This window comes from Caretta caretta, chromosome 24, assembly GCF_965140235.1.
Source record: "Caretta caretta isolate rCarCar2 chromosome 24, rCarCar1.hap1, whole genome shotgun sequence".
Classification (NCBI taxonomy): domain Eukaryota; kingdom Metazoa; phylum Chordata; order Testudines; family Cheloniidae; genus Caretta; species Caretta caretta.
The window spans coordinates 19,380,235-19,433,692 of NC_134229.1; the positions used below are offsets into that span (position 1 = coordinate 19,380,235).

Here is a 53,458-nt window from a genome sequence, read left to right on the forward strand (position 1 = left end):
ACCTGAGGTGAAGGGTTTCAAAAGAGGCCCAGGAAGTTGAGAGACCCTCTTCTCTCCCACCCCAGTATTTCCTGTCTTGGCCTGGTGCTTGACTCAATATGATCTGGGAGCCTGTAAATGCCTCTGCCCTAAGCCCCTTGAGCTCGCCTGGCCGTCTGGTCCTCGCGCTACTAGTTTCCCTGAGTTGCAGCCCCAGCTCTAAAAAGTGCTTTGAATTTCAACAGGCTCAAGTGACAACGTTTTGTTGCAGTCGACACAGCAGTCCGGGGAGGTCCATGATTTCCGCGGCAGACAGGGAGCAGTGCCCGCTGTGCCATTGGACTGCATTGGCATCACCAAACATGAGAAACTGGAGAGGAGGGTAGGTCCATCCCTGCTGCTGCTCCTCTCCCGGAGACTCCTGTGTGTCTGCAGCGCTTTCCAGCTAGTGAGGGCCCAGGCCCAGCGTCCCTTCCTCTGGGGTTCCTATGTGTATGATGCTTAGGGGGGAAGCTGTTTATACAGGATCCTTAGCCCCGCACTGAGATGCAGCCACGTCTGGGGCAGGCAGGGCCACTGGTTAATGGCGACACCTCACAGCACTTTGGGACAGGGAGCCAAAGGCGATCTCCTCTCCTGCCCAGACCACAGGTGGGGGAGATTTGGGGGGGGTTGAGCTGGGCCTCTGATCCCTCTCCCCCTGAGAAATTGACCAGCCTCTCCCTCGCGCTGCGCTGGGCCTAGATCTCCCACGCAGAGAGAGAGCAGGCCAGACCCTGCGCAGTGTGGGGCAGGGGTGGGGGTCACTGCAGAAACTGGCTGGGGAGCCGTGCGGGGGGCGAGGCGGCATCGTGCCATGGGGGCGCAGCAGCACTGACGGGACGAGGCACCTCTGGGCCAGGAGGCAGCTGTGTGTGTGTGGGGGGGGATGGCACAGCAAGAGCCAGCTGATGGGGGGGGGAAGTGAACAGAACACCTGGATTTAGGGGGAGGGGGTAAAAGGAACAGCCAGACTTAGGGGGAGAATGACTTAAAAGCCGAAGTCCAGAGGGGGGCAGTTAATGCAGCTGGATGGGGGGGGTGATGAGAACAGCCACAGTCACACAGAGGCTGCAATCAGGGGAGGGGGGCGCTGGGAACAGCCGGGCTCTGGTGGGGAGGGTAAAGGGAAGAGCCGGACCCCGGGAAGGGGGGCGCTGGGAACAGCCGGGCTCTGGTGGGGAGGGTAAAGGGAAGAGCCGGACCCCGGGAAGGGGGGCGCTGGGAACAGCCGGGCTCTGGTGGGGAGGGTAAAGGGAAGAGCCGGACCCCGGGAAGGGGGGCGCTGGGAACAGCCGGGCTCTGGTGGGGAGGGTAAAGGGAAGAGCCGGACCCCGGGAAGGGGGGCGCTGGGAACAGCCGGGCTCTGGTGGGGAGGAGCCGGACTAGCTCATACCATCTCCGCGCGGCGGTGGGAGCGTCTGCACTTCTTCCCAGCCCTCCCCTGTCACATGGTTCCGCCCAGGCCGCCCGCTGCTCCCCAACGCAGAGCGAACGTGCGGGCGGCGGCGGCGGCTCCGGAACCATTCGCTCCCCTCCCCCGCCAGCCTCTTAGGTGAGCCTCCCCCCGGCCCAGGGGAATGGTACCACCCGCATGCATCGGGGGGGCTCAGTGTGGATCTAACCATTATACCCACGGGAGGGTAGGGGAACCAGCCCCTTTTCTCCTCCCTCCCCCTCCACGAATGGTCCTATCCATTCTACATGGGGGCTCGAGGGGCCGACCAAGCCATTGCCCCCATGGGGGAATGGATAAACCCCCTTCCTGGGGAAATGGACCCGCTCAATCTCTATGCCCCCCGCCTCAAGGGGCGGACCAAACCATTAGTCTTCATGGGGGGTGTTACGAAGGACTCAGCCATCTTCCCCATACTTGAGCCTGGAAACTGAGTTTGACCCCGCCCTGCATGGACCTGAGGAGTACGGATCAGTCAATATACACCGGGGGGGGGGAGAGAGAAGGCTGGGGGGTGGACCCAACCATTATACCACGTAAGGGGGAATGATGTAGCTGAGAAACGTACCTGTCACCCCACCTTCACAATGGTACAGTCCGAGAGTGGGCTGAGAGGATTCAACCATTATCCACGGGCATGGGTAGAATGGAGAAGGGCCAAAAACTCCTGTCCCCCATCCCAGGGAATGGTATTATCCACCGTGCATGGGACTTGAGGGTGCAGACCCAACCATTATCCCACATGGGGAGAGGTTGGGTCTGGACAGAACCATTATCAAAGCAGGGTGGGGAGTGCTGCTGTTTCTGACCTGCTGGCTTTGCCTCCTAGGAGCTTCCAGGACCATGAGTGACGGGGACAAGAACCCGGCCAGCACCCCGACGCCGCTGGCCGACGTGCAGGGGGACGGGCGCTGGCTGGCGCTGGTGAGGGATGGCACTGCACAGACAGCCCCGCCCCTCCCATGGGGGGGTGCTGCACGGACACCCCCATCCTGCCCCATGGGGACACTGCATAGACACCCCTGCCCCACCCTATGGGGACCCTGCACAACACCCCCACCTGCCCCATAAGAGGCACTGCATGGCCCTGCCTCACCCCACAGGGGCTGCAATGGTAGCAGATGAGGGGTCCCCATGCAGCTGACCCCCTGCACCCCACCCCAGAGGGGTCACGTCCCAGCACTGGGCCCGTCAGCCTGTAAGGGAGAGTCTCTGCCTGACATAGGCTCTGGGGCCCTGCTGCTCCCCAGCCCTGCCTGACCCTGTCTCCCCCCCAGCACCATCGCTTCATCGCAGACAGCAAGGACAAGGAGCCCGAGGTCGTGTTCATCGGGGACGCCCTGGTGCAGCTGCTCCAGCAGTTTGAGGTGAGCCCCACACTCATCCTGGCCCTGCCCCGGCAGGCTGGGGGGGCCATACGGGGACCACGGCCCACCCTGAGGGCCCCAGCTCTGACTCTCTGTCCCCCTAGATCTGGCGTGAGCTCTTCTCCCCGCTGCACGCGCTCAACTTCGGCATTGGGGGCGACGGGACGCAGCACGTGCTGTGGCGGCTGCAGGAGGGCGAGCTGCAGCACATCCGGCCCAAGGTGCGGGGGATCAGGGTGCCGGGGGGGCACCGACGAGGTGTGAGGGGAATAGGGCGCTGATAGGAGGCAGGTGAAAGGGGTGCGGGAGGCAGTGGGGGCTAATAGAAGGCAGGTGAATGGGATGTGAGGGGCAGGGGGGATGACAGAGGGCAGGTGAATGGGATGTGGGGGGCAGGGGGGCTGAGGCCTGGGGAATAGGAGGCTGGTCACTCCCTAGGGGGCAGCTGCCAGCCCCCCTCACTCCTGGCCTCCCTGCAGATCGTGGTCGTCTGGGTGGGCACCAATAACCACGGGCACACGGCCGAGCAGGTGGTGGGCGGCATTGAGGCCATTGTCCGCCTCCTGCAGCAGCAGCAGCCCCAGGCGCGCGTGGTGGTGCTGGTGAGTAGGGGGCACAGCGGGGGGGTGTGGGGAGGGGGACCCTCCCCCAGGCCTGACAGTGCCACGTCTGCCCCCAGGGCCTGCTGCCCCGGGGCCAGGGCCCCAACCCGCTGCGGGAGAGGAACCGGCGGGTGAACGAGCTGCTGGAGGCCCGGCTGCCGCGGCTGCCCAACACCTGCTTCCTGGATGCCGACCCCGGCTTCGTGCACTCGGACGGCGCCATCAGCCACCACGACATGTACGATTACCTGCACCTGAGCCGGCACGGCTACGCCCGCCTGTGCCCGCGGCTGCACGCGCTGCTGCTGCGCCTGCTGGGAGAGTGCCACCGGGCCGGGCCCTGAGCCGCCGCCGCCACGGGGGGGGGGCCAGCGGGCCGGGCCCTGAGCCGCCGCCGCCACGGGGGCATAACTGGGCCAAGCCCTGAGCCACCACCACGCCAGGCCCTGAGTTGTTGCTGCCACTGGGGGGGGTGGCACTGCATCACTGTGCAGGGCCGTGAGCCACCACTGTCCCTCCCCCCACAGCCCACAGCCATGGCCCCCCCATCACTGCACCACCACAACCATCCCACTCGGGCACGCGACTGCCCAGGAACCCTTGCACCGCATGGGCATTAAACGCAGATTTGCTGTCTGCCGGCTGGAGCCGATTATCTGCCTGGCCCCCGGGTCTGGGGGAGGTTTGCGCCCCATGGGCGGGGGGACAGAGGCAGGAGAGAGGAGGGGCGCTGGGGGGTAAGTGACATCGACCTGAGACATGGGGTCAGGAGAGCCCACAAGCAGGACTGGGGGAGCAGCCTAGGGGGTGCGGGTTGCCATCACCAGAGCAGATTGATGGGGAGCAGGCCCAAAATGTGGGATGGGGGAATGCGGAGACCAGGCCCTGGGAAGGTGACACACGGAGCAGAATGGGGGAGGGGGGCACCTGGGGAGCAGGGGATGGGGGGTGACTCAGGGAGCTGGTGCTGGGGAGAGGGAGGTGGGGGACCGATACAGGGAGCAGGCCGCAGGGTGAGGAAGATGGAGAGGGCACTGGGGGGAGCAGGTGCCGGGTGGGGGGGTGAATATGCTGGGGGACGACGCAGGGAGCAGGCCCCAGGGAGGGGGTGACAGACACAGCGTTGCCAGCGCCGGGGGGCAGGGACCCCAGATGAGCCACGTGTGGCTGCCGGGGCCAGGTGCTCGTGGTGCATCCAGCAGCGGGTGCGTGGGCCTGAGCCCTGCAATGCCCCGGCTGGGCCAAGCCAGAGCCCCTGATGGGGCCTGGATTTAGCCCTGGGCCCCCAGGCAGCTGAGGGGGTGTTGGGAGCAGAGTAGTTGGGGGTGGAGCCCGGCACGGCTGGGGCAGGTCAGGAGGCGGAGCCTGGCAGTCCCCACCCCCAGCACAGCAGGGGCGGAGCATGTGAGGGTGGGGGAGGGGCTGACACAAGCCACAAGCATCAGGTCTCAAAATATTTAACATTATTAAAAGTCGTCACTTTCCAGGTGTCCATGTCCCCCCCGCAGTCGCCACGGCAACGGGGCGGGGCCGGGAGCCTGCAATGGGCCGGTCTGGGTGCCACAGTGGGGATGGGGTAGCCACTGGCATCATGGTGGAGCAGACCATCCCAGCAGGGGGGTAGGGCACACCCTGGTGCCCATGGGGGAGCAGACCATCCTTGTGGAGCGTGGGGGGGGGAGGCGCTGGCATCTGTGGCGGAGCAGACCATCCCGGCTGGGGGGGGGGCAGGCGCTGGTGCCCATGGCAGAACAGACCATCCTGGCTGGGGGGGGAGGAGGCGCTGGCATCTGTGGTGGAGCAGACCATCCCAGTGAGGGGGGGGAGCAGGCAGGCGCTGGTACCGATACCCATGGCAGAGCAGACCATCCTGGCTGGGGGGAGGCAGGCGCTGGTGCCCATGGCGGAGCAGACCATCCTTGCGGGGGGGCGCTGCAGTCCATGGTGGAACAGACCATCCCAGCTGGGGAGGGGGCAGGCGCCCATGACAGAGCAGACCATCCTTGCAGGGGGTGTTGCAGTCCATGGCGGAGCAGACCATCCTTGCGGGGGGGCGCTGCAGTCCATGGTGGAGCAGACCATCCCAGCTGGGGAAGGGGCAGGCGCCCATGGCGGAGCAGACCATCCTTGTGGGGGGGCGCTGCAGTCCATGGTGGAGCGGACCATCCCAGGGGAGCAAGGAAACATCTTTGCCGGGGCCCCCGGTCAGGCCGGGGCGTAGCAGGAAGGTGGGCGAAGCTCCCAGAATGCTTTGCTTCCAGCCGTGCCACTCAAGGCCCTTCATCTGCCACTGCCTGCGGCGCCCCCCGGGGGAGATGTCTGGCTATTGTCCCAGCTGGTGCTGCCCCCTGCCTCTGCCCCCGGGTCCGAGTCCTGGGGGGGCGCGGGCTCCGGGGGCTGCCCCTCAGCGGCTCCGCCACCGCCTGGGCCCCCCGGCTCGGGGGTGCTGGGCGCCTGCTCGGTGGGGGTGGCCGCCTGCATGATCTTCTGCCGCACCTCGCGGATCTTCAGCTGCAGGCAGACCTTGGTGGGGAAGATGTCGGAGTAGCGGGCCTGGAACGCGGCCGTGGCCTGGGCTGCGGGAGACAAGACACCGTGTCAGCGACACAGGGCTGGTTCCACAGGGGCCCCTCGCCCGGCGCCGGGGCACGGCCCTTCTGGGCGGGGGCTGGTTCCACGGGGGCCCCTCGCCCGGCGCCGGGGGGCGGCCCCTCTGGGCGGGGGCTGGTTCCACGGGGGCCCCTCGCCCGGCGCCGGGGCGCGGCCCCTCTGGGCGGGGGCTGGTTCCACGGGGGCCCCTCGCTGGGGGGTGGGCAGGGTGGGGCTGCACATCAGTTTGGCAGAGGACACGATGGAGACGCCTGCATCCCCCTGACGCTGACCCATAGAATGGCCGGGGTCCTGCCCCACTCCTGGAGTCAACACACCGGGGAGCCCACAACGATGCCTACATTACACATGGAGAGTCCTCCTACCCCATGGAGCTCCCCGCCCCACAGTGCCCCCTAATGACTCCCTCCCCCCGTTCCCTGCCCCATGGCACCCCCTAGGGAACCCCTAGCGCCGCGCTGGCTGCGGCCCCGGCAGCACCGACCTGAGGGGAAGAAGCCGTGGTCCTGGAAGAGCTGCATGACCAGCGCCCGCCTCTGGTCCAGGGTCCGGCGCAGCGACGAATACGGGACCTTCTCGTACTCCAGCTCCCCCAGCACGTCCTCCGCCTCCGCGCCTGGGGGGAGGGGCTGTGAGACTGCGCCCCGCCCCTTCCCGCAGGCCCCGCCCCAGGGGGAGCCCCGCCCCTTCCCGCAGGCCCCACCCCATCCCCGTCCCATCATGCCACTCTGCCCCCTCGCCGGCCCCGCCCCCAGCCCTCACCCGTCTTGTCGAAGGTGAAGATGTCGCCCTCGCACTTGGCGCTCTTGGGCGTGTTGGGCTCCGAGCTGCAGCTCGAGCGGCGCCGCATCTTCCGCTTGGGTGAGATGGGGTCCTCGGTGGAGGAGTCCAGGTCTGGGGAGGCCGAAGGGCTAATGAGCCCCCATCCCCTCCTGCACGGGACGCCGGTGCCCCTCGCTCCCATCCCGCAGGCCCCCCCGCGCCCCGCCCCTCAGCTCCACCGGAGCCCCTCGCTCCCGCCCCGCAGCCCCGCGCCCCTTGCTCCCGCCCCGCAGCCCCCCCCGGTGCCCCTCACTCCCGCCCCGCAGCCCCGCCCCTCAGCTCCACCGGAGCCCCTCGCTCCCGCCCCGCAACCCCGCCCCCGTGCCCCTCGCTCCCGCTCCGCAGCCCCCCGGTGCCCCTCGCTCCCATCCCGCAGGTCCCCCCGCGCCCCGCCCCTCAGCTCCACCGGAGCCCCTCGCTCCCGCCCCGCAGCCCCGCCCCTCGCTCCCGCTCCGCAGCCCCCCGGTGCCCCTCGCTCCCATCCCGCAGGCCCCCCCACGCCCCGCCCCTCAGCTCCACCGGAGCCCCTCGCTCCCGCCCCGCAGCCCCGCGCCCCTCGCTCCCGCCCCGCAGCCCCCCCCCGGTGCCCCTCACTCCCGCCCCGCAGCCCCGCCCCTCAGCTCCACCGGAGCCCCTCGCTCCCGCCCCGCAGCCCCGCCCCCGTGCCCCTCGCTCCCGCCCCGCAGCCCCGCCCCTCAGCCCCACCGGAGCCCCTCGCTCCCGCCCCGCAGCCCCGCCCCCGTGCCCCTCGCTCCCGCCCCGCAGCCCCGCCCCTCAGCTCCACCGGAGCCCCTCGCTCCCGCCCCGCAGCCCCGCCCCCGTGCCCCTCGCTCCCGCCCCGCAGCCCCGCCCCTCAGCTCCACCGGAGCCCCTCGCTCCTGCCCCGCAGCCCCCCCCCGTGCCCCTCGCTCCCGCCCCGCAGCCCCGCCCCTCAGCTCCACCGGATCCCCTCGCTCCCGCCCCGCAGCCCCCCGGTGCCCCTCGCTTCCGCCCCTCAGCTCCACCGGAGCCCCTCGATCCCGCCCCGCAGCCCCCCGGTGCCCCTCGCTCCCGCCCCGCAGCCCCGCCCCTCAGCTCCACCGGATCCCCTCACTCCCGCCCCGCAGCCCCCCCGTGCCCCTCGCTCCCGCCCCGCAGCCCCCCCGCTCACCGGTGGAGTTTTTGCGCTTCTTGCGGTAGCTGCCCAGGATGGCGCGGGGCGACGTGGCCAGGGACTGCAGCGTGGGCGAGGGCAGAACCTCCTCGGGCTTGAACTCGGGCAGCTCAGCGAAGCGCTCCTCGAAATCCACCTCCGACAGAACCCTGCTGGGGGAGGGGCGGGGGCGCGTCATGCACCGGCTCTCCCGGACACCCCGGCCCCCTCCTCTCCCCCCAGCCTGAGCCCAGGAGTGGGGGTCCCCTGAGATGGGGGCGCCGGGTGTCTGCCCCAGGCCAAGCTCCTAACGAGCCATGTGATCCCTGACCCTGAGTGACTCCTGACCCCTCAAGGGCCTGTGACCCCTGGCCCCAGGTGACCCCGAACCCTAATGACCACTGACCCCCCCGTCACTCACTTGTCCACCGAGTCAAAGGTTTTCTTCAGCGGGGGAGGCCGGACCTTCACCTTCTTGCCGCCCCCCCCCTCCTTGCGCTCTGGGCCCTCGGGTGCACCGGGGATTGGACCTGCCCCCCGGGGCCCCTCCCCAGAGCCAGCAGGGGCGGGGCTGAGCGCAGAGGAGGACGAGGAGCCAGCAGGGGCCGCTGGGACCTCCGGGCGGCTCTCAGGGCCCGGGACCCTCCAGTCGGGGGAGACAGGCGCCCGGGGGGTCTGCGGGGAAGAGAAGCGTCAGCATCGGGGGCAGGAAAGGCCCCTGAGGTTGGGGGGGTTCGGGGCAGAGGGGAGGTAGGGGAGTGATGGGGGACAGGAGGTGGGTTATTAACCCTAATCCCGTCCCAGCACTCGTAACCCCAGGCGCAACCTCAGGGGAGGTGGTGGGTGGGGTACGATGGGGTGGGGCTGGGGGCTCCCTCACCATCTCGGTGTTCTTGCCCCCCTGGGAGCAGTGGGGTGGGGGTGGGGGTAGGGTGATGGGGGGGGATCACTCACCATTTCGGGGTCCTCGCCCCCCGGGAGCAGTGGGTGGGGTGGGGGTGTGGGTAGGGTGGCGGGCGGGGATGATGAAGGGGGGCCACTCACCATCTCGGACCCCTTGCCCCCTGGGAGCAGTGGGTGGGGCGGGGGTAGGGTGGTGGACAGGGGGATGATGGGGGGGGCAGGTTACTCACCGTCTCCGGCCCCTTGCCCCCCGGGGCAGCTCCGGGGGCGCTCGCCTGCTCTCGGGGTGTTCGTTCCTCATTAGCCCCTGGCGCAGCCTCCCGCTGGCTCCAGCCCTCACCGCTCTCAGCCTCAGGCACTGGGTGCTGGGGGGGCGCGGGCGAGGGGGGGCGCCCATCCCAGCTGTCTGGCTCCGGAGCTGGGCCGGGTCTGGGGGGCTGGGGCGGAGGGGAGGGGGCAGGCAGCTCCGGAGGCTCCCTTGGGCTCTCCAGCTCCCGGGAGACGCGGGGGGCCCCCCCAGGCTCCGTCTGCTGCCCCCCTGGAGGCCGGGCAGGGCCGGGTGACGGGGCCGACTCATAGGAGCCCACGGGGATGCTGGCGATGGCGGCCTTCACCTTCTGGGGGGGCTTCGGCGGAGGGCGCGGGGGCCGGGCAGGCGCCGGGGGGAAGGCGAGGGGGCCTGTGGGGGGAGAGAGATAGTCATAGGGGGCTGGGTGAGCCACAGGGACCCCCCCACTTACACCCCCCAGCCCCGTCCCCACCCCAAAGCTCTGCCCCCAGTTCTATACCCGTGAGGGCGGAGCCTAGCCCGCTCCCACCCCATAATTCTGCCCCCACCCCATACCCGTAAGAATCTGGCCCAGCTCAGCCCCACCCTCTGTTCCGTAGCCATGTGTTGGGGACCTGCCCAGCCCCATCCCCCCCGTTCCATAACCCCACCCCCATTCTGTAGCCAGGTTGGTGGGAGTGGGGCTCTGCCCAGCCCCACCCCATTCATACCCATAGGTCCAGGCCCCAGTGTGCCCTGGCTGCCGGCACTGCTCCCCTTGGGCAGGATGGGTGCAGGGGCGGGGCTGGCCACGCTGTAGACGAGACCGTGGGCGGGTGACGGGGTGGGGCCGGCGGTTGGGGGGCCGGGGTAGATGGCCGTAATCACCGGGCCGCTGCAGGAGGGGGGCAGCTGGGGGCTGGGCAGCGGGGAAACCCCCATCTGCCCCGGGGCCAGCAGGGGGCTCTGCCCTGGGGAGAGAAACACCAAGGGTGAGACGGACAGATGGATCCACTCCCCTGCCCCCGTCCCTCACCAGCCCCCCACACTCCCATGACCCCTGCCTGGTGACCCCTACCCCTCCCCACCCCAATCCAGCACCAGCCACCCCCGCCCCCATCTGGCAACAGCCCCACCCCTGACACAGCCCCCTGCCCCCGTCTATTGGGACTGCCAATTTTCTACTCGCACAAAACTAAACACCCTTGCCCCACCCTTGCCCGCCCCTTCTGCGAGGCTCCGCTCCCACTCACTCCATCCCCCTCCCTCTGTCACTCGCTCAGGGGGTTGGGGTGTGTGGGGGGGTGAGGGCTCCAGCTGGGGGTGCGGGCTCTGGGGTGGGGCTGGGGGATGAGGGGTTTGGAGTGAGCTGGGGGGGCTCCAGGCTGGGACCGAGGGGTTCGGAGGACGGGAGGGGGAGGGCTCCGGCTGGGGGTGCGGGCTCCAGGCTGGGACCGAGGGGTTCGGAGGACGGGAGGGGGAGGGCTCCGGCTGGGGGTGCGGGCTCCGGGCTGGGACCAAGGGGTTCGGAGGACGGGAGGGGGAGGGCTCCGGCTGGGGGTGCGGGCTCCGGGCTGGGACCGAGGGGTTTGGAGGCGGGAGGGGGCTCCAAGCTGAGGCAGGGGGGTTGGGGTGCGGGAGGAGGTACAGATTCTGGGTGCGGGTTCCAGGGTGGGGCTGGGGGGGTTGGGTGCAGGGGGAGGGGGAGGGCTCCGGCTGGGGGTGCGGGCTCCGGGCTGGGACCAAGGGGTTAGGAGGCGGCTCCAAGCTGAGGCAGGAGGGTTGGGGTGCGGGAGGAGGTACAGATTCTGGGTGCGGGCTCCAGGGTGGGGCTGGGGGGGTTGGGTGCAGGGGGAGGGGGAGGGCTCCGGCTGGGGGTGCAGGCTCTGGGCTGGGACCGAGGGGTTCGGAGGACGGGAGGGGGAGGGCTCCGGCTGGGGGTGCGGGCTCCGGGCTGGGACCGAGGGGTTCGGAGGACGGGAGGGGGAGGGCTCCGGCTGGGGGTGCGGGCTCCGGGCTGGGACCGAGGGGTTCGGAGGACGGGAGGGGGAGGGCTCCGGGCTGGGACCGAGGGGTTCGGAGGACGGGAGGGGGAGGGCTCCGGCTGGGGGTGCGGGCTCCGGGCTGGGACCGAGGGGTTCGGAGGACGGGAGGGGGAGGGCTCCGGGCTGGGACCGAGGGGTTCGGAGGACGGGAGGGGGAGGGCTCCGGCTGGGGGTGCGGGCTCCGGGCTGGGACCGAGGGGTTCGGAGGACGGGAGGGGGAGGGCTCCGGGCTGGGACCGAGGGGTTCGGAGGACGGGAGGGGGAGGGCTCCGGCTGGGGGTGCGGGCTCCGGGCTGGGACCGAGGGGTTCGGAGGACGGGAGGGGGAGGGCTCCGGCTGGGGGTGCGGGCTCCGGGCTGGGACCGAGGGGTTCGGAGGACGGGAGGGGGAGGGCTCCGGCTGGGGGTGCGGGCTCCGGGCTGGGACCGAGGGGTTCGGAGGACGGGAGGGGGAGGGCTCCGGCTGGGGGTGCGGGCTCCGGGCTGGGACCGAGGGGTTCGGAGGACGGGAGGGGGAGGGCTCCGGGCTGGGGGTGCGGGCTCCGGGCTGGGACCGAGGGGTTCGGAGGACGGGAGGGGGAGGGCTCCGGCTGGGGGTGCGGGCTCCGGGCTGGGACCGAGGGGTTCGGAGGACGGGAGGGGGAGGGCTCCGGCTGGGGGTGCGGGCTCCGGGCTGGGACCGAGGGGTTCGGAGGACGGGAGGGGGAGGGCTCCGGCTGGGGGTGCGGGCTCCGGGCTGGGACCGAGGGGTTCGGAGGACGGGAGGGGGAGGGCTCCGGGCTGGGGGTGCGGGCTCCGGGCTGGGACCGAGGGGTTCGGAGGACGGGAGGGGGAGGGCTCCGGCTGGGGGTGCGGGCTCCGGGCTGGGACCGAGGGGTTCGGAGGACGGGAGGGGGAGGGCTCCGGCTGGGGGTGCGGGCTCCGGGCTGGGACCGAGGGGTTCGGAGGACGGGAGGGGGAGGGCTCCGGCTGGGGGTGCGGGCTCCGGGCTGGGACCGAGGGGTTCGGAGGACGGGAGGAGGATCAGGGCTGGGGTGGAGGGGCTTACCTCAAGCAGCTCTCGGAAGCAGCGGCAGGTCCCCGCTCCGGCTCCTAGGCACAGGGCAGGCCAGGCAGCTCTGCCGCACACTGCCCCTTCCGCAAGCGCCGCCCCCGCAGCTCCCATTGGTCACGGTTCTGGCCAAAGGGAGCTGCGGGAGCAGCACTCGGGGCCGGGGCAGCCTGCAGAGCCCCCTGGCTGCCCCTACGCGTAGGAGCTGGAGGGGGGGCCTGCCGCTGCTTCCGGGGGCCACGTGGAGACAGAACAGGTAGGGACTAGTCTGTCTTAGTCTGCCTGCTGGGCAGAGCTGCCAGGGTCCCTTTTCGACCGGGCGTTACCGTCAGAAACCGGACACCTGACAAACCTACAGCCCCCCGACCCAGCCCCTGCCCCCTGCCCCCATCTGGCACTTGCCCCCAGCCCTGACCTAGCCCCCTGCGTCCCCGAACTAGCCCTCTGCCTGGCACTTGCCCCCCGCAGGTCACCCAACCCAGTCCCAGCTCCCACCCAGTGCCAGTCCCGGCATGCCCCGACCCAGTCCCAGCCCCCCTCACCGCTACGTCCCCAACCCAGCTATCTGCCCCTCCCTGGTACCGACACACCAGGGCCAGCCCCGCCAAACACATGAGGGGAGCAGAGGTCTGGATTGAGTGTATCAATGCCCCCGCATTGCAAACCCACCCCCCCGCATTCACAGCCCCCCTCCCCCCTTACCCGAGAGCAGCGGCTGTACAATAGCCGGCCCGCTGGGCCCGATGGCCGTGAAGCCCAGGGCCATGGGGGCCGGCCCCACAGGGGCCTGCACGTAGGTGGCAGCGGGGGCGGCGCCAGGCTGCGAGGGGGAGGCCGAGGTGCCCAGGGTCAGCTGGTGCCCGCCTGTGGACTGCACATAGGTGATCCTGGGCAGAGAGGGGGGAGTGTTACAGGCAGGCGGGGGGGACACAGAGCCCTGCCCCTCCACGACCCTGGTCCCTACCTAGTGGAGGAGGAGGGCAGCAGCACCTTCTGGGCCTGACCGGAGGGTCCCACGAGGGCCGTGGCTGGGCTCAGGGGGGGCGCCAGGGCGCCACTGTTCAGAGCAGGGGTCAACGAGGTCACCTGGATGACCTGGGGGGTAGAGCAGCGTGGTTAGAGGGATCCCCAAGCCGTCCCGTCCCCCCCCCGGCACAGACATGCACTCACCTTGCTGGCAGGCTGGGCTCCGTTCTGCAGGGGCACCGGGAAGGGTGGCGCCACCTGGGCCATGGGGCCGGCCCCACCCCCGGGCCGCACCGTCACCTGGGGCGTGGCCACGGGTACCAGCACCTTGCCCTGCACCAGGTGGGCAGAGCCTCCGGGGCCTGGGGCCTGCACTGGAGACGCTGACTGGGCTGGGGGGGGAGACAGGGGCCGCATCAGGATGGGGTGGGGGAGAGGGAGCCAGCCCCCCGCCCCATCCCCCGCCCCGTGCCAGCCAGCCCCCCCGCCCCATCCCCCGCCCCGAGCCAGCCAGCCCCCCCGCCCTGGGGCCAGCGCCCCCTCACCTTTGGGGGTGGTGGAGACGACGGTGCTGGCGTTGCCAGGCCCGGGCTGGAGGACGGGCAGGCCGTGGGGCGTGGTGGCGAGCACCTTGCTGCCGGTGGGGGGCAGGGTGAAGTGGATGCTGGCGGCTCCAGCCCCTACCCCCTTGCCCCCAGCCACCTGCAGCTGCTGGGGTAGGGTGGGCAGGATGTACTGCACCTGGGTGATGCTCCCTGCCTTGCCTGGGGCCCCCGGCAGGAGGCCCTGGGGCTGCAGGATGCCCAGGGGCACCGGCCCATTGGGCCCGGACCCCGAGGGGTTCTGGGTGATGAACTGCACCGAGGGCTGCGGTGGCAGCACGGTCACTGGGGCCGGCCCGGCCCCCGCCCCCCCCCGCCTGCCCCACCAGCAGGTTGGTCACCACGTTGCCCGGGGCCACCGGGGCCTTGGGCACCGGCCCGAGCAGGGGCCCGGCCACCAGGTGGGGGGAGGGGGCCTGGCTGGCAGGGGGCGGGGGCTTCTTGTCAGCGTAGAGGAGGCCGATGCGCCCCACAGGCACGGCCTCGGGCTTGGCGCCCCCCAGCATGGCCAGGGCTGGCGGGGCCGGCTCCAGGGCTGGGGGGCTGAGCAGGGGCCCGCCCTCTCCCACCCCCCGGGGGAAGGGCTTGCTGGCGATGGGCACCGGGGTGCTGCTCACCGGCTTGACCACGTTGGTGACCACGGTGGAGGCCGTGCGGGCCGGCGCCCCCCCCGTAGCCGCTGAGCGAGGGCGCCGTCACCAGCACCGTGCCCGCGGACAGGCGCCCCGGCTCGGGCAGCACCAGCGCCTGCAGCGCCCCCCCGGGGGGGGGGATGACCGAGGGCCCGGCGGCGCCTGTCTCCGCCCCCCCGGCGCTGTCAGCCCGCTTCCGGCGGTAGGGGGGAGCCGGCTCAGGGCGCTTGGCTGGCGCGGGGGCGGGGGGCTGGGCCCCCCGCGAGTCCTGGGCCTTGAACGGGCTGGGCGCCAGCGGGAAGGGGCTGTAGGGCTTGGCCAGGGGTGGCTGGTCGGGGCCATGGGGCAGGTCCAGCTCAGGGGGGGCTGGCGGGCGGCAGGGGGCAAAGGCGCCCGAGGAGGGGGGCAGCGGCGGGGAGCGGATCACTGGGGAGAAGAGCTTCCGCCCAAAGCCCTGGGGGCAGAGAGAGACACGGGGGGAGGTTAGGTGCTGACCCCCATAGCTCCCCCTGCCCCTCATAACTCTCCCACCTCTCCCTGCCCCCCCATCAACTCCCACACAGCCCCGTCTCTTCCTGCCCCCCATAGCCCTTCCCTGCCCCCATCACCCCCTGCATAGCTCCCCCACCTCTCCCTGCCCCCATCAGCCCCCCATCAACCCCCAGACAACCCCTCTGCCTCTCCCTGCCCCCATCAACTCCCAAACAGGCCCCCTGCCTTTCTCTGCCCTCATAGCTCCCCCTGCCCCATATCAGCCCCCCTACCTCCATCAATCCCTTATAGCTCCTCCTGCCCTCTAAATAGCCCCCCTGCCCCTTCCCCAGCCCCCACCTTGCCGTCGGGCTCCTCGTCTGAAGAGGTGTCGCTCTCACTGTCCGTCACCCTCTCCTTGCACTTCAGGTCAATGTCGGGCGGGTTGAACCCATCGTCCGCTGGGGGGGCAGGAGGGGGCAGAGTCAGTGATGCCCCCGAGGCCCCACCCTCATTGCCCAGAGATCCAACCCCCTCCCTGCAGAGCTGTGCCAGGGGGGGAAGACACGTCTGTAGGGTGTGCGGCCGTACAGCGGGGCCATGGGGGGGGTGGCTAAGGGATTTCTGGGGGGCAGTGTGGAGTCCGGAGGCTCTAGGCGAGCTCCGAAGGAGCCGGGAGCTCTGAGGGGTTCGGGGGGGGAGGGGCCTCACCAATTACATCATCGTCCCCCTCCTCCTCGCAGATGACCATGCGCTCCTCATCGCTCGTCATGTCCTCGCTGGCCACACGCTGGGAGCGGGCGGCACGGGGGGCTGGCGGCAGTAGGGGGGGCCGGGGCCCCTCACCTGGAGCTGCGAATGGGGTCCCAGAGGGGCCCGGCCCCCCATACTGCCCCTTCCCGCCGGGGTAGGGTGACGGGCTGGAGCACATCTGCAACAAAGCAGGGAGCAATTGGGGGCTGCGACCCCTGCACCTCCCACCAGCAGGCCCCTTCAACCCAAACCTGAGATCCTCCCCCCCATCAGGGATCCTATTCCCCCCCGATCCCCAAGCAGGGCCCCCCAACCCAGACCCGAGACCCTCCCTCCCATCAGGGATCCCATTCCCCTCCCAGTAGGGCCCTCCAACCCAGACACAGACTCCCCACAGGGGACCCAATACATCCCCTCACCACCCCTCCAGAACCCAATCCACCATGAGCTCCAAGGCCCCCCAGTACCTGTGTGAGCTCCTGCAGCGCCTGGCTGTCCCGCTCCCCGGTGTTCAGCCCGTGCACCCCGCTGTGAGAGAAGGCCCGGGGCCGCTGCGCCCCAGACCCCGCCACGTGGATCAGCCGCTCCCCGGGCACGTGCCCCGTGCCCCCTGCCTTGCCCTCTGGCCCTGCCAGCACCGGGATCTCCGAGGAGGCTATGGGGGAAGAAAAGAGGGGCTGAGCAGGCTGTGGGGGGAGCCCCATGAGGGGGAGAGGGGAGGGGGCGGGTCTCACCTCCCGGCACGGCAGCCGTGCCCGTCTCCGACATGCTGCGCTCCCGCGCCTCCTTGGGGCCCCCCCCAGGCCCCGGTGCCGAGGGCTTGGCGTCCGAGCTCGACTTCTTCCGGTCCTTGTTACACCACTTCCAGTCGGGGTGTGCCTTGAAGTGCGCCTCCTTCACCTGCGCACGGACCACGTTAGGGGGCACCCCGCTGGCCCCCCAGACCTCCCGCTCACCGGATCCCCAAGTCCCTTGCTCCCCCGGCCTGACTCACTGGCCCCCCCGAGTCCTCCCGCCCGACTCGCTGGCCCCCAAGCCCCCCACTGACCACCTGCAGCGCAGCACCCCCTGCTGACCCCAAAGCTGAGCTCCCCAACCCCCTCGTTGACGCCCCCTGCTGTCCAACTCCCTGCAGTACAGCCCCCCCCGCAGCCCAGGCCCCGCCCCGGTGCCCGCACCTGGAAGGCCAGGTCATGGTACTTCTGCTTCTCCTTGGGCCCCAGGGCGTACCACCACTCGCCCAGGATCTTGCTGACCGTGCGGTTGTCCTGGTTCGGATGCCGCTGGTGCACCAGGGCCCGGTGCCGCTTGCTGAAGATCATGAAGGCGTTCATGGGCCGCCGGATATGGTCCTTCTCCCGCTGCAGGGAAGGGAGGGGTCAGTATGCAAACGACCTATGCACCCACGGCCAATCATATCCCTCCAACAGGAAGGGGGTCTAGGGGAGGGATCAGCATCCAAATGAGCAACACACCCAATCACATCCCTCCAACAGGGAGACGGGGGGGGGGGGGGGGGGGGGGGGGGCGGGTGCATCTAGGGGAGGGGTCAGTATGCAAACAAGCAATGCACTCTCAGCCAATCATACCCCTCCCCAAAGGAGGGGGGGCCTATGGGGGGTCCTCATGGAGCATTCCATGTATAAATACAGGGGGGGATGAGTTCTCATGGCACATTCCACGTGGGGGATTAAGGGGGCTGGTTCTTATGGAGCATTCCATGTGGGGGATGGAGGGGAAGGGGGAGTTACCATGGAGCGTTCCAGATGGGGGATAAAGGGGGGCATGAGGTGTCATGGTGCGTTCCATGTGCAAATTAAAGGGGGGGGTGTGAATTCTCGTGCCACATGCCATGTAGGGAATAATCCACTTGGCCTTGGGGAAGTGCAAGTCTCTCTGGACTGTTCCATGCACACAGCATTGCGGGGGGGGGCACTCTTGTCTCTGTACCATTCCATACACAGGGATGGGGGGAGCTGGTCTCTCTGGACTGTTCCATGCACACTGTGGGATGCCCTCTCTGGATCATTCCATGTACAGGGGGTGGAGCGGATTTCACTGGACTATCCCATCCACATGGCAGCATGGGGGAGGGTGTCTCTCTGGCCTGTTCTATGCACATGGCGGGTGGGGAGATGGTCTCTGTGTGGGGACTGACCGTTCCACGGACACAGGGGTGGGGAGATGGAGTCTCATGGACTGTTCCATGCACACGGCAGGGGGGCAGTCTCTCTCACCTTGTTGGGGCTGCGCCCATCCTTCTCGGAGGAGGAGTCTCGCTCCTTGGGCAGGGCGCTCAGCGACTGCGTCCGGCGCTTCCCGGGCTGCAGAGGGAGCTGGATCTCGGGGGACACAATCGACAGGAACCTGTGCAGGGCGGGCGTCACTCTTGTAACCCTGCTGCCCCTCGATCCTCCCCCCAGCCTGGTCCCTGCCCCAGATCCCCCCACACCCTGCCCCCAACCCTTCCAACACCCACTGTACTGCCCCTGCCTCCACCCCACAAGGCCCCAACCCACGTCCCCCTGCCGGCCCTGACTACGTGCCCACAAACAACCCTCCTTACTCCCCTGCCAGCCCCATGTTCCCCCTTCCTCCTCAAAACCCTGCACCAGCCCCGTGTCCCCTCATCCCCCTCGTAGCCCCCCCGCCAGCCCCCTGTCCCCCAACCCTCCCCCACTCACGCGTCATCGTGGTCACTCTCTGTCTCGCTGTCCAGTCTTGGGGGCCCTGGGGCCTCGTCCACGAGCTGGGAAGGGCCCTCTGCCCCTCCAGCCGCTGCCGTGGCCTGGGGGGCTGAGGCTGGGCTGTCGGGGCGGGAAGCCTCCCGTTTTCCCAGCTCAGCCCCTGACACCACACCCGTGACGTCATGGGCAACAGCCGCTGATTCTGGAGGCTCTGGTGGGGGCAAAGGTCAAGGGCAACAGCCCATGAGAACACACCAGGCAGAGAGGGGCCATTTTTGTGGGTCACACTGAAATGCAAAGGATGCCCATCCCCTACCACCATCAGCAAAGAAGAGGCCATTTTTGTGGGTCACACCAAAATGCAACAGCACGAGCTCCCCCTGCTAGCTGCACTCCTTGCTTGCTGCGCGGGCATCATTTTGGTGGGTCACACACAAAAGCCAGCAGTTCCCCTGTGCTGGCAAGGAACTGGCTGGGCTCACGGCCCCCCTGGCTCTCCCCAACTGGCCCACATGAGGCTATCCCACCCTCACCTTTGTTCTGATTGGACACTGCGGGGTGATTGACAGGTTGCTGGCCCTCGCTGGGCTGGACGGAAGAGTCCGGCTGGCTGGGGGCCAGGAAGGGCACAAGGGAGTGCCACGGGAACACGGCCACAGAGCGCGGCTCCACGTTGGTCCAGACTGGAAGGGAGAGAGCAGACAAAGGGTTAAACACACAGCCAGGATGCCTGGGTTCTCTCCTGGCTGGGGGGAGTCTGGGAGCCAGGACTCCTGGGTTCTCTCCCCAGTTCTGGAAGGGGAGTGGGGTCTGGTGGGTTAGAGCAGGAGGGGCTGGGAGCCAGGACGCCTGGGTTCTCTCCCCCAGGGTCAGTCTGCCCTCTACCATACCCCCAGTATTGGGGCTCCCTGGCCTTACCCCATGCTCAGATAGCCCCCCATACCCCCCAGCAATGGGGAAGGACTCTGGAGTTTTCCTTTGCACCAGGTTCCCTCCCCACAACCTGGGGGTGAATGCTGGGAGGAGCCCCAGAGGTGCTGGCTGTAGGAGGGGAGAACAGGCGTGGTGACTCTGCTTTGACCCACAGCGGCTGCCAAACCCAGGGATGTACAAGGGGAGGGGAGCCCCCCCAGCACTGATCTGGGGGCAAGGGGAACCAGCAGTCCCCCAATGCACCCCAGAGTAGGGCATCACCCCATGCCACTCCCTAGAGGGGTAGCTCAGGGCGCAGGACAGGGAAAGCATGCAGCACTGAGTCACCCCCAGGTCCATCCCACCCCCACATCTCCCAGCCCCAGATGATCCCCTCGCCCCTTCCTGTGGGGCCTCTCAGGCTGAGCAGCACTTCCTCCTGGGGGGTGGAGGCCAGGGACACAACCACACACCCACAACACCTGCGGCCCTGCCACACCCCAGCTACACAACAAGGCCCTGCCACATACCCCAGCACAATGCAACACACACAACGTCCCACAACATATCACAGCCCTGACACACACAGATGTCCCAACACAATGCAGCTGGGGCATCCAACACGCACAGAGCTGTACCACATCCTGCAACACACACACACACTGCAACACTACACAGCAATGCAACATAACACAACACAACACACACACACACCAACCTGCAGTGCAACACAGCTTGGCAAACACAAATACACCGGGACATCCTGTAACACACCACGGCAACCCAAGTCCTGCCCAGCCTGCATCGCACAAAGCGCCACCAGACACCCGAACGCAACAACCTCCGCGCCCCACCAGCGAGAGCCCAGGTTGCTCCCCACCCCTGCCTGTTCGGGCCCCGGCCTGACCCCTGCATGGGCACAGCCCCCTCAGCCCCCAGCCGGGCAACTACCACAGGGCAGCACCCACATGGCCAGCCTAGATGGGGCAGGTGCCCCATGCGCGACAGCAGCAAGCCAGCCCACCCCGCAGCTGCCCGTGCCACGGCGGGGAGCTGCCCGTGCCACGGTGGGGAGCTGCCCGTGCCACGGCGGGGAGCTGCCCACAGGCAACGGGGCAGCATGCCACAGCCACCCCCCCACGATGCAGCATCCTCGCCCCAGCCACCTGCCAGGGCACCAACCCAGCCGCCCACTGCCAGCCCTTGGTGGCGTCGGGGGTCCCCCAACCCCCTCAGCGCCCCCGCTGTCCGTCCCGGGAGCACGGCGCGGGCGCGGCTAACTCAATTATTAAAGCCCTTAAGTGGCTGGCGGTGGGGCGCTGCCGGGAAGCCGGTTCTGCCTTCCTGTTCTCCGGCCGGTGACCACATCCCCCGCGCGAGGGGGGGAGACAGGATGGAAGAGGATTTCAGCAGGGAGGGGGTGTCGCTGCAGCCCCCCGTCACTCCTCCCTGTCCCCCATGATGGTGCCGAACTCCAAGCATGGATGGGTCTGCAGGGCTGACGGGGGCACAGACACACCCCCCCCAAAACGCGTCACGGCCCCGAGAGCACGCAGCAGGGTCAGGCAGGAAACCTGAGGCACAGAGATGGGAAGGGACTGACCAAGGTCACGGTGAGCCAGGAAGAGAACCCAGGAGTCCTGGCTTCCAGCCCCCCTCCCCCCTCCCACTACACCCACTCCCCTCCCAGAGCCAGGATAGAACCCAGGAGTCCTGCGCGCTGCACCTGGCGGGCGAGGGGCAGGTCTGCGCTGGGAAGTTAATTCAGGCTCTGGGGACCGAACCAGCTCAGTTGCCCCCAGAGCCCGACTGCCTCGGGGAGCTCAGGGAGGGGGCAAGGAGAGCCCCAGCATCGATGGACCCTCTGCGCTGGGGGGCTGGGGAGCAAGGGGCCCCAGTGGCCCGTCCAGTCCTCAGCCATTGTGCTGGGGCTGTGACCCAAACATCCACAGAATACCAGGGCTGAAAAGGACCTCAGGAGGCATCGAGTCCAAGCCCCAGCATGAAGCCGGACCGATCCCCAACTCCCTAAACGGCCCCCTGAAGGATTGAACTCACAACCCTGGGTTTGGCAGGCCCATGCTCAAACCACTGAGCTACCCCGAACCCCCAGACCAGGGCTGGACCAGGGCCAGTGCCCCAGAGGGGAGGGGCCCCGCGCCCCACTCCTGTCCTGGCCCAGCAAGACCCCCCAGGCACCCGGATGGGAGCTGGCAACTCCTAGAGGGCAGGGGAGGGGCCCCGCGCCCCATTCCTGCCCCCCCACCACTCCCCCCCATGCGTCCAGACAGGACCTGGTGCCCCCCAGAGGGGAGGGGCCCCGCGCCCCATTCCTGCCCCCCAGGCAGTCCCCGCCTTGCACCCAGACAGGACCTGGCGCCCCCCAGAGAGGAGGGGCCCCGCGCCCCATTCCTGCCCCCCAGGCAGTCCCCGCCTTGCACCCAGACAGGACCTGGCGCCCCCCAGAGGGGAGGGGCCCCGTGCCCCATTCCTGCCCCCCAGGCAGTCCCCGCCTTGCGCCCAGACAGGACCTGGCGCCCCCCAGAGGGGAGGGGCCCCGCGCCCCACTCCTGCCCCCCAGGCAGTCCCCGCCTTGCACCCAGACAGGACCTGGCGCCCCCCAGAGGGGAGGGGCCCCGTGCCCCATTCCTGCCCCCCAGGCAGTCCCCGCCTTGCACCCAGACAGGACCTGGCGCCCCCCAGAGGGGAGGGGCCCCGTGCCCCATTCCTGCCCCCCAGGCAGTCCCCGCCTTGCACCCAGACAGGACCTGGCGCCCCCCAGAGGGGAGGGGCCCCGCGCCCCATTCCTGCCCCCCCGCCACTCCCCCCATGTGCCCAGACAGCACCTGGCGCCCCCCAGAGGGGAGGGGCCCCGCGCCCCATTCCTGCCCCCCAGGCAGTCCCCGCCTTGCGCCCAGACAGGACCTGGCGCCCCCCAGAGGGGAGGGGCCCCGCGCCCCATTCCTGCCCCCCCGCCACTCCCCCCATGTGCCCAGACAGGACCTGGCGCCCCCCAGAGGGGAGGGGCCCCGCGCCCCATTCCTGCCCCCCAGGCAGTCCCCGCCTTGCACCCAGACAGGACCTGGCGCCCCCCAGAGGGGAGGGGCCCCGCGCCCCACTCCTGCCCCCCAGGCAGTCCCCGCCTTGCACCCAGACAGGACCTGGCGCCCCCCAGAGGGGAGGGGCCCCGCGCCCCATTCCTGCCCCCCAGGCAGTCCCCGCCTTGCACCCAGACAGGACCTGGCGCCCCCCAGAGGGGAGGGGCCCCGCGCCCCATTCCTGCCCCCCCGCCACTCCCCCCATGTGCCCAGACAGCACCTGGCGCCCCCCAGAGGGGAGGGGCCCCGCGCCCCATTCCTGCCCCCCAGGCAGTCCCCGCCTTGCACCCAGACAGGACCTGGCGCCCCCCAGAGGGGAGGGGCCCCGCGCCCCATTCCTGCGCCCCCGCCCCCGACTCTCCCCCCGGGGCTGCCAGGGGGGCTCGGTGGCGGGCAGCTCTCGGGGTCCCACCGCGCCGGGGTTCAAGGGTCACCGGCTGCCCCCCCCCGCGCCCCCCCCGCGCCACTGACCGAACATGCCGAGCCCCCGCCGCGGCGCGGGGGGGGGCAGCGCTGCCGGGGGTCGCTCCGCGGAGAACATCGCGGGGGGGCGGCGGCGGGGGTCATGCCCCCCCCGCCCCCTCTGCCGGCCGGGGGCGCCTCAGCCCTGCGCGCGCGCGCCCGGGGCCGCCCCCAGGCTGGGGGGGGGCGCGCGCGCCGGGCGGGGGGCGAGCGGACGCGGGCGCGCGCGGAGGGGGCGCGGGGCGGGCGGGGGCGCGCGCGGGGGGGGGGGTCTCCGCCTGTCGCCGTTGCCCGGCGCCCGCCGCCGCCTGTCGCCGCCTGTCCCGGCCCGGCCCCGCCTGGGAACGAGGGCGGCCCCCCCCGCGCGCGCCCCGCGTCACGCAGGCCCCAGCGCCCCCCCCATTGGCCGCCGCCGCCCCGGGTCATTCACATGCAAATGAGCGGCGCTCACACACGCCGCCCGCCCATTGGCCGCCGCCGCGACGTCACCGCGGGGCGAATCAACGGCTCGGCTCCCGATTGGCCGGGAGCGGCGGCGCCAGCTATTGGCTGCTCCCCCGCCCCCCCCCCCCGCCGGCGCTGGGAGCGGGGGGGCCGCGGCTCCGCCTGGGTCCTGCGGCGCCGCGCCCCTCACCCTGGCCTCAGGGCACGGCAGGACACGGGGTCACGTGGGCCGGCCGGCCGGGCACGCTCACTCCCGCACCCGCCTGCACACTCACGTGCCCTTCTTAGCCCGCCCGCACACACGCTCCTGTGCACCTCTGACACGCTCACTCCCGCACCCGCCTGCACACTCACGTGCCCTTCTTAACCCGCCCGCACACACGCTCCTGTGCACCTCTGACACGCTCACTCCCGCACCCGCCTGCACACTCACGTGCCCTTCTTAACCCGCCCGCACACACGCTCCTTTGCACCTCTGACACGCTCACTCCCACACCCACCTGCACACTCACGTGCCATTCTTAACCCGCCCGCACACACGCTCCTGTGCACCTCTGACACGCTCACTCCCGCACCCGCCTGCACACTCACGTGCCCTTCTTAACACGCCCGCACACACGCTCCTGTGCACCTCTGACACGCTCACTCCCGCACCCGCCTGCACACTCACGTGCCCTTCTCAACACGCCCGCACACACGCTCCTGTGCACCTCTGACACGCTCACTCCCACACCCGCCTGCACACTCACGTGCCCTTCTTAACCCGCCCGCACACACGCTCCTTTGCACCTCTGACACGCTCACTCCCACACCCACCTGCACACTCACGTGCCATTCTTAACCCGCCCGCACACACGCTCCTGTGCACCTCTGACACGCTCACTCCCGCACCCGCCTGCACACTCACGTGCCCTTCTCAACACGCCCGCACACACGCTCCTGTGCACCTCTGACACGCTCACTCCCACACCCGCCTGCACACTCACGTGCCCTTAACACGCCCGCACACACGCTCCTGTGCACCTCTGACACGCTCACTCCCACACCCGCCTGCACACTCACGTGCCCTTAACCCGCCCGCACACACGCTCCTGTGCACCTCTGACACGCTCACTCCCGCACCCGCCTGCACACTCACGTGCCCTTCTTAACCCGCCCGCACACACGCTCCTGTGCACCTCTGACACGCTCACTCCCGCACCCGCCTGCACACTCACATGCCATTCTTAACCCGCCCGCACACACGCTCCTGTGCACCTCTGACACGCTCACTCCCGCACCCGCCTGCACACTCACGTGCCATTCTTAACCCGCCCGCACACACGCTCCTGTGCACCTCTGACACGCTCACTCCCACACCCGCCTGCACACTCACGTGCCCTTCTTAACCCGCCCGCACACACGCTCCTGTGCACCTCTGACACGCTCACTCCCACACCCGCCTGCACACTCACGTGCCATTCTTAACCCGCCCACACGCTCCTGTGCACCTCTGACACGCTCACTCCCACACCCGCCTGCACTCACGTGCCCTTCTTAACACGCCCGCACACACGCTCCTGTGCACCTCTGACACGCTCACTCCCACACCCGCCTGCACACTCACATGCCATTCTTAACCCGCCCGCACACACGCTCCTGTGCACCTCTGACACGCTCACTCCCGCACCCGCCTGCACACTCACGTGCCATTCTTAACCCGCCCGCACACACGCTCCTGTGCACCTCTGACACGCTCACTCCCACACCCGCCTGCACACTCACGTGCCCTTCTTAACCCGCCCGCACACACGCTCCTGTGCACCTCTGACACGCTCACTCCCACACCCGCCTGCACACTCACGTGCCATTCTTAACCCGCCCACACGCTCCTGTGCACCTCTGACACGCTCACTCCCACACCCGCCTGCACTCACGTGCCCTTCTTAACACGCCCGCACACACGCTCCTGTGCACCTCTGACACGCTCACTCCCACACCCGCCTGCACACTCACGTGCCCTTCTTAACCCGCCCGCACACACGCTCCTGTGCACCTCTGACACGCTCACTCCCACACCCGCCTGCACACTCACGTGCCCTTCTTAACCCGCCCGCACACACGCTCCTGTGCACCTCTGACACGCTCACTCCCACACCCACCTGCACACTCACGTGCCCTTCTTAACACGCCCGCACACACGCTCCTTTGCACCTCTGACACGCTCACTCCCGCACCCGCCTGCACACTCACGTGCCCTTCTTAACCCGCCCGCACACACGCTCCTGTGCACCTCTGACACGCTCACTCCCGCACCCGCCTGCACACTCACGTGCCATTCTTAACCCGCCCGCACACACGCTCCTGTGCACCTCTGACACGCTCACTCCCGCACCCGCCTGCACACTCACATGCCATTCTTAACCCGCCCGCACACACGCTCCTGTGCACCTCTGACACGCTCACTCCCGCACCCGCCTGCACACTCACGTGCCATTCTTAACCCGCCCGCACACACGCTCCTGTGCACCTCTGACACGCTCACTCCCACACCCGCCTGCACACTCATGTGCCCTTCTTAACCCGCCCGCACACACGCTCCTGTGCACCTCTGACACGCTCACTCCCACACCCGCCTGCACACTCACGTGCCATTCTTAACCTGCCCACACGCTCCTGTGCACCTCTGACACGCTCACTCCCACACCCGCCTGCACTCACGTGCCCTTCTTAACACGCCCGCACACACGCTCCTGTGCACCTCTGACACGCTCACTCCCACACCCGCCTGCACACTCACATGCCATTCTTAACCCGCCCGCACACACGCTCCTGTGCACCTCTGACACGCTCACTCCCGCACCCGCCTGCACACTCACGTGCCCTTCTTAACCCGCCCGCACACATGCTCCTGTGCACCTCTGACACGCTCACTCCCGCACCCGCCTGCACACTCACGTGCCCTTCTTAAGACGCCCGCACACACGCTCCTTTGCACCTCTGACACGCTCACTCCCACACCCACCTGCACACTCACGTGCCCTTCTTAACACGCCTGCACACATGCTCCTGTGCACCTCTGACACGCTCACTCCCGCACCCGCCTGCACACTCACGTGCCCTTCTTAACACGCCCGCACACACGCTCCTGTGCACCTCTGACACGCTCACTCCCACACCCGCCTGCACACTCACGTGCCCTTCTTAACCCGCCCGCACACACGCTCCTGTGCACCTCTGACACGCTCACTCCCACACCCGCCTGCACACTCACGTGCCCTTCTTAACCCACCCGCACACACGCTCCTGTGCACCTCTGACACGCTCACTCCCACACCCGCCTGCACACTCACGTGCCCTTCTTAACCCACCCGCACACACGCTCCTGTGCACCTCTGACACGCTCACTCCCACACCCGCCTGCACACTCACGTGCCCTTAACACGCCCGCACACACGCTCCTGTGCACCTCTGACACGCTCACTCCCACACCCGCCTGCACACTCACGTGCCCTTCTTAACCCGCCCGCACACACGCTCCTGTGCACCTCTGACACGCTCACTCCCACACCCGCCTGCACACTCACGTGCCCTTCTTAACCCACCCGCACACACGCTCCTGTGCACCTCTGACACGCTCACTCCCACACCCGCCTGCACACTCACGTGCCCTTCTTAACCCACCCGCACACACGCTCCTGTGCACCTCTGACACGCTCACTCCCGCACCCGCCTGCACACTCACGTGCCCTTCTTAACCCGCCCGCACACACGCTCCTGTGCACCTCTGACACGCTCACTCCCACACCCACCTGCACACTCACGTGCCCTTCTTAACACGCCCACACACACGCTCCTGTGCACCTCTGACACGCTCACTCCCGCACCCGCCTGCACACTCACGTGCCCTTCTTAACCCGCCCGCACACATGCTCCTGTGCACCTCTGACACGCTCACTCCCGCACCCGCCTGCACACTCACGTGCCCTTCTTAACACGCCCGCACACACGCTCCTTTGCACCTCTGACACGCTCACTCCCACACCCACCTGCACACTCACGTGCCCTTCTTAACCCGCCCGCACACACGCTCCTGTGCACCTCTGACACGCTCACTCCCGCACCCGCCTGCACACTCACGTGCCCTTCTTAACCCGCCCACACACACGCTCCTGTGCGCCTCTGACACGCTCACTCCCGCACCCGCCTGCACACTCACGTGAACTTCTTAACACGCCCGCACACACGCCACACACGCACACTCCATACACCCGCACATGTGCGCTTAACACGCCTGCAGCCGCACCACACACACTCCTGTGCACCTCTAACACGCTCACTCGTGTGTCATACACACACTCATGTACGCATCTTACATTCCCATGCCCCACACCCCCACAGCTGACACGCTCGCAGCAGTGTGTGCTCCCTGGCCACACTCGCCTGCGCGTCAACCACACGCCCACCCAGGCATCCCACTCAGCTGCCCCTCATGGGCACGAAATGCTCACATGTTCTCACCCCAATACCTGCCTTTACACATACACAGGCACGAGGACGTGCCCAGAGAGGTGTGCACCAGCATGTTTGCACACACAGCTGTGCACTTTCACTCCCCCACGGAGCTGTGCATATGTACACATGCTCCCACAGGCGCGCTCTCACACAGCTGGGCTTGCTGACACGCTCACACTCGGACTTGGAGACACACGCCCCCCGTGCTCACACACAGACACTGATGTATCTGGCTATGCTGACGCACACCCACTCTCTACCACACACTGACACACACAGAGCTGCTCTCTATCTCACACACGCACACTCCCAGGGGTGCTGGCTCCTCGCTGGCTGCCCGCCGGGCACGCTGGGGGCCCAGCTGCATTCTTGGGATAACCTCGCTCACACACCCAGGGGCGAGGGGGAGGAGCCGGCCCTGCCGGGTGGGCCCCCACATCCCAGGGACCTGCTAACCCGGGGCCCATGCACACTCCCCACATACACCAGGCCCGGCAGCCTGAGTCAACACGGCCTCTGCTCACACCCCGGGCAGGTCCATGGAGTAGGGGTCAGAGAGAACCCAGCAACCCCACTCCATGCCCCCCAGCCTTGGGCTGAGAGCTCACGGGGGCGGGCACAAACACACATGTGAGAGAGGAAAACAAACACACACGCTGCAAGCAAGAGACACACAAAACACCCCCCCAAACACGCGCACACACAGGAGACACGAATGTACAGTAGGAGACATGCACACGCACCTACACCCCACAAGAGAGACAAGATACACTGAGAGGGACGCACACATGCCAATGCACTGTAACACCACACTACGCACACCTGCAAATGCAGTTTAATACACTCGGACACAAAGAGCAGAGACACAACAAGAGCAAGACAATTCCAACGTGGCAACACACCCGAAGTATAAGAACACACATATCCTGTACAGAAAAAAAACCCACACACCACACAGCCAGCAAGAGACAGCCCACAAAACACACAGAACTGCCCACAATGTACAGCGTAACACACACAGCAAGAGACAGGGACTAGAGCGCAGGGCCCATCCCCTCCAGCGGGGGGGGGGGGGGGCAGGGACACACACACAGAGCAGGACTCAGCCCCTCCAGCAGGGGGCGGCAGAGACACAGTCTTGGGGTCCCCTCCCCCCATGCAGTTCTGGGGGGCAGCAACACGGGACGGCCCGTGGGACGTTCCAGTGGCCACCAGGGATGAGTCTCGCAGCCAGGGGGGCCCGCTAAGAAGACTGGTGGGGAGGCGACCATGAGAGCACGAAAGGAACTAGGGGGCAGCCTGTTCCCCCTCCCCCACTCTGGGGCAACCCTGCCCCACACAGGAAGGATGGGGTCTCCATGGCAACCCCAGACACACACACACACACACACACACCCAGGGGTTGCCATGGAGTCCGTGGGGTCTCCAGGGCGACCCAGAGCCCAAGTACCCACCCAGCAATGCCAGCGTGAGGGTGCGAGACGCCCCTCAGGGGAGGTGAGCGGGCAGAAGCAGATGCCAGCGCATGGGGGAGGGACAGAGGGATCGCAAAGGGGTGCAAGAGAGTGTGAGATGGCAGACGAACGTGCAATGCGTGCGTGCCACAAAGCCACCACCTGTGAAGCTGCCAGGGCTCAGCTGGACCAGAAGGACCCAGCGCCACCAGGACCCCGTGTGCGTGAGCAGCTGCTCCGGCCTGGCAAGCGTGGCGCTGCGGCTGAGGGCTGGCGTGAGCCTGCGCCCGCCCAGAACCAGGATTTCCGGGCCAACCCCCAGCCCCACTGCTATGGGACCCAGGTGTCGATAACATGCCCAGCATCCGTGTGTAGAACACACTCATGTCTGTGGGAAGGGGGAGGCATCTGTATACATACTGTGCACGTTTGACAGCTTGGAGCTGCCTGGTGTGCACAAGTGTGCAGGAGCAGTGGGCAAGGTGTGAGCGCAGTGTTTGTGCCAAGTCTGGGGTGTGTTAGGTGTGCACCCCAGGGCTGTGACTAAAGTGGTGGGGTCTGTGAAACATGCAAGTGACATGTGAACCGGGCGTAACACACTTGTGTTCATGAGTGTGATCCGTGTACGTATGTCATGTGTGCAACTGCTTTTGTGCACATCTATGCCAGTCACACAGGCACTGTGGGAGAGCTTGCGTATGAGCATTATCCGCGGGAGGGTGGAGAGGCCAGCTCTGTCATGTCCCCTGCACTCGTGCAACCCCATCGCACGCCCACTTGCACACCCACCCTTCTCACGCCAATATAAATAGAGATGGGGCTTGGAGCACAGGGAGATGGTCGCTCTGGTTACCGGTTGCCAAGAGACGGCAAACTACATCCCCGATACTGCAGGGATGGTGACGGGAGGGGAGCGAGTGAGCTGCCCGTTCACACCCACACCCCTGGGGCAGGGAGCTAGGCCCCACCCCCCAGGGATTCCACAGCCAGTCCACAATGGCTGGTGATGGGGGCCTCTGACCAGAGGCCTGGCTCAGTGCGACAGCGAGTGTGTGAACCCTGCACTGGGAACCCCAAACTAGGGCAAGAATGAGCTATGAGCCCATGGTGCAAACGCTGCCCCAAGAGCCCCAGGCTGTGCAAAACTGAGCACACGAGTCCCACGTGCAAGCCCTGCACCAGAGATCCAGGCTGGGGTAAGAAGAGAAAAAGCCCCACGCAGAATCGCCGAGGAGCCCATCCAGCCTAGGCGAGTGTGAGTGGCCAGCAACGCACAATGGGGGGGGCGCCAGCAGGGTTTGGCGACAGCCACCGGGGGAACCGGAGGGAGACTGAGCCCCCAGGGCCAGGCACCGTGAGACACGCGCACACACTCAGAAGCATTGACACGCACACAGCGTCCCCTTCAGGGCACTGGCATCTCTCGCACACACACCCAAGGCTGTGCACGTTCAGCATCACACGCAGCCACGTTACCCCCGTCCCACCCGCTGACCCCAGCCCCCCTCAGCAGCCAGAGGGCGGGGGGGGGTGGGGGGGGGAGCGGTTGCCTTTTAGGCTGAACTAGGCTAGAGATCAATGTCGAGAGCTGAGCTGAGCTGACAGACTAGTATTCCAACAAAGGCACAAAGGCTTCTCGCCCGGCGCTGGGATGCGGCCACCTCTGGGGTAGGGCGGGGGCTGTCTATACAGGGACCCCTCGCCCGGCGCTGGGATGCGGCCACCTCTGGGGTAGGGCGGGGGCTGTCTATACAGGGACCCCTCGCCCGGCGCTGGGATGTGGCCCCTCTGGGGTGGGGCACAGGAGCTGTTCATACAGGAACCCCTGTCCCAGCAGAAATATGCAGCCACAGGTCCAAGACCATTGTATGCCAGAGGGGAGAGCGCCCCCTCCCGAGCCCAGCCCCAGTCCCTGCAGCACTGCACTGAGGCCAGGCCTGAGGGCGCCCCGGAGGTCCCTTACCTGTGCCAGGCCGGCCCATGATGATCTCTTTCTTGGGGGCTGGCGGCCCGGGGTAGTCGTTGGGCACAATGACGGGCAGCAGGGCAGCCGGGGAGGGGTGGAAGGCGACCGGCTGGAAGGGCGAGGAGACGCTGAAGACGGGGGGTGCCTGCTCAGGGGCCGGGACAGCGCTGGCCTGGCTGCAGGGGAGCGCCCGCCCCATATTGATGGGCACCGGCACCTGCAGCTGTTCTTTCGTGCCCACCTTGCCCAGCCGGGGGCTGCCTGCCCGCCCCTCCCGGGGCTTCTCTGTGAACTTGGAAGGCAGCGGCACGTCGGGGTTGCGGACGATGACAGGCGAGTCCCGCTGCACGGCCGGCACCCGGCGCACCATGGGGCTGGGGTCGGAGGTCAGCCCGGCGGGTGGGGAGAGCAGCAACAGCGGCGAGGCCTGCTGGGAGCGGGAGGAGAAGGGCCCGGGGCCCGGCGGTGAGACAGCCCGGAAGCCGGCGGGCGTGGAGGGGGTGGGGGTGTGGGAGACCGACTCCACCCCCGAGTCCAGACTGTCGCTCTTCTGGAAGTCGGTGCCCCCCCCCGGCCCGCCGTGGGGCGCCTCTGCCTTGCGCTTGCTGGGGCTCATGGGCACGGTGAAGGTCAGGTTGGTCTGGAAGGTGGGCACGATGCCCGAGGAGTGCCGCTCCCGGTGCGGGGCGTGGTGCAGCATCTCGGGGCTCAGCACGCCGCCCCCCGCCCCCTTGGGCGTGCTGGCACTGACGTGGCGGCTGCGGGCGGCTGCCCGCTGGATGACGGGCGAGGCGTTGATGGGGCTGAAGTTGGCGGGCCGGAAGCCGAAGAGGGGCGAGGGGGACGGCGAGGGGGCGGGCGAGAAGGGCGACTGCGTGGAGACGGGCGAGAAGGACGGGGTGCCCGAGCGCGAGCTGCCCAGGGACACCAGCATGACGGCCGCCTCGCACTCGTCGAACTCGAAGCGGGACAGGTCGGCCGGCGCCACCAGGCGGGGGCGGGAGTCGCCGCGGGCGCTGCTGGCCTCGCTGTCGCGGGACGTCTCATCCCAGTCGAACTCGGCGCTGCCCTCCCGCAGCCCGCTGGCCCGGCCCTCCGACAGGCTCTCCAGCTCCTTGGTGCGCATGGAGAGGTGGCGGGAGCAGTACCCCCGCCGCTGGGACTCCTTCATGCAGCCCTCGCGGGAGCAGAGCCGGCGCCATTGCTTGCCGTTGAACTTCTTGCGGATGCCGTTGGGGGTGCAGACCACGTCCCCCTTCTTGTACTTCTGCTGGGCGGCCGTCAGGGGCGTGCGGGAGCGCCCCGAGCCCGGCGTGCTGCACTTCTCCACCGACACCACGCTGCTGCTGCGGCTGCCGCCCGCCTCGGGGCTCAGCAGCGGGGAGGCCTGCTCCGGCAGGCGGGCGAATGCCGGGGATTTGGGGGGCGACAGCAGCTGCGGGGGGGCAGCCGAGGGCTTCTCCTCCCCGGCCCCCCGCACGCCAGCGCTGATCTTGGAAACCTCGGCGTCCTCCGGCTGCTTGGGCTCAGGGCCAGGGGGCTCCTCCTCCTCTGGCTTGGGGGGCGCGGCGGCAGCTGGGTTCCAGGGTGGGCGCAGCAGCCGCAGGCCGGAGCGTGGCACCCAAACCGTGTCCTTGCGGGGGGCCGGGCTGGGGCCGGCGAAACGCACCTTGTAGGAGGCCGGCTTCAGGCTCACCTCCATCACAGTGCCCTCGTAGTAGGTCGTCTCCTCGGGGGCCACGCAGACGCAGACACGGGCCCCCACTGCCACGGCGCCCGCAGAGGGCGTGGTGTCCAGGACCACGTCCAGGGCCCCCGAGCCCAGCGCCCCCTCGTAGTAGGTGACGGCCCGGTCGCCGGCGAACTGAACTCCCAGGTCCTGGCCACGCCGGACGTGCTTGACCACGGCTGGCTGGAAGATGCCCTGGCGCCGGGCCAGGACCCGCTGCGAGCGCAGCAGCCGCAGGTCATAGTCGCTGGGGCCGGGAGCCAGGCCCCACAGCTCCCCCCGAGCTCCCTTGGCGTCCTCGTCAGCCGAGTGCTCGCTGGCTGTGTCGGTGCTGGAGGAGGGGCAGCGCCCGGCGCCCTCCTCGCCTGGCACCCCGGAGCCCTCGGACCCGCTCCACTCCTCCCCGGCCGCTGGGTTCTTGCGGGGGGCTCGGGATTTGAAGGTGGCCGTCTTGCGGCTCAGAGGGGGCTCCCCTGGGGGGTCGTCGCACCCCGGCTCCCCCTCGGGTGTCTCGTAGGGATCACTCTGCCTGCCAGGCAGCTCCCGCGAGCCGGGGTCCATCTTCACTGGCATGAGATGGGGGCCTGACAAGGGCGGGGGCTGGGCAGGGCTTTCCTCCCCACCTCCCCCGCCCGCCTCCTCTTCCTCTGCCGGCTTGGGCCCCCCCTCAGCCGTCCTGCGCTTCTGGGTCTTGGCCCGAGTGGATGGGGGAGAACGGCTGCTGCTGCTGCTGGACGAGGCGGAAGAAGAGGAGCTGGCAGCCTTCCTCGCGGGTTTCATCTTCCAGCCTCCAGGCAGGGTGAACTCACAGGACCTGGGAGGGCAGGGGCGGGGGGGGAGACCAGGTCAAGGGGTGAGGTCTGGACAACCCACCCAGGGCTTCCCCCAGCTCTACTGGGGCCCCTGAACCCCGACCCACAGCCCTCCCCCAACATCCCAACTACCAGGGGGGAGTTTGTGTGTATAGTCCCAGGGCAGGGGGGCCAGAGGGAGTGCTGGGATCTCATGTCCACCATGGGGGAAGTGGGTTCCTGCGTGGGGGCAGTAAGCCCCTGTGTGGGAGAGGAACATCCCCCAATACACCCTGTTCTGGGAACGGGGCTAAATTTGCCCCTCACATACCTGTTTGCCCTGAATCCTGGCCCAGCCCAGCCTACCCCAGGCAGGGAGAGGTTAAGCAAGGTGTGTGTGGGGGAAATCTCTCTGCCCATGTGCAAATCTTAAAGCCCCCCCCCACCCCCCAGAGTGTGTAAAGGTGTGTGGGACGTCCCAGCTGCTGAGATCCCCCGGGACGATTCCTGGCCCCCAATTTCAGGCAGAGACCCAGGAGTGGCTGGAACGCCACCCCCTCCCCCCTTAAGATGGGCTGAGGGAGGGAGAGCAGCTGGGCCCTGCCTGTATCCTCCGGAGTCCTGGGCCACTTGGCCTAGCAGGGCCCCTCTGGGCATCCCTGGGAGGAAATGGGGCCACAACCGCCAACCCCACCAATACCAGGGAACCCCAATCCCAACACCCCCCCGGGCCAGCCCCCACCCCCACAATGCCAGCCCCGTCTGCCTTTTCTGCACCCCCCCCCAGCTCATCTTCCCCAGCTCCAGCCTTCCCCCCGCCTCAACACCGACTGCCCAGGCCCCCTAGGACATCCTGACACCCCCACGCCCTGGGCCCCATTTCCCCTAGTCTGTCAGGCCCAGAGGATCCCCCTCACCCCCAGCTCCCCACACACACACACACGCTGGGGTCTCCTGAGTGGCTCACCACTCTCCAACCCATAATACTATCCCAGGGGGTCCCTCTCACCCGGGAAACCCCCATCCCATAATAGCAACGCAACCCCCTTGCCCAAAAAATGGTGCAGCCCTTTCCTGCCACACTACTGAAAATGGTACCGCCCGGGGGGGCTCCCCCCATTTTCAGGGGGGGTCGGTAGCGCCCGGGGGGCTCCCCCCATTTTCAGGGGGGGTTGGTACATACCGCCCGGGGGGCTCCCCCCATTTTTTAGAGGGGGGTTGGTTAGTACCGTCAGAGGGGGCTCCCCCCATTCTCAGAGCGGGGGGGTTGGTTGGTACCGCCGGGGGGGCTTCCCCCTATTTTCTGACGGAGGGTTGGTATCGCCCCGGGGACCCCCTTACCTGTTTGCCCCCCCGTCCGAGGGGGAGCCTGGTACAGCCCTGCCCCCTATCCAGGGGGTTGGTACAGCCCGGTCCCCCCCGCACCACGGGATGGTCCAGCCCGAGCCCCTCTCGGCCCCTCCGAGCCCCTTTTACTCCAACAGACAAAATGGTGAATGAATCTGGACCAGCTGGAGCCGCCGGCCAATCAGCGCGCATAAACCCCTGACTGGCAGTCGCGGGGACCAACGGACACGAGGCAAACCTGGGCATGGCCCGCCTCCCAAGATTAGCAGTGGCAGTGGCCAATCAGAGGCGAGGAGAGGCGGTTACTATCCCAGGCTCATCCTGCCCCTTCCCTGCGAGGGACACTTACAGTAGCCAATGAGAGAGCGAGAAGGCGTAGAGGAGTCCGGCACAGGAGGTACAGTAGCCAATAGCAGAGAGGGGCGGGGCGGGGCCAGGCCCAGACTTGTTTACATGGCGCGGAGCGAGGGGGGAAGCGCGAGGCCGCGCGGCGCGTCATGGGAGTTGTAGTCCGCATCCCGGCACGAGCCCCGGCGCCCCCGCTCCGCGGGACGACTACGGCTCCCGGTACGCAGCGCGGCCGCTTCCCGCCCGGCGCGGAACCTGCCGGGAGGCGTAGTCCCCGCCGACGGACTCCGCACACTACAACTCCCAGCAGCCCCCGCGACCGACCCTGCCCCAGGCCAGGCCAGGCGCCGCTCGCTGCGCGCTGGGTGACGTAGTCCCCGCCGTGACCCGCCCCTCGGAAGCCACTGGGCGGCCCCCCCGCGCGGAAAGACTACAACTCCCATCACCCCCCGCGGCAGCCCGGCGGGCGCCCCCCCCCGCAGGGCCTGGGAGCGAAACTCCAAGGGGAGAGGACAGGAGCCCCCTCCGGACGCCCTCCCGGGGAAGGGTCATTTGCATCTCATTAACATATTCATGCGCTCACCCGGCGGTCTCTCCCGGCCCGGTTCCGTAGCGCCTCGTCCGGGCCCCTCGCGCTTCCTCTCGGCAACAGCGGAGCCGCCGCGGCCCGCACCGCGGCCAATCAGCGCCCGGACCGGGAACCCCCCCGCCCCCAGCACACACACACGCCCCACGTGGGGGCCGGGGGCGGGGCTGGCCACAGCCAATCCGCGCCCGGGGCGACCAAAGGATGAAGTCATCGCACTGTGCCCCCATTGGCTAGGGGCGGCACAGCCCTCGTCCAATCAGAAGCCGCCTTCGGCAGGCCAGGGAGGAAGGCGGAGCGGCGTGTGTGTGACACGCTGGAGCCTGGGAGCCGCGGCCGCTGGTATCCCCCCGCCGCGCGCCTGCGGTGCGTGCAATGCAACCCCCCCGCCCCCCGGGGCGTTCAATGCAACGTACATACCCCGCGCGCACCGATGCATGCAACGCAGCTCCTTTCCCCAACGCCTGTGTGCGCCGCGCAACCGCCCTGCGCACGCAATGCAACCCCTGCGCGTGCACCGAGGCATACGCTGCCACCCCCACCCACCGGTCCGTGTATTGCACGTTCCGACATGCCTGCAAAGGGGTTGCATGGCATGCACTGGTGTGTGCAGGGTTGCTTTTTGTCGGTGCAATCCCGCACGTGCACCCGTGCATGCTATGCAACCCACACGCTGGTCCATGCATTGCGTGCAAGGGTGGGGGGGGTTGCATTTTAATACAACCCCAGCACACATGTGCTGCGTGCAATGCAAACCCTCCCACGCACAGACTGATGCATGCTATGCAATGCCCCCCTCCCCGCGCAGGCATGGGTGCGCACAATGCAACCCCCTGTACACACTGTTGCATGGAATGCAACACCATCACCCTGTACAGACACAGATGCATGTAATTCACTTCCTGTGCACAGACACTGGTGCAGGCAATGCAATCCCCCTCCCCACCCCTGCACAGACACCAGTGCATAGACTGCAGAGGATCGCCCACACAGACTGGCGCATGCAATGCAATGCAATCCCCCTCCCACTGCATCCACAGACATCGGCACATGCGATGCTGCTCTACCCTCCCCCGCTCCACAGAAATGGTTCATGGACTACAACTCCTGTCATCGATCCATGCCATGTAACCTTCACGCACAGGTAGAACTGTCCATCCCTTCATTCAAACACTGCAACCCCCTCTGTACAGAAACACGGATGCATGGAATGCAACCTCCTACACAGATCTAGATGCCTGCATCATATCCCCTGCACGGGCACAGAGCATGGAATGCAACTGCCCCCACCCGTATATATACATGCAACACAACTTCGACCACCAGCACAGGTAACGAAAGTCTCCTACATCCAGACACCAGTGCTGTCATGGAGTCCCTGGGCGATGCTCTGGAACTGCTCCCCATGAAGCCAGTCAGGACTCTGGGGCAGTTGCCTTTCTATGAGCAGCCTGTCTTCAGGACACACAGCTCACACAGCTTCCACCTTCCTGGGTCTGACCTCGGAGAATTCAGCATCCTCTGCCCCTCCGTGCGCTTTCCCCCAGCGAGTCCGCTCAGGCGGGGCTCCTGGGGAAGCCAGAGGGTCCTGCACCCCAACTTCGCAGTCAGACGTGACTCTCAGCCAGCCAGTAACACAGAAGGTTTATTAGACGACAGGAACATGGTCTAAAACAGAGCTTGCAGGTGCAGAGAACGGGACCCCTCAGCTGGGTCCATTTTGGGGGGCAGTGAGCCAGACAACCACGTCTGCACTTCACTCCATGTCCCAGCCAGCCCCAAACTGAAAACCCCTCCAGCTCCTCCTCCTCTGGGCTTTGTTCCTTTCCAGGGCCAGGTGGTCACCCGATTCCTTTGTTCTCCAACCCTTCAGCTCTCACCTTGCAGGGGGGGAAGGGCCCAGGCCATCAGTTGCCAGAAAACAGGGTGTCGGCCATTCTCTGTGTCCAGACCCCTGCAATCGCCTGCCCTCTAGGGCTCTGCAATGATCATACACCCTTACTCCACCCCCTAGATACTTAAGAACTGCCTAGGGGAAACTGAGGCACCCCCACACTATTCAGAGGAAACATTAAGAACAGTCCCACTTCGTCACAAGTGCACAAAATGCAACTCCACGTATGCAGAGAAACCGGTGCATGGAATACAACTCCCTCCTGCCCCAGTGCAAAGAAACTCCCCATCCACACACAGAGAAACTGTGATATGTCATGTGCGCACACACACGCACATGCAGACTGAACGCAATGCAAACGGCAGCAGTGGATGCAATCAGCCGCCCCCTCACAGAGACATTGGTGCATGCAGTGCAGCCCCCCACAGTGCAGGAAATGCAATGCTCCCTACCAGTGGTGGGCAACCTGCGGCTAATCTGATTGCGGGCCGCAAGACATTTTGCTGACATTGACTGCAGGTTGCTCGCCGCTGCTCCATACACACGCAGATACCAATGAACGTGAGGCCACTCTCCACCCCAGGGTGAAGACAACTCCACATCCATAGGGCCATGGCTGGTTGCACTGCCACTCACTTCCCCATGTGCACAATGCAACTTACTCCCCTCACACCCTGCCTCCACCCACATGCACATGCCCCCCTTAGTGCAGGGGTTCTCAAACTGGGGGTCGAGACCCCTCAGGGGGTCGAGAGGTTATCACACGGGGGGTCATGAGCTGTCAGCCTCCACCCCACCCCAAACCCCACTTTGCCTCCAACATTTATAATGGTGTTATATATATAAAAAAGTGTTTTTAATTTTTTTTTGGGGGGTGGGGGTGTCACACTCAGAGGCTTGCTGGGTGGAAGTGGTCACCAGGACAGAAGTTTGAGAACCGCTGCGTTAGTGGAAGCAATGCAATGCACATTCTGCCCCATGGGGTGGCTACCATGGGGGTCTGGGCTCCACGACTGTGCTGGCCCTTTAAGAACCCGGATGGTAAATTGTCATTGGGGCTAGTGCATTCCAAGGGGAGGGGTCCCATGCCCCACCCCAACTAGAGCTGCCAACTTTCTAATTGCACAAAACCAAACACCATTGCCCCACCCCAGCCCCTTCTCTGTGGCCCCATCCCCACTCACTCCAGCCCTTCTCCCTTCATCGCTCGCTCTCTCTGCCATAACTCACTCTCACTAGGCTGGGGTGTGGGAGGGAGTGAGGGCTCTAACTGGGGCTGTGGGCTCTTGGGTGGGGCCAGAAATTAGGGGTTCAGGGTGTGGGAGGGGGCTGCGGGTTGAGGCAGGGGGTGGGGTGCAGAAGGGGGTGAGGGCTCCTGCTGGGGGTGTGGGCTCTGGGGTGGGCCTGGGGATGAGGGGTTTCAGATGCAGGAGGGGGCTCCAGGCTGGGAGGTGGGGCCGAGGGGGGCTCAGGGCTGGGGCAGGAGTTTGGGGTGCAAGGGGGGGGTGCAGGCTTTGGGAGGGAGTTAGGGTGCAGGAGGGGGTTCCGACCTGGGACAGGCTCCAGCCGGGCAGCGCTTACCTCAGGAGGTTCCTGGTCGGCAGCTCAGTGGGGCTAAGCCAGGCTCTGCGCTGTTCCCGGAAGCGGCCCCCAGGCGGAGGCATGGCCAGGCGGCTCTGCACAGTGTGTACTGCCCATGCCTGCAGGCGCCACCCCCGCAGCTCCCACTGGCTGCAGTTCCCAGCCAATGGGATTGCAGAGCTGGCGCGGGGGGGGGGGGGGGGGCGGTGCAGGACACAGAGCTTCCCTGTGCCTAGGAGCCAGACATGGCGGCCACACAGAGCCAGGGAGCCTGGCTTAGCCCCGCTGCGCTGCCGACCAGATGTTTAACAGCCCAGTGCACGGTGCTGACCAGAGCCGCCCGGGTCCCTTTTCGACCAGGTGCCTGGCATCCCTAACCCCAACCTTTCTGGGTTTCTCTTTCCCCTCCTCAACTGTATTCCTGCTCCCACCTGCCCCTCCACTTCCTTCAGTCCCCCCAGACACCCTTCTAGCACTGCCCCAGACCTCTCCTCTCTCTGCAGACCAAGAAGTGGACCCAGTGCTGCAAGCTTCCCTTCAGCAGTGCCCCCAGCCCCTGCAAGCTTCCCCTCAGCAGTGCCCCCAGCCAGGAACACTGGCACTGTGAACTTCCCTGCAGCAGTGCCCCAGCTGGGAACCCTGATGCTCGAGCTTCTCCCCAACAGTGCCCCAGCTAGTGACCAAGTTTCTGCTTATGCGAGCCTGGCTGTAGGTCTATGAGTGTGTATGTGCAAATGCACAAGAGGATGCCTGTGTGCCTGTCTGCTTGTTCAAATGAGAGGATGAAAGAATGACTCTGCCTGATTGTGTCAGTGAATGTGCAACATGACCACATGTGGCACCTGCTTGGGCAAGCAGGTGTGCAAGAGGACACTGGTGCATGCCCCTGCTTGTGCGAGAGGGCACTAGTGCACATGTGTGCAAGAGCACACTGGTGCACATCCAGATGCCAGGAAAGCCTTGTGCCCCTGCGAGCCCCTGCAGGCATGTGCCTCTCCCCTGTGCGTGAGAAGGCTGGTGCGAGCCCGTGCGAGGACTCTGCCTTGCCCACAGCCTGGCAGCCAGGGCAGGGCAGGGCTGGGCCGGGGCTCTGCCAGCTGGCTGCCACCCAGGGCTGGGGACGGGCCCAGATTTCACAGCAGCTGTTTTTAGCCCCTGCTAATTCAGCGGCAGGAACAAACTTTTCCTTTTGCCTCCCGTGGCTATTTCTGCCGCCGGCACCCACCCTGCAGCACCAGCCGCATCCTCCCCACCTCCTGTGCCCCCCGCCCCACCCTCCCCATTCCCACGCTGTCCTTCCCTCCTTCCTAGGAACCCCCCACTGCACTTGCCCAAGCGGTGCTCCTCACCGTGGGGTGGGGGGCATCGGAAAGCTATAACACCCCCCCGCCGCCTTCTCACACCTGCCACATTCATCCTCTTCCTCGCTCGCTTGCTCTGTAAGTGACCTGGAGCTTTTCCTACTATTGGGTATTTGGCGGGATTGGGAGCCAGGACTCCTGGGTTCTCTTATGGCTCTGGGAAGGGAGTGGGGGCTGGTGGGCTAGAGCAGGGGGCTAGGAGCCAGGACTCCTGGGTTCTCTCCTCTGCTCTGGGGAAGGAGTAGGGGCTAGTGGCTGGGAGCCAGGACTCCTCGGTTCTTTGATCCTGACTCAGTGCCTGAGATACGGCAAGTCCTTTTGCCAGTCCATGCCTCAGTTTCTCACCTAGAAAATGGGGGTGAGATGCTGTCTTTCCTCGGGCTGGGAAATGCCCCTGCCGCCGGAGGGGGAGGGCAGCAATAATTAGCAACGATGATTCTTATTAAATCACATGCTGTCGAATCTTAGAATGAAAAAGGAACCCGGGGCCACGAGTTTCCCTGGGGCAGTGCCCAGGCGGGGACCCGGGTGCCGGGAGCTTCCCTGGGGCAGTGCCCAGGCGGGGACCCGGGTGCCGGGAGCTTCCCTGGGGCAGTGCCCAGGCGGGGACCCGGGTGCCGGGAGCTTCCCTGGGGCAGTGCCCTGACAAGCACCATTCCTTCCAGTGCAGTTTGGGGGTGCGGGGGAGAAGGGCTGTTTTTGCTAGGTACCTGGGCTCTGATTTGCCAGCTCCCCAAGCAGGTCGGGGGTTGGCTGGGGGGGGGTGTTTGGGGCACAGGGGGAGGGGCAGGGGCACTGCGCCTAATGCATCCGCCCGGCCACAGGCTTCCCAGCCGATAATTATAGCGAGAATAACGCTGCATTATTTATAAGAGAGTTATTTATACCCGGGGCCCAGAACCAGCGGCACCAGCCCTGGCCCGCTGCTCCCCGCCCCCTCCCCCCGGCGCAAGGGCAGTGCCGGGGGGAGGTGTCCACCCAGTAGGGGGCGCTTCCCCCAGGGCTGGGGGACATAGGGCAACACAGGGGGACCCCAGGGGAGCTCCCGGCTACTCCAGCCCCAGCCTCCCGCAGCAGGGGGCATTGTGGTGGGACGGGGCAGGAGCCCTGGCTCCAGGGGGCTGGGTCAGCCGTCCTGAGGTGGGGCCCAGGGAGGGGAGTTTTCACAGGTGGTATTTCTTTAGGGCACCAACGGAGGGGTTTTCTGGGCGGGTTGCCCTGGGTCTCTTGTGCATTGTAACCACCCCCCACTTCTGTCCCACCAGCTCCCTCCCCCCCAGCCTGTGGCATGTACTGCAGGTGCCCCTCCCTGGAGCACAGACAGGATGGATCCACCTGGAGAGGGCAAGGTAAGGGTGGGTTGGGGTACACCCACGTGTGCAAAAGAGGCCATCACACTCCATTGCACATACAGATTCCATGGCTGGCCCCACACCCTCTCTCCCTTTGCACACCCACTCATCCCTCCTCCTCCTCTCTCATGCACACTCATCATCCTTTGCACACCCACTCACGTGGCCCCTGGCATACACACTCAGCCCCTTTGCATGCGCACCTGCCCCCTTTACACACCCATGGATTCCCCCTAGGATGCACACTCATCCCCTGTGCACAGCCACTAACACATCCCCTTGCACACAGACTCACCCCCTTTGCACACACAAATCCCCTTTGGATACATACTCACTCCCTTGCACACTCACACAGATTCCCCCCTCTCACACACCTGCTCACACCTCCTCTCCTTTTGCACGCTCCTCTGTAGCTTGCACATGCATGTAGAAATTCTCCACGGCAGCTGCCTCAGGCCTTGGTAACAACCCAATTAATAGTGATCTTGTCTCTGTCTCAGAGCAGGTGTCCTCCCCCAGCACCTGATTTAGGAACCAGAATCCCTCCCTCCCCCCCAGTAATTTGGGCCTTACTTGGGGGGGGGGGAGAAGATGAGGAGGGTGAGATCCCCTGGCCTCTGACCCTGGCAGCGGGGTCGGGGCTCCCCCCGCCCCCTGTGCGAGGGGGGGAACGTTTCCTGCTCTGTGAGTGTTAAGTGGTTGCATCAGACACGCCCGCACACACACACACACACACACACACGTGCACACACCAAACAAAAGCCACTTGTGTCTAAATGAGGCAATCGAAAACAAACACCTTTATAATTACCCCCACCGGGGCCCCACGTGAGGGGGGAGGGGCCCGGGGAGACTCACACGCACACACACACACACACAGACACACACATGGACGGACACGCGGGACAGACACAACCCAGACACGCAGGACAGACACAGGGAAACATGACACTGACACGACACACACACGAATGGACACATGGATACACGTCACAAACACACCCAGCCTTGCACACTCACACCCTTTACCTGCACACTCAAATGCACCTTGCATGCCCCACACCCACTGCACAGTGAAACACACCTTGCACCCCCAAATGCACCTTGCATGCCCACCCCCCCTGCATATTCCAACACACCTTGGACTCCCTGCACACCCCACACACCTGGCACTGCACCCCCCCACTGCACACACGCTCCCAGACACCTGCAGGCAGGCGAACCCTTCACACACACACTCCGCACACCTAACACACAACTTGCACCTGCCCCCCCAGCCCACATCGAGTTTGCCAGGTCTCAGCCCTGTCCCCAGTAGGGACCAGCCCCAACACACGCACTGGCCCCTTTGCCAAGCCCACCATCGCCCCAGGTCTGGGGTGGTCTCATGGCAAGGGGACCCTGGTGGGGGGGTCTCCCTGTCCTGGCTAGAGGATGACCAGACCCCCCTGCCCCCAGCAATGGATTGACCCACGTATCCTGTCTGTCTGGGAGTCCCCCCCACGTCCAGACCCAGCAAACCCCTGCCCCATGTTCCTCTGGCTCCCTCCCCAGCCCTGCTGATGCCCCTCACTCCCGACCCACAGCCCCTGCTAGCCCAGCCCTGGGCTCCCCCCAGCTCCACCAGTGCCCCTCACTCCTGACCCACAGCCCCTGCTAGCCCAGCCCCCAAACCAACTCGCAGCCCCTGCTTGCCCAGCCCTGCCTCCCCCAACTCTGCCGGTGCCCCTCACTCCGACCCAACCTGCAGCCCCTGCCAGCCCAGCCCTGGGCTCCCCCCTCCAGTCCTGTCCCCCCAAACACACCCTTTGTGCTGAGCATCCTCCCCCAGAGCACCCCAGAATCCCCATCCTGCCCCCCACAGTCCCAATCCCCCAAGTTCCCCATCCCAGACACACCCTTTCTCCCACATCTCCCCAGCCTGAGCCCCCTGTTCCACCCCCTAGCCCCCTCCTGATCCTCCAGATACTCTCCCTCTTGTTCTCCAGACCCACCCCACCACCCAGTCACTCGCCCCTCCCCCACCCCAGTCCTGCCCCCATATTCCATTCCCATCTGCCCTGCCCCCAGACACCCCCTGATACCCCCTCCCCATCTACCCCTGACCGATACACCATCTACCTCCAATACTACCCCATGTATCCCAGACACCCTGACCGATACCCCCCATCTACCCCCGACACCCCTGACTGATACCCCACCTACCTCCGCATCTACCCCAGATACCCCCTGCCCATCTACCCCCCCATCTACCCTGGATACCCCCTGTCCCATCTACCCCCGACTGATACCCCATCTACCCCCCCCATCTACCCCCGATACCCCCTGGCCCATCTACCCCCGACCGATACACCATCTACCTCCAATACCACCCCATCTACCCCCGACACCCCTGACTGATACCCCACCTACCTCTGCATCTACCCCGGATACCTCCTCCCCATCTACCCCTGACTGATACCCCATCTACCACCCCATCTATCCCCGACACCCCTGACCAATACCCCCCCATCTACCCCCGACACCACTAACTGATACCCCACCTACCTCTGCATCTACCCCGGATACCTCCTCCCCATCTACCCCCGATACCCCCTGGCCCATCTACCCCCGACCGATACACCATCTACCTCCAATACCCCCCCATCTACCCCCGACACCCCTGACCGATACCCCCCCATCTACCCCCGACACCCCTGACCGATACCCCACCTACCTCTGCATCTACCCCCGCCTGATACCCCACCTACCCCCGTATCTACCCTGGATGCCCGCGTCTGTCCCCGGATACCCCAACCCCATCGGGCCCCATTCCCGCCCCACTCTCTGTGCGGCCCTTTTAAGCCGCCCCTCCCCTCCGGCGTCTGTGGGCGGAGCCGGCCGAGGGGGCGGGCTCAGTGTCCATGGCGACGCGGCGGTGACGTCCTTGCAGGGGGCGTGGGCGTCCCGGCTCCATATGAGGCCGGGAAGGGGCGGAGGGGGGGAGCCGGGGGGGGGAAGAGACCGAGTCCGACCCGGCGGCGGCTGCAGCGCAGGAGCCATGAAGACCCCTGCGGACGCAGGTGGGGACCGTGGGGGGCTGGGACCACGTGGCGCATGGGAAGTTAGGGGGTGCCCCCAGGATTTTGGGGGGCTGGACGAAGTGGGGGCGGGGGTTCGCCCAGGGTTTTGGGGGGCTGGGGTTCCAGCTTGGGGGGGCTGGAGGGATTTGGAGGTGGGGGTGTCCCCCCAAGGTTTCGGGGGGCTGGGAGGGGGCATCTTGGGAGCAAGTGATGTGGGGGGGCCTGGGGGGCAGGGAGAGGAGGAAGTGGGGGGCTGGGAGCAGTGGGGGGCGGCAGAAGTACCGAGGAGGGGGACACAAGTGGCGGCGGTGGGGGGCAGGAGCTGGGGGGGTGAGGCCTGGGGGGGGCTGGCAGGACTCGCCCTTGGCGCTTGTGATGGAGGTGGCTGGGGCGGGGGGTTGGAAAGTTCGTGGGTCCTGCTCCGGGGTGGGCGCGTGGGTCCCTCCCCCACCCCACGGCTTGGGGGGGTTCCTGGGCAGGCTGCGGTGGAGTTTGGCGCAGTGGGACCTGTTGCATTTCCCGGCCCCAGCTGCTGCCGCGGCGTGGGGGGCCCCGCGCGTGGGGGGAGGGGAGCTTGGGGGGGCTCCGGGGTGACTCCGCCTCTCGGCTTCTGGGGGAGGGGGCGCATTATTTTGCGCGGCGGGCTGCACCCCCGGATACCACCCGGGCTAGTAACACCCCCCCCCCCCGCTGTCGGCCCATGCGGGGGGGGGGGTCTCTACCCCCCCCGGGTCCCGGGGAGAGAAAAGTTGCAAAGTTCCGAACTGGAAACTCAACGTTCGAAAAGGAACTTTTTGTTTCCGACAAACAACGCGGCGTTAAGGTGGCGCCCGGCGGGGGAGGGGGCGAATCTCTGCCCCCACTTTAATGTTTGTGTTGGGGGGGGATGGCGGCAGGGTGTGTTTTCCCTCCAGGAAGACCGAGCCGGTTGGAATTCTCTCCCCCCCCCCACACACTTTTTTTCCCCTCCTTTGAGAGGACGATACCACCTTAAACCCAGCGCCGATCTTGGTCTTCCCCGGTGTGCGTGTGGGGGGGTTAATCGGCAGCCTTTTACTCTGGATTTTTACCCCCCCAGCACACCGAAAGGGGGGGGGGTCGTAGCTATCGCTGACCCAGATCCCCTCCCCAACTACAAACAGAGGCTATACCACCTTAAATACAGTTGGGGGGGGGTGTAGCCTTTAGCTCCGGACTTTACCCGGGTGGGGGGGCTCGATTGTGCTGTGGCTGAGCTGGATGGGGTGGGGGGAAGAAGCCACTTTGCAACCAGCTTTCCGTGGGGCGGGCGGGGGGTCACTGTCCACTCTGTGGCTGGACTTTGGCCGGGGACTGGGGGCGGGAGGAGGGAAGCTGAATTGGGGGGGGGGCGGGTTGGTTGAGCGGCTTCATTGCTTGAAAATGCCCCGTCCCCTTGCCTGTGCGGGACGGGGGGGGGAACTCCCTCTGCAAAGACCTGCCCCCCCTTCCCCTCCCCCCTGGCTGGTTTTGTGCCGGGCTCCCCCTCCCCCCCTGGCGCCACCCACCCCAGCCCATTGTCTCCAGGAATCTGGGTGTTTTTTTGAAGTGCTGCTCGCTTCTGTTCAGACTTGTCTCGCCCCCCCGCCCGCCCCATAAGTGCGGCGGGAGAACTTTTTCCTGTCTTCGACTCTGGGAAAGTTCCGGACAGGCCGACCGAGACCCCCCCCCGCCCCGAAATCAGAGCCCGCGGATTTACCCCCCTCCCGCTCTCTGCTGGCCGATGGCCCCCTTAGCCTCCCATCCCCTTTGTACTGGCCCCCCAGTTTTGAGGCTCTCTGAGGGCGGGCGGGGGCGCTCAGCTCTGCCCCCGGCTGTACCAGCCCCCCCCCAGCGCGCAGACACCCTGCTATGATGTGGTCCCCCCCCCCAGCCGGAGGCTGCGGCTTGAGGCTGGAGGAATGGGAGTGATGTAATATTCGGGGGGGGGGGGGCTGGAATTCGATCCCGGCTCTGTTAGCTGCTGGCTCCAGGGATTAGTCACAGAGGTGGTGCGGTTTGGGGGGGGGGGGCGCTTAAAGAGACAGTGACGCCATTCCCCCCCCCCACACACACACCAAACTTAGGGCTCCCAACTCCAGATCCCACCCACTCCCGCTCGCCAACACCTCAGTTCTGTCCCCCAGGGCCGGGGGTTCTGCAGGCCCTGCTGTGGGGCTGGGCGCGGGGGTCCTGCCCCCCCCACCCCCACACAGCGAGATGGGAAAAGAGGTGAATCGTGTCTCTCCCCCGCCCCCTCCCCAAGCCGGTCTGCGCCCCAGACGTGCCCGCACTTAGGGAGCAATGGAAAATGTCCGGGGGGGGGGGCTTGGCTGGGAGCTGAGACTTGGAGGGAAGATGGGCAGGGAACAGTCGGTGCATTGTGTGTGGGCAGGGGCTGGGCTCCACTTCTTCTGGCTGAACCCCGGCGAATTCCAGCCCCCCAACTCTCTGGGATCGCCCCAGAGCCAACATCTCCCCCCCCCCCCAGCTCAGCCGAGCGGATGTTATGGGGCAGCTGGGTTGCATACGAGGGGGGAACCTTTTGAAGGGTGGGGGGGATGCTCCCAGGAGTTTGCAGCTGGCATGGCCCGGGGGGCGGGTGGCAGCACGGCCTCCCTCCCCCCCATGTCTGGCCTTCCCACCCATTGGCACCAGGCTGCCGGCGGCTCATGCCAGACCCGGGGGCTGCGCCTGCCAGCAGACTGTGGTTTTGTGCCCCCCCCCCGCCCCCTTCTCCCTGGCGGAGAGCTGGCGGGGGATGGGGACACGGGCGGGAGGTGGGCACCCGCGGGAGAGTGGGCACCAGCTTAGTCACTGGCTCCTGAGCTGGCTCTGCCTTTGTCGGGGGGCCTAGAACTGACACCTCTGGGGGGACAGAGCAGGGGGCCCCTCAAGGAGTGTGTTTGGGGGGGCCACGAGAGGGGGTTGCTGGGATTGGGGGGCAGGCTGTAGGCTCGGTGAGTGTCCTGAGTGGCTGGTGAGGGGGGGGGAGCAGGAATGCTCCAGCTCCTGGCTGGGGGTTTGCTGTCTCAACTCTTTCTTACAGAGGTGGGGCTGGGGGCCCCAAACCACCCCCAGACCTGGATCTAGGAATCAGCACCCTTGATCCTTCATCAGGGCCCCTCTACTTAACTGTTGGCTCTGGCACCTCCCCCCCACCAGCAGCCATTGGAATGGGGGTTCCACCACGGGGGGGGGTGTCTCAGTTGCCTCCCCTACAGCAATAAAGGGAGGGTTATTCAGCCCCACAGATATGGGTCTGTGGGTGGTGCCCCCTAAAGTCCCAGTAGGTGTAGGGTGGGGGAAGCCTGGAGTGTCCCCCCAGTGCCCCACTCACGTATCCTTGTGTGGCCCCCCTCACCCGCAGCCCCCCCAGCTCTCGCACCTGGGGAAGGCTTTGTTGGGGGGGCTGCAGAGGGGGGTCACCCCGCGTGTCTGGCAGCGCCAGCCGGGGAACAGTGACCCCATTCACAGGATCTCTGCGGGCGGCTGATGTCAGAGCCCCCCCCTTCCCTGGGCTAATTAGCAAGAACAGGCCCCTGTGTGTAAGTGGGGCTGAGTCAGAGGCTGGGGGGGAGGGGCCCGTGGGGGGAGGGGAGCTTCCAGCTATCTGGCTGGGGCCAGTGGGGATTTGGGGGTGGGGGTTTCAGACCCCATGGTCCCTCCTCTTCCTGCCCTCTTTGCCCACTTGATCCTCTGGACCAGTGACCCCACCTGATCTTCCTGGAGAGAAGGTCTTTGCCGGGGAGGGGGGATGTCTCCTTCCAGCTGCTCCTTGCCCCAGATCTGAGGGCCTCACTGGCACTAAGATGCGGCCCCTCTGGGTGGGGTGCAAAGGCTGGTTATACAGGGAGCCCTCGCCTGGCACTGGGATGCAGCCACCTCTGGGGTAGGGCGTAGGGGGCTGGTTATACATGGCCCTGTGCTGGAAAGTAAAAGGCAATTGTATGGCTGCATCCCAGGTGGGACTCCAGGGAGGTGGGGGAGGGGAGGTGTCCTGATCACCTGGGTTCCTGGTGGGGGGGGGGATAGGGAGTGTGGGTGCCAGGGGCCCTCCCCAGCCTGCTCCTTCCCTCGGCCTCCTGGCGGGTTATTTTTAGTGCTTGGCTCGCTCTGTTGCCTGTTGCTTGGAGACTGGAAGCTGGAGGGGGGTGGGCTGGATGCGTTTGCCGAGGCCCCGCGGCACCCAGTGTGGGTTGGTGGGGGGCAGGAGACTGGGGGAGACCCCCTCAGTGCTTTGGGGTGCAGGGCTGGGTGTTACCCTGCATTCCTCCAATCCCAGCCCCTCCCGTTCCTGGTGCCCCCCCCAGTTTGGATGGGGGTGCCCTGGCCCCCAAGGGTGGGAGCTGCCTCTGTCTCTGAGCTGTGTGTGTGGGGGGTCTTCTCTGCTCCACCCCTGCCGGAGGGGGGGCTGGGCTGGAGGGGGGGTGAGATCATCGCCCTAATGGCTCTGTCTGCGGCTCTGGCCTCGCGCCCCCCCCCACCCCTGCGGCGCCCGGCCTCCATTACAGAGGCTCTGAATTATTGATGGGCTCTGAGCGCCTGGGGTTTGGGAAATGGGAAACCGCCCCCCCAGCAGGGGCTGGGATGCTGGCCTGTGCCCCTTGACAAGGACACCCTCCAGCCACTGGGGGGTCAGCTTCCCACCCCCCAGCTGGGCTGCGTGGGAGGGCCTGGTGCTGATGGGGTTAACCGGGTGGGGGGTGCTGGGGAGGTCGAGGGGCTGTGGCTCCCCCTGGTGTTTTTGGGGGGCCAGTGGTTTTCGGGAGTTGCTGCTGGCGCAGCCAGTCTGGCTGGCGAGACGGGCAGGGTGTGGGGGGGTGGCCCCACAGCACGCTGGGAAATGGCCCATGTCTGTGCGGCCTGTTACCTGTTTTGGGGGGGGTCGAGGTGCAGAGACCAGACCCCCAGCTGGGGGCTGAGCCTTATGCTAAACTGTGCCCCTGGAGGAGCCGCCTCCTGCCAGGGTGTGGGGGGGGAGGCCGTGGGTTGGCGAGGCTCTGGTGGTATAGCTTGGGGGGGGGGAGGCGGGGCGTAGCAGAGGGGGCAGGGATAAGGTGGGGGGAGGGGGCTGGACAGAGGCAGCTTGTTTGGGAGGTGCTGACCTCAGCTGTCTGCCCGCGGCACAGACACCCCCAGCCCCTTCTCACAGGGCTGGGGGGGGCCTCAGGCTGCTACTCCCCATATGGGGGGGGTTGGATTCTGCCCCATGCCAGAGGCAGCCACAACTCAGTGTGGGGCAAGCCTCAGGGGTGCAGGGACTTCTCATGAGCCCTGAAATGGGGGAGCTGCAGGTCGGGAGTGAGGGGCGGGGTAGTCCAGCTGGCCCATGGACCCCGACTGGAAGCGGCTTGGCGGGTGTCCCAGGCTCCTGGCGGCACCCGGTTTCCTGTTCCCTCCCAGGGCAGGGAAGACGCACACACCTTGTGTCTACACCCCGGGACTTGGCATGGGGGGCATTAACCACTTACACCCCGCTCCCCTCCCAGAGCCAGGAGAGAACCCAGGAATCTTGGCTCCCAGAAGCCCCTGCTCTAACCCATCAGGCCCCGCTTCCCGCCCAGAGCTGGGAGAGAACCCAGGAGTCCTGCCTCCCGGGTCCTGTCATTTTGTTTTGAGGGGGGCCAGTTTGGGCAGCTCTGGACCCCCATGTGAACCAGACCTTAAAGGGCCAGTGCCCCTCCTGTGCTGGCTAACACCCCGCCCCTTCCCCCCACAGGGTTCGCCTTCCCCGACTGGGCCTACAAGCCCGAGTCCAGCCCCGGCTCGCGGCAGATCCAGCTGTGGCATTTCATCCTGGAGCTGCTGCGCAAGGAGGAGTACCACGACGTGATCGCCTGGCAGGGCGACTACGGCGAGTTCGTGATCAAGGACCCCGACGAGGTGGCGCGGCTGTGGGGCGTCCGCAAGTGCAAGCCTCAGATGAACTACGACAAGCTGAGCCGGGCGCTGAGGTGAGTGGGGGCGCCATGGGGGTGGTGGGGAAACCGAGGCAGGGAAAGAGCACACCATTCGTCGGTGTCAGAGCTGGGGAGAAAACCCAGGAGTCCTGGCTTCCAGCCCCCCACCCCTCCCAGAAGCAGGTGGAGAACTCAGGAGTCCTGGCTCCCAGGCCCCTCCCCCAAACCACTGGACCTGGGATGGGAGCTATGGCTGGGAGAGGGATCCGGGGGGGGGTCTATGGTGGGGGCTGATGGTCCTGGCTCCCCCTGCCAGGTACTATTACAACAAACGGATCCTGCACAAAACCAAAGGGAAACGATTCACCTACAAGTTCAACTTCAACAAGCTGGTGCTGGTGAATTACCCCTTCATCGACATGGGCATGGCAGGTGAGGGGGCTTGGGTAGATGGGGGAGGAAGGGGGGCCCTTCTGGGAAGGATTGGGCGGAGGGTACCTCTCGGGGCCTGGGGACTTGGTGGAAAATGGGGGAGCAGTGGGGGAGGGTAGGCCGGGTGGGGACACAGTGGGGGATGCTGTGAGGATGGATGGGGGGGATTGGAGGCAGTGGGGGTGGCAAATAGTAGGTGTGGGGGATGGGAGAGGACTGGCTGGACTGGGGTTACTATGGAGGGGGGAAGGAGCGGGGCCAGGCTGTGTGTGGGATGGGGGCTGATGGTGGGGGGCCGGGCAGGGTGGGGGGGCTGTGCTGAGGTGGTGGCTCATCCCGGCGGGGGTTGGCGGGGGGCTGGTGGGCTGGCGCTGGGGGCCAGGCAGGCGCTGAGGGTCCCCCTCACCCTTCTCCTCCCGTGGCAGGCGGCCCCGTGCCCCAGAGCGCCCCGCCGGTGCCCTCGGGCGGCTCCCACTTCCGCTTCCCGCCCTCCACGCCGTCGGAGGTGTTGTCGCCCGGGGCAGAGGAGCTGCGCTCGCCCGGCGTCTTCTCGGCCGTGGCCCGGCGCCTCGCCCGCGGCTCGGTCAGCGACTGCAGCGATGCCACCTCGGCCACCTCGGAGCTGGAGGAGCCGCTGGGCGAGGAGGGGCGCCGGGGCGGGGGGCCGGGCGAGGGGGGCGGCTTCCGCGGGCCCCCCCTGCCCGCCCACCCCCGGCTGGCCCATGACAGCCTCTTCCGCGCCTACCCCCGGCCCCGCGGGCCCGAGCCCCTCAGCCCCTTCCCGGTGTCCCCCATGGCCGGCCCTGGCGCCCTGCTGCCCCCCCAGCTCTCGCCCGCCCTGCCCCTCACCCCCACCCACATGAACTACACCCCCTCGCCCACCCTGAGCCCCATGTACCCTGGCGGCTCCCACTTCTCCTTCAACCCCGAGGACATGAAGCGCTACCTGCAGGCGCACACTCAGAGCGTCTACAATTACCACCTCAGCCCCCGGGCCTTCCTCCACTACCCCCACATCCTTGTGCCCCAGCCCCAGCGCCCCGAGAAGCCGCCCCCGCCCGAGGAGCCCCCCGCCCCCTTCAAATTCAAACTGCAACCGCCCCCGCTGGGCCGGCGGAACCGGGACAAGGTGCCGGCACCCCCCGGCGAAGGGGCCGCCCCGGAACCCCAGCTGCCCTGCATCAAGGTGGAGCCCATCTCGGAGGGGGAGTCGGAGGAGGAGGAGGTGACGGTGGAGGTGACGGACGTCAGCGAGGAAGATGAGGAGGTGTTCAAGGCTCCCCCCGTCCCCCCCGAGAAGCCTGGGGAGCCCCCGGTAGCCCTGGCCCCCCGGCAGGGCGAGGAGAGCGGCCAGTGCATCCCCCTCAAGCTGCGTTTCAAGAGGCGCTGGAGCGAGGACCAGCGGCTGGAGGCGGGCGCGGGGGGGGGCCCCGATGAGGCGGATGACAAGAAGGTGAAGGGGGAGCGGGAGGGCGGGGGCGCCCTGGACGGGGGTGGGCGACGTGTCAGCACCGACCTGCCCCACGCCACGGCCCAGCTCTCACTGGAGAACAAGGACTCGTAGAGGTGGAGCCGGTGCCCCGGGGGGGGGGGTGGGCTGGGGGGCTGACTTCTGCTGCCTTAACTCAGAGATTTTAACCCTTCTCTGGGCCGCCTTCTCTCCAGGACCCTGTATGTTGACATGGGGCAGGGGGCGCTCAGCTGTTTTTACTTCGATATACATATATATATATTTTTGGGGGGATGATTTTAAATCTGGGGGCAGCTTTCCTTTCAGGGTCTCTGGTTTTTAAAGAGGGGATGACCCCAGAATTTATATCACGTAGAATTTTGTTTTTATCCTTTTTCCCACCCCCTGAAT

At 67.0% G+C, this 53,458-nt stretch overlaps 3 protein-coding genes across 3 annotated transcripts; 2 read left to right on the top strand and 1 right to left on the bottom strand.

Moving 5' to 3' along the window:
- Positions 1-1,455: 1,455 nt before the first annotated feature.
- On the top strand, positions 1,456-4,079 carry PAFAH1B3 (platelet activating factor acetylhydrolase 1b catalytic subunit 3). Its single transcript, XM_048828182.2, has 6 exons — positions 1,456-1,573; positions 2,304-2,398; positions 2,752-2,841; positions 2,946-3,062; positions 3,321-3,443; positions 3,521-4,079. Exons 2-6 carry the CDS (start codon positions 2,318-2,320, stop codon positions 3,785-3,787), a joined length of 678 nt encoding a protein of 225 aa, XP_048684139.1. The 5' UTR covers positions 1,456-1,573; positions 2,304-2,317; the 3' UTR covers positions 3,788-4,079.
- Positions 4,080-4,884: 805 nt separating this feature from the next.
- CIC (capicua transcriptional repressor) lies at positions 4,885-36,260 on the bottom strand. The gene is given in 23 exon segments (XM_075122954.1): positions 4,885-6,019; positions 6,538-6,669; positions 6,816-6,947; positions 8,026-8,177; positions 8,429-8,682; positions 9,141-9,589; positions 9,910-10,149; positions 12,976-13,160; positions 13,238-13,368; positions 13,444-13,631; positions 13,785-14,154; positions 14,156-14,518; positions 14,520-14,927; positions 15,305-15,405; positions 15,656-15,875; positions 16,165-16,352; positions 16,432-16,597; positions 16,876-17,058; positions 17,935-18,064; positions 18,382-18,595; positions 18,918-19,067; positions 31,212-33,757; positions 36,013-36,260. Coding segments are annotated over 23 exon segments (7,431 nt in total). The 5' UTR covers positions 36,246-36,260; the 3' UTR covers positions 4,885-5,723.
- Positions 36,261-45,189: 8,929 nt separating this feature from the next.
- On the top strand, positions 45,190-53,418 carry ERF (ETS2 repressor factor). The gene is made up of 4 exons (XM_048828153.2): positions 45,190-45,265; positions 50,985-51,219; positions 51,482-51,597; positions 52,023-53,418. Exons 1-4 carry the CDS (start codon positions 45,244-45,246, stop codon positions 53,159-53,161), a joined length of 1,512 nt encoding a protein of 503 aa, XP_048684110.1. The 5' UTR covers positions 45,190-45,243; the 3' UTR covers positions 53,162-53,418.
- Positions 53,419-53,458: the final 40 nt, after the last annotated feature.

Coding starts and splice junctions, on each gene's coding strand:
- PAFAH1B3 (XM_048828182.2), top strand. CDS start 2,318: ATGAGTGACGGGGACAAGAACCCGGCCAGCACCCCGACGCCGCTGGCC. Junction 2,842..2,945: donor AGCTGCTCCAGCAGTTTGAG/GTGAGCCCCACA, acceptor CTGTCCCCCTAG/ATCTGGCGTGAGCTCTTCTC. Junction 3,063..3,320: donor TGCAGCACATCCGGCCCAAG/GTGCGGGGGATC, acceptor GCCTCCCTGCAG/ATCGTGGTCGTCTGGGTGGG.
- ERF (XM_048828153.2), top strand. CDS start 45,244: ATGAAGACCCCTGCGGACGCAG. Junction 51,220..51,481: donor AAGCTGAGCCGGGCGCTGAG/GTGAGTGGGGGC, acceptor TCCCCCTGCCAG/GTACTATTACAACAAACGGA. Junction 51,598..52,022: donor CATCGACATGGGCATGGCAG/GTGAGGGGGCTT, acceptor CTCCCGTGGCAG/GCGGCCCCGTGCCCCAGAGC.